Source organism: Sesamum indicum, linkage group LG11 (assembly GCF_026168435.1).
Source record: "Sesamum indicum cultivar Baizhima isolate 11 linkage group LG11, ASM2616843v1, whole genome shotgun sequence".
In the NCBI taxonomy this organism is placed as follows: Eukaryota; Viridiplantae; Streptophyta; class Magnoliopsida; order Lamiales; family Pedaliaceae; genus Sesamum; species Sesamum indicum.
The window spans coordinates 3385018-3457106 of NC_142667.1; the positions used below are offsets into that span (position 1 = coordinate 3385018).

A 72089-nucleotide genomic window follows, 5' to 3' on the forward strand; every position below is an offset into this window, starting at 1 on the left:
ACAGACGACCTACATCACCTGCCGAGAAAACACGGCTACAAGTACTTAGTGCAAGTCTCTACAAGACCCTCAGTGCCCTGTCTCAACATCCTCGACTTGAAGCGTTTCTAACCGACCCTCAAGAATTGGTTTCATAGCTCCAAAACCTATGCGCAATCCAACTCCACGGGTTTAACCTTTTGATCTGTGGGCATTTCTTATGTGACATTGAAATATACTGTCAACTTGATGAATTCTTACTGTATTCATCAATTTAATATTATTTGATAAAGGTTGGTGAATGACAAATAGCCAATCTAATTGGCTTTTGGTCATCCATTCCAACAATGTGTGAGTCCACAGACATCAACATGAATCAATTCAGTTGGCTTTGAAGCTCTCATGTTGCTGCTCTTCGAAAAATAGTCTCTATGTTGCTTACCTACCACACAATTTTTACATATCGCATCAATATACCTTCTCATAGGTAACCCATCCACCAAATTTTGACTAGATAATAAACTCAGACTCTTAAAGTTGAGATGCCCATACCTATGCCACAACCAATTTTCATCTTCCAATGAGGCTGCAAGTGCCTTCTTTTCATCATTGATAACAAGTGGAAACATGTTGTTCCTTGATATGGGAACTTTGAGCAAGAAGTTCTTCTTTGTTTTATCAGTAAGATAGTACAAGAGAAGTCTTCAAAGAGCAATGAGTAACCTTCTCTCAAGAATTTCTCGACACTCAACAAGTTGGAGTCTAAACTCAGAACATAAATAACATCCTTGATGTACTTACCTTCTCTAGCACTCAGCTTTATCACTCCCATTCCCTCTGTGTTACGAATTATTCCATCATCCAGCTTTATGCATGTTTTAGCCAACCTGTCCAAGCTAATAAAGACCTCTATATTGCAGTCACATGACTACTACGGCCACTATCCATATACCACAGTTCTGAATTAAAAACTTTAGTAGCATAACAAGCAAGAAATAGACATTTAGTTTCATCTTTATCCTCAGCAAACTTTCCTTTTTTTTATAGTTTTTTTTCGTACGATATTATCTGTCTATATGACCAGGTTTATGACAGTAATAATACTCAAACTTAAGTCGTTTTGGCTATAATCATTTGAAATGTTGTTATTTTTTGGATGATCGTCCACCTCCTCTGTATCCTCTGCCATCCCTTCTACCTCAATAAGACGAACCTCCACGATTGTAGTTACTTCCACTTCTCTCATGCCCAACATTTGTCTCTTTTTTTAATTTCAATTTGGCTTGAAATGAATTCTTGGTAGAGTTCTCCTCATAGCTTTTATGCCTATCTTCATGTGATTTCAAAGAGCCTAAGAGTTCCTCAATGGTCATGACCGTCAATTCTTTTTACTCTTCTATAACAGCAACAGTGGGTTCATATTTTCTTATCAAATTTCTCAATAGCTTTTCAACCACCATTTGATATGTAATTTTCTCGCCATACTTCCTCATTTTGTGAACTATGACCATAAGGTTGTTTGAACAGTCATTTACAGACTCCCCTTCATTCATCCGAAAGCTTTGAAACTGTCTACGAAGTGTTAGAAGTGTTATCATAAGCAGTTGTGCCTTGATAGCCATTCCTTAGTTCATCCCATGTTTCCTTTGCTTTTATTGCCACTAAAAATGAAGAAAACACAGTATTGCCTATGACTTCTTGGATGAAGAAAAGAGCTTTGGCATCCTTCTTTTTCAAATCCTTCAAAGCGTAAACTGCTACACCTTCTTCACTATAGCCTTTCTATACTAGCTCCCAGAGATCTTGAGAGACAAAGAGAGTGTTCATTTTTGTGCTCCAAACATTATAATTGTTGCCTTGCAGAATTGGAATCATAGGTTGTGAGATGTTCACACCATTTGAATTGCTTGCCATCACAAAAAATATTAGTTACGTGCCTCAGTGGAGGCTCTGATACCAGATGTTGAAAATAAAGGACTTGAAAAATAGCAAGCAAAGGAAGAAACAACACTAATAAATGATGAATTGATACTTTAATAAGCTGGAAAGTCTTAAATACAAAGGGCAAACGTAACTAAAATACGTAAATAACAGAACCAATTCCATTACCAGTAAGACTCTCCTAAAAGTAAGATACTTACTAACAAACCCATAAGTTAAGAATACTAATTATGACTACTAATTAAATCTGATGTATGCATTAGACCGTAACAGATATTTGGTGGAATTTGGTGTTTGATGGCATCAAAGATAGAATTTGATGGAAACTCGAAAGTTGGACATCCAAATGACTTTCTCAAGCGAGTTTACGTTTTTTATCAAATCAGTAATCCAAGCGATCCTGTCTTACACCAGTAGTTGCTTTGACATCCAGAGGGATTGTTAGGCGAGATTGAGAGCATGATTGCAAATTTCTTTTGGCATCAAGATGGCGCTAGGAAGATTCATTAGATCCCATGGAGGAAGTTGTGTCGTAGGAAGGATGAGGGTGGTCTAGGCTTTCATTGCCCGATGGAGTTTAACCAAGCGATGTTATGTAAACAAGCATGGCGTATGGTGACCAAACCAAGGAGCTTGCTACCCCAAGTTCTTATGCATAAGTACTTTCCAGTTGTTTCCTCCTTTCTTTTGGGGGGTCTCTCACCTCTCCTTCACTTGGACGTCTCTACTGTCAACGCAACATCTCTTGATGGTCGGTTTAATGTGGAACATCGAGGATTGTCGTTCAGTTTGTATCTTGCAGGCCCCTTTTGTCCTACGACCGGCGTTCTTCAAGTTGGTGTTCCCGCCTCGCTCGCTGCCCCTAGACGCAATTTTTGGTGTGTTCCTTTGCTCTGAAATCACTTGGGATACAGAGCACATTATATGCGGAGTTTAAGATCAGGGATGCAGAATGGATTCTCTGAACGGAAATCAATGGGGCTAGGGAAGATGCAATAGTATAGGACTATGACAGGAAAGGTCTTTTCTTAGTGAAGAGTACTTATTAGTTGGCCATCTCGCAGCTGGAAGCCTCGAATTCCTCAATCAGCAACCTAGATTCAAGACCGGCAATGGATGGTTGGCACTTCATTTGGAGGGCTAAGGCTGCTCCTAAGGTTCTGTTGCATGCGTCCCTTCCCACATTGTTCACTTTGGTATCACCAGGTGGCTATTGAGGGTTCGTGTGTGTATGCAGCCTTCTAGAGGACGGGATTATGCATGCGATGTCAGCATGCTCCTTTGCAACATTGGTGTGGACAGTATGAAAAGAAAACAAACTTTCAAAAATGGACTGTCCTAATTCTCTCTATTCTCTCATACATACTCCTACACCTCACGCCTCACACACTCACACACACGGCTCCCCTAACACTGGCGCCGTCGATGCGGATGGTGACGGAGACTTGGTGCTCGATTGTTTTGTTGGTGATTTGGAGGACTGTGCTGATGTTGTTCAATGAAAATGAAGACGAGTGCAGAACAAATGATGAGGACTGTGCTGATGGTGCTGATGCTGATGACCGGTGATGTTGTTCAACGAAAACGAGAGTAGAACCACACGTCCATGATCGGGTTCCTTTGGAGTTCAACCTTTCGGAATTTCTTTCATTGGCGAATCGAGTGATTGATAAAGGAGACGATGTTTCGATCAAGGCACTTCACGATCTTCATCGTCGCTGGGTGAGGAAGTATGGAGACAGCGATGTCGATCCGCCGCCATTGTTGCTGCAGTGCACAGCTCTTGTGCACCTTGTACCGCCGAGGACACATCTTCCATGGCGAATTCCACGCTTGCCAATGCCTGACCAAGCGGCTGAGTTCCTCAACACTATGGCACCACCATCTCTTCAACGTCAGGCTACGGTTACTGCATTCACCTTCGCAGATTAGGGTTTCTACTTCCCCAACTGCTGCGCCTAGGGTTTCTGATGAAGTAGCGCCGCCACCCATTCTCGTTCACGTTCTGTAGCGGGAAAATGGGCATATTGATCCCCTGGTTGCTGTTTCGCCGCCTCTTCTGTCGAGATAACTGGAGGCTATCGTGGTTCCTCCTTTCTCACTAGAGCAACCAGTCGTCGATTCTTTTGCGAGTTCTACTCATCCAATATCATCGGCGCTGGACGCTACTCCGTTGCTGTTGAATGTGGATCGCACCCCTAGTTTGGACGGAGGGGTTTGGCGGAAGCAGCCACCGCCGTTAATCGTTGCTCCGCCTTTATTGCAGGCGTCGGCCATTGATGAGTAAGGTACATACCCTTGTCAGTCGCGACGGCAAAAATTGTTGCACCTGGTCGCAACTGAGACCATCCATGGAGCTGCTGCTATGCCTTCATTGATTGGAATTTTTGTCCGTAACGTGTCCCTTAACCTATGCTTGAGTTTTATGGAATCCGTTGATAAAATTGCTGATACGTTTCATTATTCCACACGTAAAACTTTATCATATGTGCCTCCTTCGTTGCAAAATAGTGAGATTATTGTTAGACCCACTTTGGATATTATTTCGTGATGGTTCTCATAGACGAAATACTATGGCAGTTGGTTACTTCTTAGGCAAACGGCCTTACTATGATCACTTGAAAGATTTCGTCAAATCTATTTGGTCGATGTTGTGTGATGCTATGCCTACCTCCAACGATTTGTTTACCATTCAATTTAAAATGGCTGTGGCCATAGAGGAGGTGATTAAGAGTGTGGACCGTGGTTGTTCCAAAGGCAACCCATTGTTTTGCAAAAGTGGGAGCCGAGTAGGATGTTAAGGAAATTGAAACATACACAAGTCCCGATTTGGATCAAGGTGCGATACCTATCGGTGGAACTCCAGACTAACGATGGATTGAGTACAGTGGCCAGTGGAATTGGGAAACGTTGTATCCGGATGCTATCACAGAGCATACACGAGATTGGATTTTGCTCGTGTATGCGTTATGCTAGACATTGATTCTAAACTTTCGAAGCACCTCATTATTACGACGTTAAAAGAAGATGGGAGCGAAGTGGCATGCAAGGTGGATGCCACTACTTCAAGGGTATCTCAGCTCGTGGCAGAGACCCCGGCACCACGAGTAGCTCCCAAACCAGTAGGGGTGACGCCTCCACGTGTTGAGCATATGGTTACACCCACACCAGGTGTCAAGGGCCGCCCGCGCACTCGGCACCCTTGACGCACATTGGGCTTTTCAACTGCTCTACTCGACCGACCAACAACCTTCGTCGACAGACACTAGGCTTCCGCAGTCTTAGAGTTTTTAGGCGTTGGTCTTTTGTCTTGTACTTGATGTATTGTTGTAAATACTTTTGTTTGCTCAGGGGGACGTCAGGCCTCCTGAGGTGCGTTGTTCAGCCTTTTCAGTGTCTACTGTTGTAAATAGTAAAAACTTTTTTAAGCCTATTATAGGTGGGAATGAGTTCTCAAAGTTTGGTGTAGTGTGCGTACTAGTATCCCCCTCAAAGCGATCCCCTTGCGCTAGTATCGTTGTACAATGTATATGCAATCTTCAATGCAATGAAATCTACTTTCTGAATCGCGTGCTCAATTTACTGCTCTCGTACTGCACATTGCTTACTGTTGTTGCTATTGTTGTTGTTGTTGTTGCTATTGCTATTGCTATTCCTGTCGCTGTGTTGTGTTAGCGCCCGTCGGGTGTTGGGTAGTGTGTTGCTATTGGCGGAAGTAGTCTGCGGACTGCTAGCCACACGGTGCCCCATTCCCCGCATTGCGGAAGGCGCCTCGTGAGAACTGGTATCAGAGCCTCGATGACTTCATGGGGCCGAGGCGAGTTGCTGTGACCCAAGCTAATTCTGTTGCGAGAATGTCGGGGCAAGATACTGAGAGCCTGCGACGAGCAGCGTCGCTTAGCGAGCGAGCTGCGAACCTGGAGGATGAAAACTCCCGATTGACTGAAATGGTGATGAATTTGGAAGAGAAGGTCTCTTCCCTCGAAATTGAGATCTCGGTGCTGAGTGCCAAACTTGACGAATGTTGGCAGGTGGTCCAAGAGATGGACAGTGCTCTTGGAGGTGGTGGTATCGCCGATATGTGGCGTGACATGGAGCAGATGGCGACTGAGATTGGTCTGCTCCAACGTGCAGTGAGTAACGCCCCTGTTGTTGCTCATGATCATGGTGCTAGGCTTCGAATTCCTGAACCGAAGGCCTATGGCGGCGCTCGAGATGCGAAGGAGGTCGAAAACTTCCTCTTTGACATGGAACAATACTTCCTTGCGGAAAATGTGGAAGATGAGGCAAGGAAGGTGTCGACGGTGACCATGTATCTGACGGGTGATGCCAAGCTGTGGTGGCGCACCAAATATGCGGACATCCAGGCCAATCAGGTGCGGCTTGATACCTGGGCTCTTCTTCGCGAAGCGATTCGAGAGCAGTTCTTCCCGGAGAATGTCGAGTACAATGCCAGGTAGGCATTGCGGACGTAGGAGCACACTCCGTGCGAGACTACATAAAATCCTTCTCGGCGCTGATGCTGGATATCCGAGATATGTCAGAGAAGGACAAGCTCTTCACATTCATGGAGGGCCTAAAACCGTGGGGGCGTCTTGAGCTGCAGCGCCAACTGGTGACTGATTTGGGGTCGGCTATGGCAGCAGCCGAACGCTTGATATATTTCAACCCAGAGGGCTGGAGGGACAGGCAGACGACGCTTGGTCCTGTACAGAATAAGCCGGGCGGGGCGAGATCATTCAAGAGTAACTCCAACAGAGGTGGGGGTGATCGGAAGCCCCACGCTCAGAGTAGTTCAATGGGCAGTTCGGGCAGGAATAAGCCCAGGAGACAAAGCAGGGGGCGGCGCAGAAGAACAGTGAATGGTTCCTATGCGATGGCCCGCATAGATATCGGGACTGCTCGAAGAAACAACTGTTGAACGCGCTGGCGACCTTTACTAACAAGGCGTCACCCGCAAAGACTGTGGAGCCACAAGCATCTGCGAGTGGCGGGCATGATTCGGAGGAATATGAGGACATCTTGGCGCCATTTCCCAATGGTGAAACACGCTGTCCCAGGTGGCAGCAAAGAAGTTAGTGCCACCGCATGCAAGAAAGACTACCCCGACTCTTACTGCGAGCCAGTCGGAAGAGTAAGCACAGCCCCGGAATCCTCGAAAGAAAGGGCTGATGTTTGTGGATGTGAAGATTCATGGCAAGCCCATCCGTGCCATGATCGATATGGGAGCTATGCGCAACTACCTTGCGAGCGCCAAAGTAGAGAGACTTGGGCTCGTGCTGGAAAAGGGAGTTGGGCGAGTGAAGGCGATAAACTCGGCCGCACAACCCATTGCTGGTGTGGCCAAATCTGTGCTAATTAAGGTTGGTCCTTTTGAGGGCAAGACCAACTTTTCTATCGTGGTGATGGATGACTTCAAGCTCATCCTCGGGTTTGAATGTTTGCGGGACACACGTACAACGGTTTTGCCGCATGTTAATTTTTTGATGATGCTGGGCGCCAAACCTTGTATCATTCCCACATTGGTCGGGCATACAGGAGAGAAAAATATATCGGCCATGCAGTTTGAGAAGGGGCGCAAGCAGAACGAACCATCTTACTTGTGCACCCTTCGTTTTGACGAAATTGAGGAGACGTCAGGGCCCATCCCTGGCGAAATAAAGAAACTACTGAAGGAGTTCGAGGACGTGATGCCGGACAAGCTTCCTCGAAATCTTCCGCCGAAGAGGGCAGTGGATCACGAAATCGAGTTGGTGCCTGGCACGAAACTGCCCGCCAGGGCACCATACAGGATGTCGCAGCCTGAGCTGGTGGAGCTTAGGAAACAACTGAAGGACATGTTGGAGAGCGGAATATCAAACCCGCTAAGTCGCCGTATAGGGCGCCGGTCCTATTTCAAAAGAAGGCTGACGGGTCTCTACGTATGTGTTGTGACTATCGGGCGTTAAACAAGATTATGGTGAAGAATAAGTACCCGATACCGTTGGTGGCGGATTGCTTTGACCGTCTAAGCCAGGCGAAATATTTCACAAAGATAGACTTGAGGTCGGGCTACTGGCAAGTCCGAATCAAGGAGCACGATGAGGCGAAGACGATAGTGGTCACATGGTACGGAGCTTCTGAATTCCTTATCATGCCTTTCGGCCTCACAAATGCTCCTGCAACCTTCAGTACATTGATGAATTAGATACTTCATGGGTTTCTAGATGAATTTGTGGTGGTGTACTTGGACGACATCGTGATTTATAGCAGAACCTTGGCCGAGCACGTAGACCATCTGCGGCAGGTTCTGACGAGACTCCATGAGCACGAGCTATATGTGAAGGTGTCGAAATGCTCGTTTGCTCAGGAGACAATTAGTTTCTTGGGGCACATTGTGGAGAGAGGGCGAATTCAAATGGACCGCAAGAAAGTTCAGGCTATTGAGGAGTGGCAGCCGCCGAAGGACGTTCATGACTTGCGCTCATTTCTTGGGTTGGTAAATTATTATTAGCATTTTGTGAAGGGCTACTCCGAGACAGCTCGACCCCTGACGGACTTATTGAAGAAGACGAAAACTTGGAATTGGACACCCCAATGCCAAGTCGCCTTCGACAATTTGAAAAAGCAATTGTGACAGATCCTGTGCTGGACCTATCGAACATGTCGAAGCTGTTCGTGGTGGAGACAGATGCTTCAGACTTTGCGTTAAGAGGTGTCCTAATGCAAGATGGCCATCCAGTTTCCTTTGAGAGCATGAAGCTTAAAGATGTCGAGCGGCGCTACTTGGTGCATGAGAAGGAACTACTAGCCGTCGTTCATTGCCTAAGACTATGGCAGCATTATTTGTTGGGCTCTCACTTCGTGGTCAGGACGGACAATACTGCGGTAAGTCACTTCATGTCGCAGCCGAAGCTGACCAGTAGACAGGCACGCTGGCAGGAGTTGCTGTCGTAATTTCACTTCGTGCTGGAGTATCGGGCCGGCTCCAACAATCATTCGGCAGATGCCCTAAACCGTAGGGCGGATTTGGCGAGTTTAGGGTCGGTAGCAGTGCTCTCCTCTAGCGCAGTTGCCACCTCTGTCACGAATCAGGCGCGAGAGTTACTATCGAAAGATCCAACAGCGCAGGGCCTGATCCAGCTTGTCGAGCAGGGCAAAGCTCGGCAATTTTGGTTGGAAGATGGATTGCTGATGACTAAGGGAAACCGCCTATATGTGCCGAAAGGTGGGGACCTACGGAAATCACTTATCTCGAAATGCCACGACACTCTTTGGGCGGGACACCAGGGAGAGGAGCGCACTTATGCCTTGGTGCAGAGGGCCTACTATTGGCCACAGATGCGGGACGACGTGGAGACTTATGTCCGCACTTGCTTGATATGCCAACAGGATAAGGTAGACCATCAGAAAAAGGCTGGTGTGTTGCAACCATTACCCATCCCAAAGAGACCCTGGGAGAGTGTTTCCATGGACTATATTTCTGGATTGTCGGAGGTGGGAGATTTAGGCTCTATTATCGTCGTGGTGGACCGACTATCAAAGTATGCTACTTTCATTGCAGCCCCAAAACACGTTACGACAGAAGGGACGGCTCATCTCTTCTTCAAGCATATTGTCAAATATTGGGGACTGCCAAAGGACATCGTCAGTGACCGGGACTCCCGTTTCACTGCCGTCTTCTGGACCGGGCTATTCAAAATCCTCAGGTCCAAACTTTTTATGAGCTCGAGCTATCACCCACAATCTAACGGTCAGACGAAATGCTTTAATTCGATGTTGGAGGAATACCTTCGGCACTTTGTGCGAGGTACACAGAAGGATTGGGTGAAGCTCTCCGATGTCGCTCAGTTGTGTTTCAATGCTCAAGAGCTCTTCCACCAACAAGAGCGCTTTTGAAATTGTTACTGGGCAGCAACCGCTCCTCCCTCACACTCTCGACTCCCACAAAGTGTGAGATCCCCTCTCGCCCGAAGCTTCTCGCAGGAATGGAAGCAGAACGTTGACATCGCCAAAAGTTGCCTGGAGAAAGCTCAGAAGCGGATGAAGAAGTACGCTGATCAAAACCGCCGCTTCATCGAGTTCAATGCGGGAGACCTTGTGATAGTGAAGGTCCCAGACCCAAGATTGTCAAAGTCATTAAGGGGGAGAGATCCTCGGTTGATGCAAAAATATGTTGGCCCTTTATCTATTATAAAGCGTATTGGAACAGTGGCCTACAAGGTAGAGTTGCCTTCCTGGTGGAAAATCCATAATGTCTTCCATGTGAGTCAGTTGAAGAAATATTCAGCAGACAAGGAGGACGATGCCTGCAATCTGCCCAGCTGCCCGCAACTTGAATTGACGAAGGCTAAGGAGAAGGTGGCTGAAGCTATCCTAAATCACCGAGTTACGAGTACCGCAAAGCGCAACCACACGGAGTACTTGGTGAAATGGAGGGGATGCAGCAGCATGGAGAACACTTGGGAGCGGGTGACAAACCTCAAGGCGTTTCTACCTTTTGTCAAAGCGTATCATGCTTCCCATGCGCCAAGGACATCGCCATGTCAGGTGGGGGAGAATGTCAAGGGCCGCTCGTGCACTCGGCACCCTTGACGCACATTCGGCCATTCAACCACTCTACTCGGCCGACCAACAACCTTCACCGACAGACGCTAGCCTTCCGCAGTCTTAAAGTTTTTAGGCGTTGGTCTTTTGTCTTGTACTTGATGTATCGTTGTAAATACCTTTTTTTTTTCGATAAAGGTAAATTGCATTAAGAAAAAATCATAATGTACAGTCATATGGCTGATGTTGTATGCCATGAAATTTGCCATAATCTATACAAGGCTATCGTACTAATTTTATTCGGCAACTCTGCACTAAGTATACGTAATCTAATTTCGTCTAGAATAATCTTAGCCACTACCGAAGGGTCTCGATCCAATTGCTGAAATTTCCTCCTATGGCGCTCCTGCCAAATGTTATATACTAGAGATGCTAAAAGATTGCGATAGGCGGCGTTAACCACGTGCTTGCCCCTCCACTTTCATGCAGCAATTATCACATCAATCATCCATTCTCTGTTTGTCCATGAAAATCGGATTTCCCTGCGTAAGATTCTAATACACTTCTTTGAGTAAGGGCACAAAAATAGCAAGTGTTGGTGAGTCTCCAGTGTCCCCCTTGAGCAAAGAACACAATCCCTATTAAAATGCTGTAACCATGGACAATCCATGGTGGATTACCATTGTAAATACTTTTGTTTGCTCAGGGGGACATCAGGCCTCTTGAGGTGCGTTGTTCAGCATTTTCAGTGTCTACTGCTATAAATAGGAAAAAAAATTTTAAGCCTATTATAGGGGGGAATGAGTTCTCGAATCTTGGTGTAGTGTGCGTGCTAGTGTCCCCCTCAAGGCGATACCCTTACGCTAGCATCGTTGTACAATGTATATGCAATCTTCAATGCCATGAAATCTACTTTCTGAATCGCGTGCTCAATTTAATGCTTTCGTACTACACCTTGCTTACTGTTGTTGCTGCTGTTGCTATTGTTGTTGCTATTCCTGTCGGTGTTCTGTGCTAGTGCCCGTCGGGTGTTCGGTGGTGTGTTGCTATTGGCGGAAGTAGTCTGCGGACTGCTAGCCACACGGTGCCCCTTTCCCTGCATTGCGGAAGGCGCCACGTGAGACCAGGGGAGAACATGAACATGGGTAAAGCTATTGTTGTACATAATACTTTTGACACACTAACGCTTTTTGAATGTGACACAACTAATACTCCACGGGGCCTAACAGACGCAGCCCCTCCAATACTGACCCATGTTGAATGCAACTATTTGGAATATAAGGGGCCTGAACAGGAGGGACCACCAACTAGCAGTTATGATCTGGTGGCGGAGTTCAAGTTACAGTTTATTGGTCTACTGGAAACAAAAGTCCAAGCACAAAATGCGGTACATATACAAGCCTCTCTCTTACCTCGATGGAAATGGTTTGTTGATACTGCGAGCTCAACCAATCGCATTTGGATTACTTGGGATGAGGATTTTCTTGATGTTACTATTGTGGATGTGGGGGTCCAATATATGCACTATCGAGTGATTGTGCATTCCTTGTATGAGACCGTCTATATTATTGTGGCATATGGTGCTAATGATATTAGCACCCGACGTGAGTTATGGCATGGGTTGAGTCTGTTGGCTGTGCAATGTGTTGATGAGTGTTGGCTCGTAGGCGGGGATTTTAATGTAGTACGCAACCTTAGTGAGGTCTGTGGTGAGTCTGGGATATTTGGCTGGCCATGGAGCAGTTTAATGAGTGCATCACAGATAGTGGCCTTCTCTCATTTCCTATGCAAGTGGAGTGGTTCACTTGGCATAATTCCAGTACTGATGCACGGAGCTTATGGAAGCGACTAGATGTGAATAATATATGGATTGTGCAGAGACCAAATTCATTCTACTATAGCCTCTAACCTCGAACATCTGATCACTCACCCCTTGTCGTCAGAGGGGATACTCAACAGCCCTTTGTAGGTATGTTCCATGTTGATAATTACCTTGCGCTCTCAACAGATTTTATTCCTAGTGTACAGAGTGTCTAGCAGCATCATATTGTTGGTATACCTATGTTCGCGGTTACGCGAAAGTTGAAAGCATTGAAGCCGATTTTTTACCAATAAAGGAGAAATAAGGGGGACATATCGCTCAATGTCAAACTAGCAAAGGAGTTCCTTGCGACTGCTCAGAGGTTGGTAAGCATGGATCGACATAATGATCTTTTACTGCTACTTGAACGTTGTTACAGGTGGGCGCTTGCGAAAGTCACTAAACTTGAGTAAGTCATGCTGCAGCAGCGGGGCCAAACTGCAATGGCTCAAGGGAGGGGATCAATGTTCTCGGGTTTTCTTTTGCAAGATAGCCCAACGATATGTCACCAAGCGTATTTTTCAAATTAATGATGCACATGGCCATACATATATGAACCAGGAGGAGGTGGTTCAGGAATTTGTCTCTTATTATCGGACTCTCTAAGGCGAGAGAGGGGCATTCGGTATATGGATTTAGGATATCCCATCCGTGGGAGAGATATCTACTTACCGAGGAGGATGGCTGCAAGCTCACCAAATTGATGACCCCTGATGAAGTTAAGCTGGCTATTTTTTATATTGCTGAGGATAAGGCGCCGGGTCCGGACAGTTATTCCTCAGGGTTTTGCAAAGCATCATGGTCTGTTGTGGGCAAGGAAGTTACTCAAGCGATTTTTCAGTTCTTTTCCATGGGGAAACTCTTAAAGCAAGTGAATTCTACTCTACTTTCCCTCATCCCCAAGGTACACAATCCTACTCTTGTTGTTGATTTTCGTCCAATATTGTGTTGTAATATTCTCTATAAGGCTATCACTAAAATAATTGTACAACGACTGAGCAATGTGTTGGATAAGATTATTAGTCCGTCCCAAAGTGCTTTTGTTCCTGGTCACTCTATTGGGGACAATATTCTGCTAGCCCAGGAACTCTTCATTGGTTACAACCAACAGCGTCTTCCACCGAGGTGTGCCTTGAAGGTGGATCTGCATAAGGCATATGACACTGTTGAATGGGATTTCTTAACTGCTGTGCTTCGGATGTTTGGATTTCCGCCTCTCTTTGTCCAGTGGATTGACAAGTGTCTCACTACCATGCCTTTCTCGATGGTACTTAATGGTCAACCACACGAGTTCTTCGTGATTACAAGGGGCTAACCTTACTTATTTGTATTGGTCATGGAGGTGTTGAATATGATCCTTAACCAGATGATTGAGCAGGATTTGCAATTCACATTTCATTGAAATGTGAGTCAGTACGATTATTTCTGCTAGGCTTTGCTGATGACCTTTTATTATTTTGCAAAGTGGATGTGGCCTCTATTGGTGTCTTTAAGCAGGGATTGGATCGATTTGCTACATTGTCTGGCTTACGAGTGAGTAAGCAAAAGAGTCACTTGATTATTTCCCGATCGGCTCAAAGGTATCGGGATCAGCTACTTGAGGTGCTTGCGTTCCAAAAAGGGCATCTGCAGATGAAATATTTGAGATTACTGCTTCTCGCGTCACGATTGACTATTCTCGGTTGTCATCCTCTGCTTATGAAACTTGAGAAGCATATCAAGGGCTGGGAGGGCACAACATTATGATATGTCGGGCAGATTCAGAACATCAAATTTGTACTTATGGCATTGAGTATTTCTTGGGTGTCTGCTTTCATACTCCCCAAGGGCATCATCCGAGAAATTGCGAAGTGCCTTTGGAGTTTTATATGCAAGGGAACGTCTACCAGTGGTTATGCTAAGGTCACTTGGAAGGATGTTTATTGGCCGGTTCTTGAAGGGGGGCAAGGACTTCGTGATGTTCCCACCCTTAATCATGCTTTGATGTGCAAATATTTGTGTGAGCTTATCCGCTGTGATCGGACATCTATATGGGTGGAGTGGATTTGTCATTTTCTGCTTCATGAGCGATCTACAGCTGCTGAACGTGGGGGCTTGTGGGGTTGGAGGAAGCTTCCTCGCCTCCGTCCTCTTCTACGGCCTCTTATCGAGTATCGGATTGGTGATGGTGCTTCATTCTCTCTATGGCATGATCCATGGCATAGCATGGGTCCATTTATTCTTTTATTCCCGAGGGCACCTAGCCTTACTAATATGCTGACTAGTGCTTCTCTTAACTCAGTTATCGTGGATGGGCAATGGTGTTGGCCGGTCATCACTACATCTAGGAGGTGTTTGGAGATTTTATATCAACTACCAGTCGTGCATGGTAGCTCCGATCAAATTCTGTGGCATATGGCACTGGCTTGCCAATTGTAGCTTCATTAGTTCGCCTTTTATCCCCGCCAGAGCCCAAGGTAAGCTGATCTTCATTACTCTTGGGGCCCTTCAAAATTACCAAACACACCTTCCTATTTTGGTTGTCTATCCTCGACAGACTGTCCACATTGGACAAGCTATGGCTTTCTCACTTGGGCATCTCCTGTATCTAGTGCGATGATGATTCTATGGAGGCGCATAGCCACATTGTCTTTTGATGTCGCTATTCCCAGAATTGCTTGGCTGAGATTCGACGTCATATGCAGGTTCCTTGGCCTAACAGATCTTGCTCTACAGATGTTACATGGGCTCCGACGAGATGGAGAGGGAAACACGTCAATAATGCAGCCTACAAAGCTTTACTTACTTCTCTAGTCTATCACATTTGGATTGAGCGCACTCGGCGTTGGTTCGAGACGGTGCGCCACGATGCACGTATTCTTTCTATTATTATTCTTGATGATGTCAGACAATGGATTATTAATGTTGAATTACCATTTTTCGTTAGCTCATGTGGTCTTTATCGCTTATGGCAGATCCCTTGACCTGTCAGGGATGAAGTTTTCAAATGATTCATAATTGTACTATACTCTTGTACTTCTCTTAGTTTAATGAAATTTTCATTTGTCCAAAAAAAACAAACAAAAAATTGGTGTGGACGTTGTAGCTTATTCCCAAAAGGGTGACGGCCTAGGATGATCTCTGGTCGGAGAAATGGATACGGATTGCTCATAGAAAATTGGACTGTAGGGAGTTTGTCTATTGCTTAACGGTTTGTTGGTTGCTTTGGACGAATCAAAACAAAAAGATCTTTGAGGGCGAAGGCATGGACGCTCAGTCCCTAATTCGTCAGGCTTTCCACTATCCTCAGCTCGATGTAGGCTAGTATGCTTAATTGGTTCTTCTGTTGTGCTTTGTTTGATTTTATATCATACCAGCATTATGTTATGTGTGGACTTTGCTTGTCCAGGTGGTTTTTTATATAATTCTAGTTTTTCTTCTCTGAAAAAAGTGCACATATAAATTTATAAGAAAAAATTAACCTTTTAATAATATTATTTATTCATATTTATAAAATTATGATGATATTATTTTTAATTTTAAAATATTAATCAAGTCTATCAATTTCACCAAGTCCAATTTAGATGGTCTTGGGTCCAGACCCTGACAGGAGGGAGGAGGAGGGTTGTTCTCGGGTACAGGAATTTCTTGACTTTGACAAACCCTCTTTAAATCTAACCTATTCCCATTCCTAAGAGCCTTATCCTGATATATTTTAGAAAATTATATAGGAGTATTAAATAAATAAACCGAAATCCTTTTCTTGAATTTATAATACTACGTCAATTATAAATTCATTTCTCTATAACTAAATATAATAAACGGTACAAGACAAAATATAATTTTTTATATAAAATGATTTATGATCATAATCAAAAGTAAAAAAATTATAATACATACCAATTGACCATTGCTTGAGCAACGACTATTGTCACAACTAAAACTATGGTAAATCAAGATTACATCTGAACTAATAATTCCAAAATCATGATAATATTTTTTTTTTTAAATTTGTTTGGGTAATTTCAAATCTAAAAAATTTCAAATCTTTCCACTTTCATTACAAATTATATCTTATATGATATTAAGAAATTTTATAGCTTTTGTATGAATTATTTGTTATTATTTTTTAAATTATTTTCTCAAATTCAACCCCGTCCGCCTAGACACATGCGAATGCGAAGGTACTTTTAGTACTAGATTCCTTTGTTATACATGCCAAGATTCCACAGGCAAAACAAACCACACAGCAACTCTACTACGTACATCACATCCAACGTTGTCCGCTTGCTTCTGCTTTTTGTCCAACGTTGTCCGCTTGCTTCGGCTTTTTGTCCAATGTTGCACATCACATCACATACAGCCAATTTTTTCACAATTTTGGGATAACAATAAGAAAATCTCGTAATCATGAGATAAAAAATGCAATCCCCTTCTCCCCTCTTATGGGACTAAAATTACAGTTTAGCCTGTTAAAAATAACTCCTATTCTCCTATGTCCACGGGCTCAAGTTTCAATTTTCAACGGAATAGATTTATCATAAATTACAAAGATAATTATATTGACACTCACCGATATATGCTCTATTTACATAAATTATTTTTATTTGGGAAAAGTATTATTTTAGTCCGCTAAATATGTCTAATTTTAATTTTACTCCAATAACTATGTCCATTTTTGTTTAGGTCCAATAACTTACGAAATTACTTACTTTTAGTCTTCTGGCAAATTTTCGCATATGGACTAAAACTGTTTTTCCAATGTTGCATAGGGGTAAAATTGTCCGAAAATCTGCCAGATGACTAAAAGTAAGCAATTTCGTAAGTTACTGGACCTAAACAAAAATGGACATAGTTCTCGGACTAAAATTAAAATTAGCCATACTTAGTGGATTCAAATAATACTTTTCCCTTTTTATTTTTTAAGTAATTACAGAAATCATCTCTAATAGCCCAAAAATATGGGTAGTTTGTATAATAATATTGATGTTTTTGAGGGGGTGTATATGATATTTTTTAAAAGACATGAGTAGTTTGTATAAATAGACCATAAATTAGTGGATATTAGTGTTATTCTTTCTGAATTATATTAGAAGGACAAACACTAACTATTTATTCAAAAAGTATGTGAGATTTATTATAATTATAATTACTTTCTTGTTATATGAAAATTTATAAATACTTTAACAAATATCCTCTTATGACAGGCCATTGTATGGGTCAGGAAATATTTATTAGAGGATCATTAATTTAGAGGGATATTTATAATTTTTCAAGTAATAACGAGGTACTTTTAATTATACCAAACCTCAGGAGAGTTTTTTGTAGTTTACTCTTTCTTTTTATGTATCTACCAGCCAATCGACCCTACATACGGTTCACAATATGTAAGGGAGTCCAAATAATATAACTTTAGCGCTCAATAGGTAAAAGAAACTAAGGCAATCGATCGAAATACCAGCAAAACTTTAAAAATAAGAATAAAACAAATAAAACTGACACTATAAATGAATATACATATATATACACAGTAGCACTATGGAAGGAAAGCGAAAAATTTTTACCCAAATCAAATTTGGTCGAACCAAATCAATCACAGAACAATCGTAGAATACTTGTCATGTGATTGATCACTTTTCCTAAATTATACAGCATCACACGGCAAGTGCAATATACTTGCCATATAATTGGTTTAGGTTCGACCTAACCTAATTTGGATTAGAATTTTTCCAGAAACGGAACATAACATTTCATGTCAAGTACTTGACAGAAACATAGATAACCGGTATGTGTACCTAAAAATCGACAAACTTACTCAGGCGGTCTGCTCCGTTCTAGGGACTTATTCAACAGAACACTGGAGCAAAAGGGACACAAGAGTATGGCAAAATCCAGACATCGATACCGTTGACTCATGTAGCTGCAGCTAAGGATGGAGATATGCACAGGCGGAATGGTGAAGTCGATTAGGCCTGACTTCTGGCGACAACGACGATCAGAAGGATAACTATAGACAATAGCAATGACGATCTAACTTTCTCTTCTAGATGATCGGTGAGCTCTGAAGTTTGCTTTTCCTTTGGAGACGGCTGGAAAATCTCATTCACCAGTTGTCCGAACTTCTCAACCAGTTCTAAAACCTTTGACTTTGTGAAACTCATGATCCACCTCAGTATAAGGATTGCTATGTCTGGTTCTCCGTTGTAGCTTAGCTGTTTCGCCTCTTTAACTGCAATCATCAAACAGCGTATAGTGAATTATGAAAAAGAACAATATAGATCATAAGATGAATTTCGTTAAAAACCTGCAGAGATGGAGCCTCGTAGTTCCTGAACTGCCTTATTACGCAAGATGGCATCCCAAACAGCGTTATCGCAAGAAATGGAAACAACCATGTTCTGAACAAAACATTATCCGGACACAGAAGATTAGAGAGCTATAAACATGGAAACGTAATTCTATAAAACGAGAGTTTCCTTCATTCAATGCATGAGGATAACCTCGCTCATAAACAGACTGGAAACAGAAAAGCAAGTAAAAACGACAAAGAAAGTTTGTCTGAGGTTCTAAAGCTCATTCTTGGATTAAGATTTCTCAACGTTAGATAGCAGCAGTTAATAACTGAATTATATGACCTGAAGAGCTGGTTCTTCTTGCATCATAGAAAATGCATCGCGGAACTTAACAAATCCAGGGGACTGCAGCATTTTCGGTTCGTGATGATGCAGCAATCCCTGAAGTCCGTCAAGCCAGGATTTAGAAGCTGAAAGGCCGTGCATGAACCTGAGTATATTGTAGCATGACCGTACGTAATATTAGAGACATGAGATACACATAATCATACAGCAAAACACAGAGCAAGAACAAACACCATTTAGGAACGAGCGAGGAGACTATAATCAAATTCACTGCGTTTTGAAATTGTCGATGCGTTTACACCAAAGGGATGCAGGTAAGCTTGTTGCAAACGTGTTTTCGATGATTTAAGAATTCGACTCAACGTGGAGCGGTCCTGCTCGACTTGCAAATGAGCTAAAATTGAAAAGTCAGTAGCAAACACCCAAATTAACTCGGCCTACATCTGGATGGAAGGATCCGAATTTGATACAAAAATGATTTGAATGACTTTGTATCAAAAGAATTTGAGTCCACAAATATTCGTTCAAAATGAGACTCAAACGAAATCATTCTAATATGAAACCATCCAAACAAATTATTCAACAGACTTTTTACTGGCAATTTGAATTCCCAAATTCCAAATTCATCAATCCAAATGTCATGTTAGGCAAAAATCACCCCCCCCCCCCCACCATCTCCCTCCTCCCTGGGCAGAATTCATACCACCCATCCCTTAGATTAAGACCGAAGAATTGCACAGCTCATAATTCTGAATATATCACAATCCATTGAGAAAAAATGCAAGTAACCCTTTGCAATATTACAAACGAGCAAATTATCCCTTATAAAATAAAATATCGCAATTTACGTCTTTGTATTTTTTAAAATTAGACAATTTATCCTCTGTACGAAGCAATCATTTTAAAAAGTAAAGGAGATAAATTGATATTTTTTATTATAGGAGATAATTTACTCATATCACGAACGAACGAGGTAAATTGCATTAAGCTAAAAAAAAAAAATCAACAACAACAACAAAGAAGACTCAAACCTTATCAGATTTCCCAACCAGACTAAACTCAAATAGCACTAGCAATTACACCAATAAAAATAAAATATGTATAAATTATTAAAAAAAAAAACGAAGAAGAAAAAAAAGTTTCAATCTTTTACCTCTGGAGATAAAGAATTGCCCTTTCAACTTCAACTCGAGATGGAACTGACCCGAAAGCGCAATCGGCAACACTCTGAGAGCATGGTTTACTTTCACTGCTGCAAATCGCAGCTACTGAACTAGGAGTATGGAAGCTTCTGCTGGTGCCGGCGGTGGCCGGAAGCGGCGGCCTTGCGGCGGCGAAAGAGGTGGGGTTGCCAGCAAACATGAAGCCTCCGCCCATGACCAAGAAACTCTTGGGAATGCAGATTTTTTGAGCAATCGTGGAAGAGTACCGTACTTCCAATTTTCTTGATTAGCTCGGAGATATTTCATTATTATAGTGTGTGATGTGTGTGTGTGTGTGTCTGTGTGTGTTTTATTTAATAAAAATTTTGTAGTAAAGTCCAATTTAACTCGCCAGTTTTATAATTAATTAAATAAAAAATAATTTTAATATTGATTTTTAAAAAAAATGATCATCGAGTTTGAATTTACGATATAGTTTATTAGAGTTAGATACAATTTATCTCCTCTAAAAGTATTTAAAAAGAAAAAGTTCTTGGATAAAGTTGTAAAAAAACTCGTGTATTTTTAAAATACAGCAAAATATCTTCTTCGGACGTGCAGTAAGAGACATGAGCCCTTCATATGATTTTTTTTTTATTATTATTTATAATAAAATTAATTTTACACCTGAATTTGTGAAAGGTTGGATTTTGTTTATTATAAATAACAATTCTTAAATTGTCTATATTAATTATAAGGAGCGCTTTTGATTTTTTAAAAATAAATAATTAGATGTCATTAGATTTGAATTGATGGTCCAAATTTAACACAAAAATTAATTGATATGTTTGGTTTCATTTTTTATTTGTTTTGGTGTGTTCTGTGGAGATAGATAGAAAACAACAAGATAAATAAGTATGTGGTGGAGATAGTGTGTATATTTGGATTTATTTTTGGAGATAATATAAAATAAGTATGGTATGTTTGATGTTGTTTAGTGGGACACAAAAACTACTCTTTATTATCAAATCATGTCTCTTTTATATATATATATTTATATATATGAGTATGTATATAATTTTGTTAGTTGTAGGACTTATAATTAGTGTAGACTTATTTGGACCAAAAACAAATGAGGCACTGTTTCAAAACATCTCAAAACACCACCAAAATTTCCAAAATAAATCAAGGCAAACATTTATTATGTTTTGAGATGGGCCAAAAATGAAACCGAACACTATGAATAGTTTTAGATTTTACTTAATTTAAATCAATGATTTGAATTTAATATGTGATATTTGATATATACCTACAAATATTTAACATATTATTATTTATTATATATTAACAAAAAATTTAATTATATATCAAATTTTAATTTTTAGGATTAATTATACTTTTTCCCGAAAAAATTTAAAATTATACTTACACTTCCTCTGAGAATTCACTGTTTACGCTTGACGCTCTTTCATTAGGATTTAGACAAAAAAATTTAATGTTAACAAAAACGTCATCTGAGTTTTTAATTTCATCCCTTATATAACATTCCTATGTAATAATTATTTATAAGGAGAAAAATGTATGATGTTAACTTCACTCCATATATAGATATTACATTTATCTCTTTATAAATGAAAATATATACATGAAAATATTAAATGAGGTACAAAAATTTAAAATTTATGTAATTTTATTTTGCTAACATCAGTATTTTTCGTTCAAACTCTAACTGAAAAAGTTCAGGTGTAAATAGAGAATTTTCGAAAGGAGAGTAAATCTAATTTCAATTTTTTTTTGAGGAAAAATATAATTCTATATTTTTAAAGGGGTTGTAAGTATAAATAATTATAATCTCTATCTTCTTCCCTAAACCCCCCCCCCCCACCCTCCCCGCCAGCCCAGCACCCCTCCCCCCCTGTCCATCACAACCCTTCCCTACCCTAACTCGCGATCGCACCTGCTTGTCCCCTACATAAAGTCTTATTCACTTTATAATTTTTTATGAACCTCATTGTTTTGTCATAAAAATGTGTCTCGTCAGAGAAAGGAAGTTCTCGGGCATATAAGTTAAGATAAATTACATAACCCTTTTTTTTAATTTCATAGCAAAAATTTTTTTGGGTTATTTAAAATGCACTAAAAAAGTTTCTAATGAAGAATGCTTGAGACGACGTATTGTGCGAATGAGCTTCATTTCTGACTTTTCTAGAGTTACTTTACATATTTAAATGTCTATTTTGTCCTCTTGTTTTAAATGAAATAAATTTTAATAAATTATTTTAATTAAATATCAAAATATCTAAAAGTATATAAAAATTTAAATTTAAATTGAAAATCACAATATAAAAATTAATATACTAAAATTTACTTTTAAATTTAAATATTTATATAAATATAAATACAAATCTATTGTACAATTATATATTATTAACTAAATTAAATTATTATTTAGTTTAAAATATATTTTAATAAATTATATTTATTTGTTGAATATATTAATTAAACAAAAATTACCAAAAAATTATATTAAATTTTTGAATTATTTAATATAAATTATATTTAAATTAAAATTAACATTATATGTATTTTAATATATTTTTATTATTTTTAAAATTTAAAAAATTACATAATTTTACTTACTTTTTTGAAAAAACAATAATAATGTTTTCCTCTTATGATACGCATTGTAATTGGGCAATGAGTGGGCGTGATAACGTTGCATCGCCCCTGCAATGCCGCCAATGCATAAGATATATATATATATACATATGTATTGTATATATATAAATTAAAAAATATATTTATAAATTATTTAAAATTTGGAATATTCATTTTTAATTATTGAAGATCAACTGTTGTTATAACAAGGGTGTAGAGAGGTGAGAGCCCCTTCGTGGTAATTTCTTTCACAAAAAAAAGCCTAAGCACTATTACAGAAATGGAGTACGAAACTCCTTAGAAAGGCCAATATTACAAATGGATAATAATATGAATGAATCAGAAATAATAACGAAACAATAGTATGGAAATGAGATAGACTCAGAATAGCAAGATCCAAACTAATAAAGGGAACACGATCACAAGGCACAACACCCACAAGTAAACCGACCCACGGTTGCACCACCACAAACCACAACACCTCAACTTTTAGATCACAAAGATCCACACAATCGGTCATTGAGACCTAACACCCATTCACAGAGAACTATTAGGAGAAAGAGGATGGAAGACACAAAGAGAAGATGGAACGGTTGTTTTGATCGAAAGGCCAAACCCCTATTTATATGGGTGAAAGATCAATGGAAATGGAAGGCGTGGGTGGCTTTCCAAAAGCCATTGTGTTGGCTTTGGAAAGCCACCACCATTCACGGCGGTGAGATGGTAAGAAGATCAATCGAGGAGAGAATAGAGAGAGAGCAGACGGCGGAAGTAGATAAGAGGAGGAAAAATGAGAGAGTGGAGTGTTAGGATTATTTATAAATAGGTAAGCTTCCTGGGTCGGATCGGGTTGGGTAGTGGGCCTTTCAGGTAGGCCTACCATTTCAATGGGTTACTAGGCCACATAATTTATAACCCACTCCACCTTGGACCAAGACCCATTAAGATAGCAAGGTCCGCATCACAGCCGAAAAATTTGCCTTGGGTGTACCTGCAATTTAGAGCAGAATTCTTGACAGAGTATATGTTAGTCGAAATGCATATTTAAAATTTTCAAACAAGTGATGAATTTTTCAATAGGTAAGCATTTAGTACCCATATCTGCTGGTTTTCTTCAGATTTGAATTTTTCTAATTTTATGACTTCTTTTACTACAATGTCTCGAATAAAGTTGTATCTTACGTCAATGTGTTTTGTTCTATCGTGAAACACTGGATTTTTACATAGCTGAGTCGAGGATTGGCTATCGAAAAAAACTATGAGTTTGTCCTTAAGGAAATCTACTTCTTTTATTAGACCTTCAAGCCAAATTGCCTCTTTAAAAGCTTCAGGTAGCAATATACTCAACCTCAGTAGTGGATAATGCAACTATATGTTGAAGTTGAGATTTTCATCTTATGCATGAGCCACAAAGTGTAAACACATATGAGTGGTGGATTTCCTAATATCTCTATCATTTGCATAGTCAGTCTACATACCCAACAAGCTGAATGTTTTCAGAAATTTTGAAAAGATGATACCAATATTTTCAGAACCATGTAGGTACCTAAGTAACCATTTTAATGTTTTCTAATGAGAAGGGCCGGGATTAGACATGTATCTACTAAGACAACTAATGGAATATGCAATGTCAAGTCTAGTGCATACTATGAGAAACATAGTAGATCCAATAACATTAGAGTATGGTATTTTTCCATTTTTTGCTTTTTCAATCTCAGTTTTGAGGCTTTGGTCTTTACACAGTTGGAAATGAGCAGCTTGAGGCACAGAAGTGGGTTTAGAATTTTTCATAGAAAATTTATTTAAAATTGGATTGAATGTAGGATTTTTAATTTAAAAGTATTGTGGATTTTTCTCTATTTCTAGTAATGCTCATTCCAAGAATCCTTTTGGCCTCACTAAGATTTTTCATCTCAAAATTTTTACAGAGATCCTTTTGCAAGAAATTTATAAGTTGAAGGCTAGGACAGTTAATAAGCATATCATCAACATATAGCACAAGAAAAATAGATAAGTTATCCAAACGCTTAAAATAAAGACAATGATCATAATGGCTTCTTTTGACTTTTAAGGAATGCATGAATAAATCAAATTTCTTGTTCCAATGTCTAGGGGATTGTTTTAAACCATACAAAGACTTTTTTAATAAGCACACACGATCAGGTTTAGACTTATCAATGAAACCAATTGGTTGATTCATGTGGATGTTTTCATCCAAATCACCATGCAAGAATGCAGTTTTTACATCTATTTGTTTTAATTCCCAATTATAATGTGTGAGTGAGAACAAGAATAATACGAACAGTAGTATACTTAACAACTGGAGAAAAAATTTCATTGTAGTCAATTCCTTCCTTTTAAGTGAACCTTTTAGCTACGAGTCTAGCTTTATATTTTATGGGATTTTCTTGCTTAATTTTGAAAATCAATTTACAGTCAACTATTGAGGAATCTTTTGGTTTGGGAACTAGAACCCAAGTTTTATTATCTTTCAGGGATTTCATTTCCTCATTAATGGCACTTAGTCATTGTTCCGATTTCATTGCTTCATCAACACTACTAGGTTCAGAAAATTCAATGTTTAGGGCTATGTGAAAGTCTCTAAACTTAGAGGGAATCCTAGGTTGCCCTCTATTTCTATCCCTAGCTAGTTGGTAGTTTTCAAGAGTGTTTTCTGAGTTAGTATTTTCAGTATTTTCAGGAATTACTGCATTTTGTTCTTCTAAGTTATCATTTATCCCTTCCCCCTGTTGGTTATTCTCTATATTTTCCACCACCTTATTAAAGGTGAATTCTTTATGTTTAATGTCTGTTTTATTTACACAGGGTATTTCATTTTCATTAAAACTAACATCCCTACTAATTAGGACTTTAAAACTTGGTTGACTACGTACCCAAAGTCTATAGTCTTTTACCCCTTCAGGATAACCAATAAAAACACATTTCAAAGATCTAGGTTTTAATTTATCTGAATTTTGATGAAATAAAGCAGAACATCCAAACACACGTAAAGAGGATATATCCAGTTGTTTTTCAGACCAAACAGATTCAGGAGTTTTTCCAGATAAAGGGACAGAAGGAGACATATTAATTAAATGGGCAGTTGTTAAGACAACTTCTCCCCGAAAAGATTTCGGTAAATCAGAACTTATTAATAAGCATCTAATGTTTTCAAGTAGTGTTCGGTACATGCGTTCAGCAACACCACTTTGTTGGGGGGGGGGGTATAGGAATTGGTCTTGTGCCTTTTAATTCCAAATTTTTCACATAAATCAGAAAAATTTTAATTGTAAAATTCAAAACCATTGCCAGTTCGAAGAGATTTAAATTTTTGGCCAGTTTGATTTTCCACCAAAGTTTTTCATTTTTCAAATTTTTTGAAAACTTTAGATTTGTGTTTCATAAAAAAAACAAAGACCTTTCTAGAGAAATTATCAATAATAGACAAAAAATATTGATTTCCACCATGGGTGGGTACATTTGAATGACCTCAAACATCAACATGTACATAATCTAGAATGCATGTAGACATAGGGGGGATGAAACAGGAAAATGTACTTTATATTGTTTAACCATTACACAATCGTCATAAAATTCTAGTTTTTCAATTTTATCATTTAAGATTCCTTCCCAAGTCCTGTTAGACTTATGTGACCTAGTCTTTGGTGCCATAAAGATGTTTTATCACATTTAGACACAGATGCAACAATATTATCATACATGCAAGTGCACATATATAAATTACGTTTTCTTTCAGCCTTAAAAACAATTAATGAACCTTTCATTATTTTTATAAGGCCTTTTCCCTACTTGCCTTCTAAACTTTATTCTTCGAGAGCAGCACAAGACTAAGATTATGACTTAAGTCAGGGACACACCTGACGTTTTTAAGGTTAACTTATAACCTTCTTTAAAATTCAAAGAAATGTCGCCTAGACCTTTGATTTTACATTATTTTTTATTTGCCATTGAAACAAAACCAGAGTTTTCATTTCTAAAGTTTGTAAAGATTTCTTTGGAAGGACTCATATAAAAAGTACAATCAGAATCAATTAACCACTCATATTTCTTTAAAGAATGAACTGAATTTGCTTCACATACCACAAACACTTCACCAGAATTGTCATCAAAAACATTATTTGCCTTTTCCTTATCGTCATAGTAATTATCCCTATTTTCTCTTTTAGGTTTTCTATAATTTTTAATATAGTGTTCTTTAATTCCGCAATTATAACATCGTCTTTCTTTTGTTTTATCTTCTTATAAGAACTTTCCCTAATTCTAGATTTGCTTCTACTACCACTCCTACTCTTACTTCTACTTCTATTTACCTAAAATCAAATTTTCTGAATATTTGTCTTCCCCTAAAAAAGTTAACTTCATGTTGGTTTTCACTAGGTTTATGAGTAGGTTTTAGGAATAGCGTTAAGTAAAACATGGGAGAATATTCATCTATGTTCTTATCACTTGTGTGTTTTATATCTTGAATTAACTTAGTGAAATCATCAAGATTTTCATCAATATTCTTTGACAGATCAAGTTTATATCTAAAAAAATTTCTAATAGAAAAAGTTTACTCAGTAAGGATGTTTCAGTATATAAATCTTCTAGTTTTTCCCAAAGTTCTTTAGATATTTTTTTTCTATCTTTCTAAGAACAGTGTTAGACAGGTTTAAAATAATTGATGAAAAGGTATATTTGTCATTTTCTAACTTCTTTTCATCTGAAACATTTTATGTGCATTTACCATCTATTGCTTTAAAAACCTTTTGTTGAATAAGAATTCCTTTCATTTTTTGTTGTCATATTGAAAAATCACTTTTACCATCAAAGGGTTGGAGATTATATCCGACCATTTAAAAAAAATTTAGAGTTTCCAAAAGTATTTCTCGAGATTTTCATAAAATTATCTCCCCTAAAAATCAGATCTTAACTCACAGGTTCTAACTAAATATCGAGAAAGTAGACAAAAATGGCTACAGAAAACAGTAATAATATATCACAGAGTTAGTACTAATTTCAGAAAATATCACAACAGCAGATCCCAAAGAAAAATCATGAGATAGGATAAGCAGATGAATAAAAAATTTCACAGATAATATAGGATCAACAAAACCGAGGCCTTCCAGCCTATGTCTCGACCAGATACCCGACGACCTCAAGGGTCCGACTAGGTGGGAGATTAGGGGGATTTAACCGCGGTGAAAACAGTAGTATAAACAGAGTAAGTAGTAACAATTCACAAATCTCAAAATAATATCAACAGAATGAAAACAGCAACAATACAATCGATATAAGATCAATATCACCAAGATATAAGCAGTTTAAAATTGCAGAAAAATAAAGGAGGGGTTTTCAGAGGTTACCACCACCAGGCGAGACAAAGATCAGAGACGTGGCTCTGATATCACTGTAGGGAGGTAAGAGCCCCTTCGTGATAATTTCTTTCACAAAAAAAAGCCTAACAACTATTATAGAAATAGAGTACGAAACTTCTTAAAATTACAGGCCAATATTACAAATGAATAATAATATGAATGAAACAGAAATAATAACGAAACAACAGTATGGGAATGAGATAGGCTCAGAATAGCAAGATCCAAATCAATAAAGGGAACACGGTCACAAGGCACTGCACCCAGAAGTAAACCGACCCACGGTTGCCCCACCACAAACCACAACACCTGAACTTCATAAACAAATATCCACATAATCGATCACTGAGACCCAATACCCGTTCACAGAGAACTATTACAAGAAAGAGGATGGAAGACACGAAGAGAAGATGGAATCGGTTGTTTTGGCTGAAAGGCCAAACTCCTATTTATAGGGGTGAAAGATTTGGAAATGGAAGGCGTGAGTGGCTTTCCAAAAGCCATTATGTTGGCTTTGGAAAGCCACCGCCGTGAGATGGTAAGAAAATCAGTCGATTAGAGAACAGAGAGAGAGCAGACAACGAAAATAGAAAAGAGGGGGAAAATGAGAGAAGGCAATGTTAAGGTTAGATATAAATAGGTAGGGTTCCTAGGTCGGGTCGGGTGGTAGGTCGGGCTGGGTAGTGGGCCTTCTAGGTAGGTCGGTTTGGTCGGCCTCCAGGTGGGCTTACCATTTTAATGGGTCACTAGGCCACATAATTTATAACAAAGGGTATAATGGGCAATTCAATGAACAATCTAACGTCATTAATCTTAACTAACAAAAGGAGAGAGTGTGCATAATTTTCAAAAATTACAAGGGATTTTTTCTATGTTTTTTTTCTTTTTTACATAGAGTGATTTTCAATTGAGTTTTTGAATCACAAAGGGCAATTTATTCTATATTTAAAAATATTTTATTATTTTTTTATAATTGAATCGAGCTCGAGCATGAGCTAATGAGCCTGAAACATTTGCCAAACAAAACTTTAGTTCAAGTTTGATTTATTACACTAACGAATTGAACTCATATAAATTCTAAAGATCAATTTCAAATCGAATCTTATTATGTTTTCAACTCTACTGGAAGTTGATTAGGTCGAAGCTAGGGCACCAGAAGCAGTTTGGAATTATTCCCCTACGGCACTCGCAAGAGTCTAGGTTGTAGTCATAAGAATTACACTTATCATATATTTAATTACACTGAATACTGTGTATTATGAGTAATTTGTATATACAAATATGTATATATATACGCACATGTATATTCGTGTCCTTTTATTGAATCAACATTCCTTATTTTGAATTTTATAAGCTCTTTAGGATAAAAAAATTTCAAATAATTTTTAAAATGTATAAGCTTTCAAATATTTTATAAAATATTATGAGATGTTTATAAGTTCAGCACTAAATTATAGTATGAATATTTGTTTTTTCATATTACTATAGTGCAAGAGAATAACAGTCAGACTACGAAAGACAAAACATATAAAGATAATTACATTTACACCTCCTAACTTATGATTAATTTACACAAAATATTTTTATTTTTTAATATAATTACAGAAATTATCCATGACAGCCAAAGAGTAACTAGGACAATTTGGGTAATTAGGAGTACACGACGCAAGTTGAGCCAATGTAGATAATTCTTTTTGTCCAACCAATGTTTGTTGTTTTTTAGTAGAATATATATCCCAGCCCACCCACAACCATCAAAATTGCACTTTTACGATCTAATTTAATTGGGGTGAATTGGGGCAGTTTTTGTTGTCTTTAATATAAAGTTAATCACCTATATAATTAGGACAAAATGCATAAAACTTCCTGTATTTTAAAAAGTCTGCAAAAACAACCCTCTTGTTATGAGAATAGGCTAAAAGCCCCTCCTGTTTTGTTTTAGTCAGCAAAAAACCCCCATTCTGTTATAAACTAATGGGAGGTGGAGAAGACGCGCGTCTGCTGCGTTTGGTAGTGTTTTTCTGCGATTTAAGTTGATATTTAATGACTTTTTGGACCAAAATACCCCTCTATGGTCTATATAATATTCAAAGGGGTTTTTTGCTTGTTTTGTGTCTTCTTTTGCCATTTCTCACCCTAAAAAAAAAATAAGTGTTAAATTTTGCCATATTAAATTTAAGTTTAAATTCAAAGAATTTTATATTTGTTAATTGTTAAATCCAAAATTATTTTAATTAATTAAAATATATGTTTAATTATAGTAATTATCATTTTAATGTATTCTTAATTAGTTAAAATAATTAATTATTGTAATTATTTAAAATATTCTTAATTAACTAAAATATATTTTAATTAATATAATTAAAATTAATTAAAAAATTAAAAAAAAAAGAAGAAGAAGTCAGACGGCGAAGCATTTGCGGTGCTCAGCGATCGGAAAACTGAAATGCATGTATAGAGTTGACGAAAATCAGTGGGAGGGGGCTCATTCGATTCGCAAGGAGGAGACGAAGCGATTGGTGGTGGTCCACGACCGTGGGTCGCTCTGGTGACGGCGAATCGACGGCGAAAAGCTTCGGTGGTCGTGGTGGTAGCCCATCGTCTATGATTGATGAAATCCCAAATTGTTTGAGGGGAAATGTTCGCCTCATCAAGAGGATTCGAATGATATGTGTGGCGCTCGGTGACTCGCCGCGACGACGCCGGAATTTTAGAGAGAAGATGGTGGTGAAATATTGGGCGTACCTATGGATTTCAAGGGTGCCGTGGTGACGCGTCTGGAGGAATTTCATGACACGGACACTATGGCTGGACCGGTCGTACGACGGCGAATCGAACGGTGGTAGTCGTGACGGCAGACGCACCAACGTTCAGCCAGCCGGTGGCAGCAGCGAAGGGGTGGGGGTGGGGAGGGGTGGGGTTGTTAGTTTATATAATAATAATAATAATAATAATAATAATGATAATATATTTTTTTTAATTTTACATTATTTTTTTAAAATCTAACGGTTGAGATTAATTGATTGGATCTAACGATCAGTATTTGATCAAAGAAGATCCAACGGTCATTAAAATAAGAAATAATATATATTAAGTAAGGGTATAACGGTCATTTTCTAAAAAATTAACGCCATTAGTTGGATTTAACAAAAAGGGGGCGATTGAGCTGAATTTTACAAAATACAGGTGGGATTTTAGCCTATTCTCATAACAAGAGGGTTGTTTTTGCAGACTTTTTAAAACACAGGGAGGTTTTATGCATTTTGTCCATATAATTAACTAAATTTCAACATTAAACTATTCTAATTACATAAAATTTTAATCTCAAAATACATATTCCAAAGTTATAAATAAAAGTCTACATACCAAATAAATTAATAATGGTCATCCGATGGTCTTTCTCAAATTTTAAAAAACATTCTACAATATAAACTATATAAGTATCATTGATGATTAATTTTCGAGCTTCCGATATATATAACTTTGTGAATTCTAAACCTACAAAGGAAAAGATCAATATTACCCAAAATTCATATTTTAACTAATTATAAAAAAATATAATCATACCATTTTTGTGCAATTTCAATGATAAAATATTATTAATATATAGGAAAAATATTTTTTTAGTCCGTTAAGTATGCCCAATTTTAGTTTTAGTCGTATAAGTATACCCATTTTTTATTAACTCCAGTGACTTACAAAATTGATTAGTTTTAGTCATCCGGTCCATTGAATTTATAATTTGCACCAGAAAAGTGATATGGCATGACATCTAAATGCATTTTTGTTGATTTATAATTCTATGTGGCTAAAATTATGATGTGGAAGATAAGTTGGCCATCTTTTGTGCAAGTTTGGAGAGAAAAGAAAAGTCACATTTCTTCTCTTCAAAAGATGGCCAACTTATTGATAACTAAGAATTAATTGACTAATTGATTTTATTTGCATATTTACACACACACATATATATATATATATATTATAATTTAATACCAATAAAAAATCTTGCAATTGTTATTATTGTCTTGAATCATAATTTATGTATTATCAAAATCTTGGTATAAATTTATAAGAATCCTAGTATATTATTATCATTATGATTATTATTACTCCAATCATCATCATCATTATTGTTACAGTTGAACACGGTCCATATATACTTATAAACACTATAAAAAAAAAGCAAAATTTGTAACAATTTTTTTTGTAACGGTCATATGGCCGTACTCACGGCCTTTGTAACATATTTGTAACGGATTGAATGTGTTGACGTCATTAAGGGAGAAATGAAATTATTTTATAACAGTCAAAACCGTTACAACGGCCGTTACAAAATTGTGTGTGACGAAAACCGTTATAATTTGTAGGCTGCTAATAATTTACTATAGTCTTTGTAACAACTAATTATTTTTGTAACGGTTCTTTGGACAAATAATTAGCCATTACAATGGCAGTGGCAAAAATCGTTGCAAAATACACAAAAAGACTGTGTTACAAAAACTGTCATATTAGATGCGATTTTTTTTGTAATCGCCGTATAAAATAACGACTATATTTTATAACATCTAGTTTTCAATTGCTATCTTAGATGTTCCAAAGGGCGTTACAAAAGTTGCTATAAATAACTTATATATTTATATATATATATATATATGTATATGTATTTATTTTATTTGTTGTAGAAATTCTTATACTAACCACTCACACTCCAACACTCTAATTTTCGTGTATATATATTTGATTAGCTTATAGATTATTACTCGAATTTTGAACTGTCAACTAGTGCTGATCATCACTTAAGTTGGTTGACCAGATAACAGAGATTAATTTAATACTTTATTATGTTTAATTAAATTAATTGTAGTTTACTTATTTCAGTTTTATGATTTTTTGTTAATCTTGTATCGTGTTAATTATATCTATTCTCCTAAATAACTTCGAGGACTAGGAGACTGACGAGGATAAATATGAGGCCACATAGTTTATATTTTTAATGAATATTTTTATTTTGCAATGTTGTAAAATAAAAAAATTATAAAAATATTTAAGTTTTTTTAAATTTATTGTTTGGAACTGCCAATTTAATTTAAAACCATTACAAAGGCTTTACAAAGTAAGGCGGTCAACTTTTGGTGCCAAGCAGGAAATAAAATTTTGTAACGGCCAAAATTCAAAGGGCAGTTACACATGCAGTTACAATTAAAATTTTTTAAATCAAAATAAAAAAAAAATAGGTGGGAATATTAATTTTGATTAGCCCTTACAAATGCCGTTACAAAAATTATTGCTATGGTAAGTTATACCATCCGTTGTAAAAATAGTTACAAAAATGAGTCATCTCATAAATTCAGGTCAAAAAATGCGATATTTTTACATTCGAGCACCCTATTCATACCAAATTTAAATAAATTCAAATTCGTGTCCATTAAATCATATCAGACGGTATGATTTTAAATCACATGGTTTGATTTAGAAATACACCGTCTTAATGGATTACTATTATATTCAAGGAACGATAAGTCGAAATCCATTTAATAGTAATTGTGACAGCTAGATTAACCCATGCAGTTCACCATTGTAAGATGGCAATTATATCAATGTAACACCAACATTTATGAATATACAAATTTATTGCTCACTGCGTACATTTATCAATGTCACATATTTTTTTTATTTTTTTAATGTATTTCAATTATATTATTCCACTACAATGATACGTTTCCACAATATTAAATCGTCGAAAACGGCATTTCTTTAAAAATAATTTCAATTAAAATAATTAATTATTTGGAACACTCTTTGTACCGAAAATGAACAAAACGACGTCGTATCCATATTTGATAACGACTTTTGTAACTGCTTTTTAAATGGTTACCTTAGACTGCATATTTTGTAATGGCTTTTGAAACGGCCTTTCAAGTATTTTAACTCTCTTTGGCACGGCTTTTGGAACGGCTTTGGCCATTCCAAAAATTATATATATATAATACTTGGTTAATTTTTCTTCTTCCCCTCTTACTATTCGTCCCTATTCTCTCTCTCTCTCTTCACTCACGCCGCCCTCCCCCAACATCGCCTGTATTGCTGCCACCGCCAGCCACCACCTGCCCCACCTCTCTCTCTCACTCTACCTCTCATTCTCTCTCTTTCTTCTTTTCCCCCTCCCCTACCACCGTCTCCACCTCCACCACCGTCCGAACCATCAGGTGAGTGCCGGCCATTTTTTTATTTTTTTCTTTAATTTTATTATAATTTTAGGTGTAATATTTATTCTTAAATGTGTGAAATTTTAGCAAAAATTTAAATAAATTTACATTTCAGTAATTTTAAGAAAAAAATCTACATTATTAAAAAAATTCAAATTTTAAAAATTTTAAAAAAAAATTGCCATTTTTTTAAATTCTATAATTTATGATGATGATGATGTTTGGAAATTTCAGAATTTTTTTTGGGAATTTCTGTAACTTCAAAAAAATTTCAGAAATTTTTCATAATTTCTGAAATTCTTTTTAATTTCTGTAATTTTAAAAGAAATTCAGAATAGTTCAATAATTTCTGGTACTATTTTTTAATTTCTGTAATTTTAAAAAAACTCAGAAATTTTCCATAATTTCTGATTTTTTTTATTTTCTGTAAATATCTGCATTTTTTTGTAAATTTTCGCAATTTTTTTGTAATTTTTTATGTGTTATTTTTTTAAACATGTATGTATTTTTATGAATTTAAAAAATATTAAAATATAGCATAACAATAGGTTTATAAAAAAACCTTAATAGAAATTTTGATTAAATTATTTGAAAATTAAGGACTACAATGCAATTTTTTAGAAAATTATGCACCTAAATAAAATTTTAAGGAAATTAGAGGGTCTTAATTTAATTTCAAAAAAATAGAAATTTTATGAATTATTAGAAACTTAAGGACTAAAATACAATTTTTAGAGAAATTTATGCACCTAAATGAAATTTTTCGGAAATTAAAGGACCTTAATGTAATTTTAGGAAAATAAAAATTTAAGAAAATTTAATGAAATTATTAGAAAATTAAGGACTACAATGCTATTTTAGAGAAATTATGCACCTAAATGAATTTTTTAGTAAATTATGCAATTATTAGGCAAATTACAAAAAAATATAATTTATTCAATAATAAAATACAATTATGTGTTTTTAATATTAATAATTTTATAAATTGTAGATAATGATGATCTGTGCTACGCCACCACGGGCCTTGGTAGTGGTCGGTGCCTTAGTCGCATCCCCTGTCGTGGCCTCTCAGCCCTCCCTGGGGATGAGCTAGCAGATGCACCTCCAAAGGGAGTGTCCCATCCTCAGAGGGAGTGTCCCAGCCCCCGCCCATTCCTGTAGGCTCCACCGTAGTGGGGTTAGATGCGGCGGGTGCCAGTAATTCACAATCCCCGGCTCAGTTGTGGGATGCACCACCACCGCTAGCGCCGCTACTTCCCCTAGTGGCCCAAAGGCGTTACATCAGCCTCCGGGATGTGAGGTACATAGAAGAATTTATTTAATTATTTTATATTTTTGAATTGATTTTAACATTTCATTGTTATTTTCAGGTCCGATCACAATTTTCACACAGCCATCAATGCTGTGCTCAAAAGGCATTACCCGCATCACTGGGCCACCATCTCGCAGATTTCACAGGAGCACTAGTTATTCTGGTTCTAGAAGTTGAAGGTAAATATAATATTATCTAATGTTAATTGAAATTTATATTTTTTTTATCAAATAATTATAATTTTTTTATTTGTCATTTTTTAGATGTCGTACTGGTAGGACTGCGACGACGAGAGCATGTTCAAACTCCTCAAGTCGCAGGTGGGGAAGTACTTGCAGAAGCGATTTGCTGACACTTGGAACCATTTGGTCCGACCGTTGTGGTTGGCCGAGGAGATCTGGCACCAACTCCTGGAGTTTTGGTCGAGCCCATAATTCTAGGCACAGTCAGCCAAAAATAAGGTCAATCGGGGAGCAAACTTAGAAGCAGCTACGACCGTCTACTGCGAGGGTCGTCATCCGTTGGGTTGCACAAGCGAAAGATGGTAAGTATTTCAACTCATATTAGTAATTTTATTTAATCTTTTATATTTCTAATCATTTTTTAAATTAATTATTGAACAAAAAACACGACTCAGACGCCCCGTCACTCAAATAGAGGTGTTCGAAAAGGTCTACAAAAAGAAGGACGGTCAGCGGAGCAGCCTGAGTGCGGAGGAGGTCACGGTAAGTAATTAAATTTTTTTACATAATTTATTCTTTTAATTGTAATTTTTTTATCTAATTATTTAACATGTTTGCAGGACATATTTTTTAGGATGATGGAGGAATGTTAGAGACAGCACAACAGCAATTAAGAGCCTCTATTGTCGTCTAAAGGCTCCATGGCCCCGGACGAGTAGTAGGTCCAGATATCAGCAGCGGGCGACCGGAAGAAGGGCCGAGTATTCGGTCTCGATTTCGAGGCCCACCACTCGGTTGCTGAACTATTGCAGGCTAGCCATTTGACTAGTCCATTGCCCTCGCCACCACAGTCGCAATGCCCCGACATAGATGATCGAGTGTTGGCCCTCGAGCGCTACATCAGAAGCATTGGTCCCAACTGGCTCGATCTTCTAGTGTCCGAGCCTCCAACTGATCCCCCGACACCCGCCGGTAATGACGACGAACACGTGGTCGTTGGGGATAATAATTTATATTAGCATTTTCTTTTCTGTATTTTGTAATAATATTTTTATTTTTATAATTAAATTATTTTTTTTTGTTATATTATGTATTTTTTTATATAAATTCATTTAATTAATTTTATAAAAATATATATTAAATAAAATAAATATTAAAATATATTAAATAAAGTAAATATTAAATAAATAATATTCGTAACGGCTTTTGTAATCCACCAAGAACACATAAAATTGTTAGGCTAACAAAGATTGTGCTAAAATCAGTTATCAATTTTCCAAAAAGTCGTTTCAAAAATCGTTACAAAAATAGTGAAAAAGGCTGTTACAAAAGCAGTGACAAAAACAAATACAATGTAATTCAACACCGTTACAAAGTGTATTACAAAAATCATTCTAAATATTATGCACAACCATACCTAAATGTGTTACAGAGGCCGTCACAATAACAATATCAAATTCAATAGAGTCGTCACAAAAGCAATTTCAAATTTATTTTTTTCAATGTCACCATGTTTGTAACTTCCACTAGAGGCCGTTCCAATGGCCGTCACAAATTGTAACGGCTTTCTGTGAAGCCGTTATAAATTTTTTGTAACGCCTCGTTTAGCCACGGTAGGCCTTTCCGTTACAGCAGCGGTTACAAAAAAATAAAAAAGTTCTTACAAAAGCCGTTCCAATAAAATAATTTTTTCATAGTGAAAAACCAAATCCGATTACTAAATTGCAGTTTTTGTTTACTAGTCCAAGTTTAATCCAACCCGCTCTTAACCCGCTAATTATGGTACGCTTTGGGTTGGGTTAGTCGGTTGGGGCAGCCCGATGATTTTGTTGGACACCCTTGTATAACGATGCTGATAATATTTAGGAGCATATGCGTAATTTTTTTTAAAAAAACAAATAATAGTGATTTGTGAAATGATGTTGACGTATCTAATGAGTGTATATATAATTATCCAAAAAATAGAAATGATTTGTGTAGACAAATCATATATCATATATATATATATATAAATGTAATTATCCCAGAAATATATTAGTAGTGCGTAAGATCTAATTACTTTATATTCATTTCTTGTTTACAAAGGTAAAGGACACTAACTAGGTTGTCTCCAATTGAACACTAAAATATATTTTGAGCATAATGAAGTACTACTTGTAGAGTTTGATCACCAACTCTAACAATTTCGATTTACTAATTAAGGTAAAGATGAACGATTAATGAAGTTTTATTATAACAAGATTGCAAGAATTTCACACAGGCTGCAGCTGTAAGTTGTTGGGGGCGTCGCCTTGGTCGGAAGATGATACATTCTCGCGTTTCTCGGCAGCAGCATTCATCTGCTGAGTCTCTGGGGGGCTTACGACCGTGTCCTCCGACGTGCTGAAATCCGACAGGTGATGCTGCATCTCTCTGTGTTCTTGGCATATGGCGCACCAGTGGAGGCAGCAGTGCACCAGGCATGGATCGCAAGGCGAATCCTGCAAATTTTTTACATTGAAATTTCAACTAGACAAAGATTTCACGGTTTTAGTTAGAGTTTTCAAAGAATATTGGATTTTCTGTTACAAATACTATCGCGGCTTCTGTTCTTTTTAATATACACATTAGAGCCGTGCAGACCTGATTTTTGTACACGTGGCGTGTATATACTGAATGGAACAGAAGATGCAACAGAAAATCCAATCTGCAATCACTACACTCATCTCTACAAAAGATAGGGAGAATCGAACGCGATCACCTTCAAATGGTATCTTCTCTGCAACAACTGCCGGCCCATGCCGGTGTAGATAGCACACACCCACCAAGCAAACAGCAACCCCTCGGTGAGAAGACACACCGTGTCGGGGTCAATCATGCCCTGAAATGCTGCTGTTGCTGCAGCAGCTGCAATGCCACCTTCGATGCATACCGCATGACCTATGCATGCTCTTTCTGAAGAGATGTCATCGTTCAAGGCCGCAACGTTGCGTCCGAATTGTACACAAGGGCAAAAGAACCCGGTTAGGCCTGGAACAAGGAACATTGATTAACTATGATTTTTAAACTGTGGTCGTTTATACGATATCGGGAATAAAGATACATTACCGTGCTTATTACTACAACATCAATTTCTACGATATCGAGAGAAATTAATTGGTCTCAAGTGATGTTAAAGCAGGTAGCTTACAACTATCGGCATCCTCGCAAAAACCAAAAATCCCAGTAGCCCAATCTTCGTCTGCAGGCGGAATGTAGCTTGGCGGTAAAACTTGTCCACATTGCTCACATATTCGAGCATGCAACTGTTAAGACAAGAACGTATTGTCGGAAATTGCATTAACACTGGTACGTACGGTACGAGAATAGCCAAACACTGTAATTATATATATAAATATATATATATATATATATTATTAAAATTACGGGACTAAAATTGAAATTCGTATTTACCTTATCGACATCAATTGCTTCATTGAGCTCACCAGGAGTGATGTTCTGCCCGGAATGATGATCCTCATTTAGCTTCACGTATGTCCCCTCCGCCATCTCTAATTATTATTTTTATTTTACGTACCTTCAATATATATATATATATATATATACACATTTATATATCATTATTAAATCAGAAAAAATAAATAAATATTTCTCGATCAAAATAAAAGAATTGAATGAGGGTTGAGAGAGGAAGAAAAAACCTTAAAAATGGGGGAAATAGCTGCACTGCAGTAGCAAGCATGGAAAAGAGATCGTCAGAGGATTGTGAAATTGTACACACAGAGGGGCTCTTATTTTTATTTTTTATTTTTTTGTTTTTTTGGTTTTTCGAGATTGGAATGTTGAAAAGGATAAAAAGAGGTAGAATGATAATAGCAGTTAAGGTAGTTTGGGTGTCTGTATATAAGTGAGATATTAATAGCAAATTTTGGGTGGAGTTCTTTGCCACCAATCATCCTCTCGAAGTTTAAGACATATCAGCCATCTGTATACCTTAAGTAGGAGTTATATAGATTGTTTATAAGTAGAATTAATTACATTTAAACCTTTTTCTTAAAATATAAAGTTATATTTTTTTTGTGAAAAATTTCAACCGACTGCTTTATAATATTGTAAACGAGCAGATTACCTTCTATAAAAAAGAAAAATAACAATTTATTTATCTATATTTTTTAAATTCTGCAATTTGTCCCCTGTATTTCTTAAAATGAAACAATTTATCTTTTTAGATAGGGAGGTAAATTACTTTATTTTAAAAGCACAGGGGGTAAATTGCTATATTTTTTTCATAGGGGGCACTACACAAAAATCATTTTATTGGAACGACTTTTTTTTTAAAAAATTTGTAACGCTTTTTTTTTTTTTTTCTGTAACGACTAGGCCTACTGTGGCTAAACGAGGCGTTACAAAGCATTTGTAACTGCTTGTCAAAAATTTGTAATGGCTGATGTAACGGTCTACCGTAGCCATTACAAAACTAGTGACATGAAAAAAAATTAAGTTGGAACGGCTCTTGTAGCTGCTAGGTTGGATTTGCTATAAATGTTACTATAACAACCTTTGTAACACATTTGGGTATAGTCTTGCCAGATATTTGGAACGATTTTTGTAATGCTCTTTGTAATTATTTTGTATTATATTTGTATATATTTTTGGCACTGCATTTGTAACTACTTTTTACATTCATTTGTAATGATTTTTGAAACTGCCTGGTATTTAATTTGTAACTGTTTTTGGCACATTATTTGTAACGGCCTGATGATTTTACATTTTATTGGTGCAGTTACAAAATTTATTATTTTTTTAATATATTTTATATTTATTTTATTTAAATTTGTTTAATATATTTTAAAATCTACTTTATTTAATATTTTTTTTTGTAAAAGTAAGTAAATAAATTTATATAAAACACATATAATATAAATAAATAATTTAATTATAAAAATTAAAATATTATTATAAAATTATACTTTTACAAAATACCAAAAAAACATCCTAATCTAAATTATTATTCCCAGTAGCTGCGTGTTCGTTGTCGTTGTCGTCGTCGTCGTCGGGTGCCGGGATCAGTTGAAGGCTTAGGCGCTAAATAATCGGGCCAGTTGTGATCGACGCTTCTGATGTAGCGCTCGAGTGCCAATACCCGATCATCTATGTTGGGGCTCTGCGGCTGTGGTGGCGAGGAAGCAGTCGATTGGGTTACTTGGGATGGTCCAGCGATCCAATGGTAGGCCTCGGAGCTAAAACCAAATACTCGGCCCCGGCCACGACCTCGACTGGGTGGCGAAGCACCGATCGTCATTATCTACAATATAAAAAATCATTAACATTCAAATATATAATTGTATTTTATTATTGAATAAATTATATTTTTTGTAATTTGCCTAATTACATTAAGGTCCTCTAATTTTCTAAAAATTTTATTTAGGTGCATACTTTTTCTAAAAATGCATTGGCGTTCTTAATTTTTTAATAATTTCATAATTTTTTTTTTATTTTCCTAAAATTAGACTAAAGTCCTGCATTTTTTTAAAAATTTCATTTAGGTTCATAATCTCCCTAAAAACTGCATTGTAGTCCTTTAAATTTTGTGATAATTTCATGAAATTCCTATTTTCCTAATATTATATTAAAGTTCTCTAATTTCCTAAAAAAATTTATTTAGGTCTATATTTTCCCTAAAAATTACATTGTAGTCCTTTAATTTTTTAGTAATTTTATGAAATTCCTATTTTCCTAATATTACATTAAAATCCTCTAATTTCCTAAAAATTTCATTTAGGAGCATAATTTCCCTAAAAATTGCACTGTAGTCCTTAATTTTCTAATAATTTTATTAAAATTTCTATTTTTCTAGATTACATTAAGGTCCTCAAATTTACAGAAAATACATATATATTTGCTAAAATTACATATAAAGTTGAGAAAATTACAGAAAATTATACACAATTGCATAAATTTACAGAAATCACAGAAATTGAAAACATTAGAAATTATTATAAATTTTTGAATTTTTTTTAATATTACAGAAATTAAAAGAATTTCAGAAATTATTCAAAATTTCTGAAAAATTTTAAAATTACATAAATTAAAAAAAATAAGAAATTATTGAAAAATTTCTGAATTTTTTTTTAAATTACAGAAATTCCCAAAAAAAATAAAAAATTATGAAATTAGGCAAAACTTTTAGAAATTTACAGAAATTAAAAAAAAAATTAAATTACAGAAATAAAAAATTACACACTAATTCTACAAGTATTACAAAATTTACATGAAAATTATACAAATTTTAAAATAAATCAAAGAAAAAATACAAAAGAAAATGGGGACTTACCTAGTGGTGGGGGCGGGGAAGGAGGGCAAAGAAGATAAAAGGGCAGAAAGAGAGAAAGAGAGAGAGAGAGCAAGAGAGAGAGAGGGGTTAGGCAGGCGGGAAACGAAAGGGAGAGAGAAGAGTAAGGGAAGAGAAAAAAATTTGCAAGACATGTATATATATATTTTTGGAGCGGCCATAGCCGTTTCAAAAATCATTCAAAAGAGTGTTACAAAATTCAAAATGTTGTTATAAAAGCCGTTACGAATTGTGTAGTGTAAGATATTCATTTCAAAAGCTGTTATAAAAAATCGTTGCAATATAATGATACAATGTCATTTTAGTGATACTCGTTACAAAAGTCGTTACAAAAATCATTACAATTAATTAATTAATTTTATTGAAAATTATTTTAAAAAAAGATGCCATTTTCGACGATTGATGTTGTAGAAACGTATAATTGTACTGTAACAATATAATTGAAATAAATTAAAAAAAATTATTTGATATTGATACATGCACGTAGTATGAAATAAATTTGTATACTCATAATTATTAGTATTACATTGATGTAACTATCATCTTACAGTGTTGAACTGTATGGGTTAATCGAATAGTCAAAATTAAGATCCAACTGTCAGATATGATCACACTTGTAAAATAATCCATTTGGCCTTAGTTGTAACCTTATTAGGTATATAGATTTCGACGTATCATTCTTGGAATGTAAATTTGGTATGAATCGGGTGGCCGGATGTAAAGATATCATATTTTTCAATCTGAATTTTTGAAATGGCTCATTTTTTGTAATGGCTTTTGTAATGGCCATGTAATTTACACTTGTAACAGCATTTAGAACAACATTTGTTACGGCCAATCGAATTTAGAATTCCCACTATTTTTTTAATTTATCCGACATTTTCCCGCCTTTATTTGGAACGACCATTGTAATGATTTTCTAATTAGAACGACCGTTCCAAAAATTAAGTTATTTTGTAACGACTTATATAACGGTCGTGTAATTTACACTTGTAACGACCTTTGAAACAACATTTATAACGGCCATATCGAATTTAGAATTCCTGCTTTTTTTTAATTTATCCACCATTTTTTCACCTTCATTTGGAACGATCATTATAGTGGTTTTCTTATTAGAACGACCATTCCAAAAGTTAAGTTATTTTGTAACGGCAATTGAAACTCTTCATGTTCCGTTATTTTGTAATGGCTGTTGTAATGTCCTCTAATAAAAAAAAGTTGTTTTAATTGTTACGGTTTTTATAATTCCATCTTTTTGTACATTTTCTGCTGTTTTTCACACTGCCATTGTAATGGCTCCTAAAATTCGTTACCAAAAAATCGAGCCATTACAAAAATCATAGAAATTTAGTAACAACCAATAAATTATAACGGTTTTCCGCACACCACAAATTTGTAACGCCCAGATAAAAATATTTTTATCACCCCTGAATGACGTCAGCACGTCCAATCCGTTACAATGGTCGTTACAAAACACACGTGTTTTTATAGTGGAGGTAATTTGCTCATTTGCAATATTACAGGGGGTAAATTGTAGTAAATCCTACTTTTTTCAAAAAAACAAATAGTAAATTAAAATTACACTTACACTCCTGCTGAAATTTCTCGAGTTAGAGGGGGTGCAAGTATAATTTTAAAATTTTGTTTGCGAAAAATATAATTTAACATTTTAAAGAGAATCTTAAGTGTAATTAACTCTAGTAAGTATGCATTATATGATAATATAAGGTTTATTAACAAATTACTTTTTTACCCTTACAGTATATTAAAAAAAGATAATAAAGCATTTTTTTCTGCTTTCCCCTTACCTCACCTTCTGACTTAACCTCCACATTCTTCAGACGTAAATTTAGAGTATCACTATAATCCAGAAGCAACTTTGCATAGTTCAGAACATATTGAGCAAGTGGATGAGCCTCACCATTCTGTATTAATTATTCTTCTTAAATTGTATTTTCAAACTCCACATAGTTTTAGTAACGGCCTCGCCAACCCAACCAACACACCCTTGGCCTCACTACACACCTTATCACTTGCATCTTCATCCATGAATAGTTCCTGTAGACCCAACCAAAATTGGCTCACATAAATGTTTATCACTAGATAGACAATGGGGAGGGAAGAAGAAGGAAAGGGGGCATTGGGGAGGAAGAAAATGGGGGGGGGTGATTGTAGGGGAAGACCAAGGAAGGGGGCGACGAAGGGGGAAGAAGACTTGGGGTGGTGACACTCGGGGAGGAAGACCAGAGGAGAGGGGTCAGGGCAGGGGCGGGAAAGAAGGTGAAGAGATGCACGAAGAGGAAAATATAAGCGTCTTGTCCCACCAAGCCTGCCGAGCCAAAGAATTAAACCTCGAACCTATTGTTGATGACAAGATTGCATATGCTTTTAATAATTCATCTCGAAAGACCCTTTCGTATATTGCCCCGACTATACAGAATGGTGAAATCATTGTACATCCGACATTGGAATCTATTCAAACTGGATCTCGTCGATGGAGATCTACTGCAGTAGGGTACTTCCTAGGGAAACGACCCTATCTTCATCATCTGAAGGAGTATGCCAAATCAGTCTGGCCTGCATTACGGGAGGTTACTGCGACAACAAATGTGTTCTTCTTCTTTCAATTCAAAATGATTATTGACATTGAGGAGGTTATTCAGGGAGGGTCGTGGTTGTTTCAGGGACAACCTATAGTTCTTTAGAAATGGGAACCTGGAATGGTGATGAGGAAGTCCCTGTATGGATTAGATTACGTCATCTCCCAGTAGAATTATGGACGGAAGAGGGGCTCAGTACGGTAGCTAGTGGTGTGGGAAAACCTTTGTACCCGAACGCTATTACGAGAGCATGCACGAGACTGGATTTCGCTCGTGTATGCGTGATGCTTGATATAAGTTCCAAATTGTCGAGGCACATTATTATCATGACTCCGGATGAGGATGGAGGGGAAGCCCCCTGCAAAGTGGACGTAGAGTACGGGTGGCTACCACCCAAGTGTACCAGCTGTATGACGCTGGATTATAGTGCCAAGGACTGTATGGTGAATAAAGTCACTAAAACAGGGAAGCATCCAATTTCTGTTTATGTGCCGAAAGGGATGTCCCTCGACCGTCCAATTAGGTGATGGATAAGAGCCAATCAACGAGTACAATTGTGCAAATCGAGAATCGTGAAAAACCAGCAACAGTGAGGGGTCTGATCGCGAGGAAAAGGGTAAGGCCATTATGACTTATAATGCTTTTGATGTCTTACAATTGTTTGATAATGCAGATGAATTTTCTGGGGGTCCTAAAGCATGCAGCCCCATAGCTATTATACCATGTTGAATGTGGGCATATGGAATGTACGTGGCCTGAACAAAAGAGACCACCAACTAGCTGTCAAGGATCTAGTTGCAGAGTTCAGGTTATATTTAATTGGTCTTCTTGAAACGCGTGTTCATTTAAATAATGCTTTCCGTATATAATCATTCTTGTTGCCTCAGTGGAAGTGGTTTGTTGATTATGTAACGGTTGGTAATCGTATTTGGCTAGCATGAGATGATAATTATTTGGATGTTGATGTGCTTGCGTTGGGTCCTCAATTTATCCATGCACGAGTCAATTTTAGAACTGCGCATGAGCCTCTGATTATTACTGTCATTTATGGTGCTAATGAGGTGGCTGAGAGGAGGGAACTATGGGAGTCCTTGGAATCTTTTACCCCCTTGTGGCTAACATTCCATGGATGGTTGGTGGGGATTTCAATGCGGTAAGGGACCTCAGTGAAGTTTGTGGTATGTCGGGGGATATTAGGATGGCTATGGATGAATACAACTCATGTATTCAGAATGCTGGTTTATTACCATTACCTATGCAGGGTGAATGGTTCACGTGGCACATTGTAGTGCAAGTCCACGCAATCTATGGAAGAAGTTGGATCGGATTCTCACTAATGATACTTGGACGAGGAGATACCGAACTCTATTCTACACGTGTCTTGCCCCTCGGACTTCGGATCACTCGCCTATGGTGATCTCGGGGGATACTCAAAGACACTTCGGAGGTATGTTTAGATTTGATAACTACCTTACACTCTCACCGGTTTTATTCCTAGTGTGCAGAATATTTGGTAGCACAAGGTAGTTGGAATTCCCATGTATGCGATCACCCAAAAATTGAAAGCCTTGAAACCTATATTTCGAGAACAAAGAAAGAATAAGGGAGATCTTTCGCATAACGTCCAATTAGCGAAAGGGTTCCTTGATATGACACAACAATTGGTTAGCTTGAGTAGACAAGATGAGGTCCTCTTATTTTTGGAGCACTGTTGTAGGTTGGTTTACTCCAAGGCAGCCAAATTGGAGCAGATTATGCTACAACAAAGGGCTAAGATGCGATGGATGAAGGGAGGTGATCAGTGCACATGAATCTTCTTTCAGAAGATAGCACAAAGACGAGCTGCGAGAAAGATCCTTCAGATTAATGATCCTCATGGTACTACCCTCACCGAGCCGGATGCAGTGGCACATGAATTCGTCACGTACTTTCAGTCTTTGTTGGGAGGTAATCGGCGACAGGATGTTATTGACCTCCGGCACTTGCCCATGGAGGAGGCCTTGCATCTTACTAGGCCATTCACTCCAGAGGATGTGAAGATTGCTATCTTTGATATTGCGGATGATAAGGCCCTAGGGCCAGATGGGTTTTCGTCGGCTTTCTTCAAGGTTGCATGGCCTGTGGTGGGAACTGAAGTCACTAGGGCCGTACTGAATTTCTTTGCTACTGGGAGACTCCTGAAGCAAATCAATAGCACAATCTTGGCGCTTATTCCAAAGCTACACACCCCTTCTACTATTGCTGACTTTCGCGCTATCTCCTGTTGCAATGTTCTTTATAAAGTTATTGCTAAACTCATTGTCCAACGATTGAGTATGGTGCTGGAAAAGCTTGTTGGCCCCTGCCAGGCGGCCTTCATACCTGGCAGAAGTATTGGAGATAATATCATGATGGCACAAGAATTATTCACTGGCTATAACCAGAGGCGATTACCTCCACGATGTGCTTTAAAAGTGGATATTCGAAAGGCTTATGATATAGTGGAGTGGGACTTTCTGCTTGCCACTCTTAAACTCTATGGGTTTCCAGAGACATTTATACGATGGATTGAGGAATGTATCACCACTGCATCCTTTTCAGTGGGTTTCAACGGGAAACCTCATGGGTTTTTTCCAGGTGCCAGAGGCCTACGTCAGGGTGACCCCCTCTCACCATATCTATTCGTCCTAGTTATGAAAGTGATGCACTTGGTCTTCTTACAAATTATTGAGCAGGATGGACGATTCACCTATCATTGGAAATGTGACATCTCCGATATCTTTCAGTTGGGCTTCGCTGATGATGTTATTTTGTTTTGTCGTGCTGATATTGACTCTATACATGTCTTCATGAAAGGGCTGAACCAGTTTGGAGATTGGTCGGGACTTCGGTTGAATTCTCAAAAAAGCCACCTCATTCTTTCCTGGGCTACGCAAGGCTTAAAAGAGGAGATGTTGGCGATACTTGGCTTTCAGGAGGGACATCTTCCGATGAGGTATTTAGGACTTCCCCTAATATCATCTAGACTAACTATATCTGATTGTCTTCCATTGTTGCATAAGATTGATGCACATATTGCTGGTTGGGAGGGACTGTCTATTTCATATGCGGGAAGGGTACAAATTATCAAATCTGTCCTCACATCCCTTAGTGTTTATTGGGCTTCGGCTTTTATCCTACCTAAGAAAATCATTAACAATATTGAGAAACGGCTGCAAAAGTTCCTATAGAAATGTACAGGAGATTCTGACTATGCTAAAGTTGCCTGGAAGGAGGTATGCAAACCTTTGAGCGAGGGAGGACAAGGATTGAAGGATATTGGCACATTGAACAAGGCACTCATGTGCAAAAAATTATATGATGTCATTCGTTGTGACAGAACTTCGATTTGGGTGAATTGGCTCTACTACGGATGATTACGCGATTCCTCTATTTGGACGATTTCTGAACATAGAGGCTCATGGGGATAGAGGAAGCTCATAAGGCTCCGGACTTGGCTGCAATCAGAGGTTGAATATCGCATTGGAGATGGGCGAGACTTCTATTTGTGGAGAGATCCATGGCACCCACTTGGCCCGCTTATGAAGAGATTCCCATGGGAGCCGAGTGCTACGGGCTTGCAGGAACATATCCTGTTACATGTTGTCATACGCGAGGGACAGTGGCACTGGCCACTTATCACAGACATGGAATGTTTGGAGATTGTGCATACATTACCAATGATCCATGAGGGAATGATAGTATTTGTTGGAGATTTACGGGGGGGGGGGGTTCCCACGACCCAAGCCCTTTATAGTCTGCTTGATCCGCCGGGTCTGAAAATAGGCTGGTCTTCACTACTTTCGGGCTCTCTCAAAATACCACGACACATGTTTATACTCTGGCTCGCCATCCTAGAGCGGCTACCCACAACTAACAAGCAATGGTTATCACACTTGGGAGGATGTGTCCTATGTAACAAGGACTATATAGAGACTCATTCACACTTATTTTTTCACTGCCAATATAGCCGACGTTGCCTAACTGCCGTCTGTCATGTGGTTCGTTTCCTATGGCCTAACAGGGAGTGGCAGATGGATATCCAATGGGCCACTTAGAAATGGAGGGGAAAGCACATCGTTAACATGGCTAATCGCGCTCTACTTGAATCATGTGTTTACCGCATTTGGAGGGAACGCAAAAGGAAACATGCCTTTCCTGATAATGCTTCTCAAACGTATGAGATGCCACTAGTCTACGTATGATATTCACTTATTCAATTATCAGAAATTAGGGCTCCTTATTCGCCGCATTATACAGAATGTCTGAGACGCTAGAAATCTTCTCTCGATTCGACATCTCAAACCATGTGAGTATGTGTTTTTTCTCCAATTAGTTTTTTTCTGTGTGTGAAAATTCAATTTCAATGTCTGTGTGAATGTATCTGTGCTAATATGTTTGTGGCACAGGAAAAGAAGAAACTGGTTGGGGAAATGATCCGCTATATCCTGTAGAAGACTGAGCAAAATTCAGGGTGTCCAGTAAGAAGGGAAGAATTGACTCAGTTGATTACTGGTAAAGGGTACAAACAGAGAAATTTGCCCGCTTTTGCAATCAATGAGGCCAAGTCCAAGCTCTGATCGATTTTTTGCTATGAAATGAAAGAACTTCAGCGGTCTCGGGCTTCTGTTTCAGTTAATCCAGGGTGTGCCTCGCAATCACAGCAATGTGAGTTTTTTTATTTGATTAAAGAATGTTTATGCAGACAAGTATTTTGTTGGATAGTGAGAATGCAATGGGATGTCGTATGATGCTTTAATTTGTTTATTTGCGAGCGAGGTCTTCAATTTTGTAGGGATTAAAAATATCAACTTTGGGCTTATAAATTTAACCAAATTTTATGTTATAAGTTTCATGTTATAAAATATGAGAGCTTCCTCTTTTGCGTGTTGGTGAAGTTTCTGACCTTTTTTTTTTTTTTTTTTGATAAAAGATTTACATTTTTTATATTTGGAGGTTAGAGGTGACCAAGAAAAATAATGAAATTTGGGGTGTGGGAAAAAGTCTGAGTAGCATATCTTTTTCTTAGTCCTTATTTGGGGAAAAGTAGGTTTTTCTTCTTGGAAGCATATTAAGCCTATTTTCTTTAATGTTGCTTTTACATCTGATGTATATTGTTTTTATTGATTTTAAATAGTTAGATTATTGTTATTGTCTCTGGTTTAAAAATTTAGCTTCTTGATGTAGTGGAATTGTCAAGTGGGCCAAGACTTTCTATGAATGAAATTGAAGGCTAATGTGGACATGCCTAGCGTCACATCTTTTTTCTTTCTGTGGGTCATTTGCTGCTAAAATCATGAGGGACTACTGCTCTCTTATTAAGAGCATCAAAATCAACTTCTACTTCTTAATAGACCTACATATGGTCCTTGATACTTATTAATTCCATTGATACAGCCGTGGCTAATGCAAAATCATATATACTCATTAGTCAACTACCAGCTGATATCTACGGAAAATTTGTGGAGGATAAAAGTTCATCATACATGTCGGGTTTTACTTTTGTTGTTATCGGCATTATTCGTCTTGGTGGAGGCAAGGTTACAGAAGGTGTCATTGTTCATTGAATCAGTTTTATATAGCAGTGATGCTTAATCATTATAGGACCTGAGAATTGTACGTTAGAGAATTTATTTATTAATCTGTTGGCTTATATTAACTTTAAGGAGAATGGTGTTCATCAAATTCAGATTGATTCTAGCTTCTCAAGTTTATCCTTTAAGCGTGCTTTTATTTTTGTATTGTATTCTTTTTCCAAGTCAATTTGTACTAAATTTTTGGCTTGACACATAAATCTCTTATCTTGTCTCCAAATCTTGAAGAAAGTCTTTGGTATCATCTAAGGCGGTTGGGATTGCATGAAAATGAGGAAAACCATCCGGATTTTGCAAACATGAAACTGGCATTAGAAGCACTTGTCCAGAAAAGGTGATTATTAGTATGTTTCCAGGGACTTCATTTAATTTAATTATTAAAATAATTGTTTTGTCTTATCTTGGCTTTGTGTAATGCAGATATCTTCAGAAAGAAAAACTCAGCAGCCCTGAAGGAAGTTCTCTATATTGTGAGCTTGCTGAGAGGGCTCTAGATGGAACGATTAATGACAGAATCAAACAATATGTATCCCAGGTATAGATTACTAAGTTTCTTATTCTATTGGGTGTCTGTTGGATCCTTTTTTCATCTGGCATTCAGTGTTTAGTTAAGACAGTGCAAAACTGGATCTCCCTTATAATTTCAAAGATACAAGTGTCAGTTGGAAGATGCAGTTTTGTATCATTGTTCAAAAAGAGAAAATATTCACCAAGTAGAGTTGCTAGTTGGTGAATATTGTTAATTTCCAATATCCTCTGGCATTGTTGCATCTAAACTCCACGATTTTGGCACCCTACACAGAAAATTAATACTAAATGCGTTACCCTCTTACTTCAATAGTTATCCAATTAATTTGTATTGACTGTCAACATTAGTGTTCTAATAATGCTCTTTTCGTTGCAGATTGTGCAAAAAGATGTCACCTCACTTGATGCTGATTAAATTTCTTCTTTTGGTGGGATTGTTTTTGTACAAGTTCACCTACCTAAAGAAGAGATCTTTTGTCTATATTCTCAAACCAATCCACAATTGCTCTGGCCATTTTTTTTGTGGGTGATGGCATATAGTACAATGTGACGAATGTTAGCCAGTTTCAGAAACTGTGTAGCTAATGAAGGATTTGTTTTGTTATTAATCACCTCAGGAGATTTTCAGTTAAATTGTTTATATGATGTAGCCGTTTGGAGTTGAAACTTGTTTATGCTTGATAGAACTGTAATTTTTTCACGAGGTTAAATTACTTGTTCTGTCTTTAGCAGGAAGACATTCCCTATCATCGACTCTGCTGATGGAACAAAAATATCACATGAATGATAGTGCCAAAATTGATGAGGAATTTTCCTTTAGGATGTTTCAACTAAAATGTGTAGATGTCTGTTGTCGTTTCGTCGGTAGCTCTAGTTCAGGCTCAAATGCTGCGAGGTGGAATGTATTGATCTTTTACATATCGGCAGAACTGGGAAGTTCTGTATAATTCAAATATTCTCTTATATGATTTCTGTGGTTGAGAAATATAAATTTATGCATATGATGAACCTAATTCATCGTTATTTCTTGTCATTCCTTTTTCATGATATTGCGGCATCATTATGGATAACATTAGAATGTCGACAAGGAATAGAAGAATGGAGTGATATTTCTTGGATTTCGTCTGTTTTTTTCCTGAGGATGGCGTCCTCTCAGGGGATTCTGGCTATTAAAAATGAGGTTGCAAGAGCAAATGATGCATGGCGTGTATCACTTACAAAAAGCTTAAGGAACTTGCACCATTGAGCTTAAAGGTTTTCTCAACATCTGTAAGACGTCCTTCCTCCGCAAACGATTACTGTGTGTGTGACTTGCGTTGATGCCTGTACAGATACAAGAAGGAAGGTTTCAAACTCTCGAGCAGTGCCTTATACATGAGTACAGAATGTCCGAACAAGCAATCTCCAGGTAGATAATCAGTGACTTCTGCGAGGAGATAAACAACAAAACAAATCCTTCATTAACTACAGAGAGTTTCTCCAACTGTTTGACATTCCTCACATCACATCACTTCCACCATATGCCATCACCCACAAAAAAATGGACAGAGCAATAGTCGACCGGTTTGAGAATATAGGGAAAGATCTCTCTGGGTAGATAAACTTGTACAAAAACAATCCACCCGAAATAAGAAATTTAATCAGCCTCCAGTGAGGTGACATCTTTTTGCACAATCTGCAAAGATAACAGGATTATTTAGAACATTAAAGTTGACAGTCAATACAACTTAACTGAGCAGCTATTGAAGTAAGACAGTAATTCATTTAGCCTAGGGTGTTCAAATGATGGAGTTTAGATGAAACAATGCCAGAGGGGATTGACAATGAACCAAAAATGTGTCATAGAAGGCTCAAACTTTGGCCACTGCCTATGAATTGGCTCAAATTATGCATTTTGGATTTAGTACTTAAATATATGAGATAATTACACTCCGTTCCCTGAAGTTTGGTGTAATTACATGTAAACCCCCTATGGTTTGAAAAATTACATCTAGCATCCCTGAGGTTTGCTTCTGTTTAACAAATAAGTTTCCCTGTTAGTCAAAAGTCACTGAATTTGTTGACATAACAAAAAATTTGAATGAAAATTGATATTTATCCTTGATTGACTTAAAATTGACTTATTGCAAGTCAAATTTTTTTCAGACTAAATTACCCTCGTAATTGTGAAGATCTATCTCCTCACATGTATTAACGCGTGAACACGTATGAGGGTAATTTGGTCATAAAAAATTTTATTTGGCATGTTATAAGTTACTAATAAATCAATCATTTTTTCTGAGTTTTTATTAATATCAATAAATTCAGTGAATTTTGACTAATGGAGGGATTTATTTGTTAGACGAAAGCAAACCTTAGGGGTGTTAGATGTAATTTCCCAAACTATAGGGAGTCTATGTGTAATTACACCAAACTTAGGGAAGTGTAATTATCCCTAAATATATTTTCTTGTTTAGGACTATGTCACCAAACTTCATCTTTCAACTGACACTTGCATCTTTGATTTGACAGAGTACATCAAGTTATGCACTGTCTTAAATAAAAATTGAGTGCCATATGAAAAAAAGATCCAACGGATACCCAGTAGAGTAAAAAAACGTAGTAATCTGTACCTGAGATACGTATTCTTTGATTCTGTCATTGATTGTTCCATCTAGAGCCCTCTCAGCAAGCTCATAATATACAGTGCTTCCTTCAGGGCCATTGACTTTTTCTTTCTGTAGATATCTGCATTACACAAAGCCAAGTTAAGACAAAACAATTATTTTTAATAACTTCATTCACTGAAGTCCCTAAGAATATTCTAATAATCACCTTTTCTGGACAAGTGCTTCTAATGCCAGTTTTGTGTTTGCAAAATCCGGATGGTTTTCCTCATTTTCATGCAATCCCAACCGCCTTAGGTGATGCCAAAGACTTTCTTCAAGATTTGGAGACAAGATAAGAGATTTATGTGTCAAGCCAACACTTTAGGACAAATGGACTTGGAAAAAGAATACAATACAAATAAAAGTACGCTTAATGGATAAACTTGAGAAGCTAAAATCAAACTGAATTTGATGAACATCATTTTCCTTAAAGTTAATATAAGCCAACAGATTAATGAATAAATTCTCTTACATGTATACAGTCCTGAGTTCCTATGATAATTAAGCATCATTACTATATAAAACTGATGTAGTGAACAACAGTACCTTCTGTAACTTTGCCTCCACCAAGATGGATAATGCCGATAACAACAAAAGTAAAACCCGTCATGTGTGATGAACTTGTATCCTCCACAAATTTTCTGTAGATATCAGCTGGTAGCTGACTGATGAGTATATATGATTTTGCATCAGCCACGGCTGTACCAATGAAATTAATAAGTATCTGGACTATATATAGGTCTATAAAGAACTAGAAGTTGATTACGATACTCTTATCAGAGTCATGGAAGCAGTAATCACTAATGATTAGCTACTTTTAGCAGCAAATGACCCAATGAAAGAAAAAAGATGTGACTTTAGGCATGCCCAGATGCCTTGAATTTCATTCATAAAAAGTCTTGGCGCATTTGACAATTCCAGTACGACAAGAAGCTAATTTTGGAACCAAAGACAATATAATAATCTGAGTATTTAAAATCAATTAAATCAAAGTAGAACATATGTAAAAGCAACACTACAGAAAACGGGCTTAATAGTTTTTCAGTCTACTGAAAACTAAAACTACTTCCTTTTTCCCCAAATAAGGACTAAAAAGAAGATAATTCCTGATGCTACGAAGACTTCCCCATACCCCAAATTTCATGAGTTTTCTTGGTCACCTCTGACCTCCAAATATAAACAATGTCAATCCTATATAAAACAGCGTGGTCTGAAACTTTACCAACAGTCCAAACAGGAATCTCTCAAGTTCTGCACGATGAAACTTACAACATAAAATTTGGTTAATTTTCATAAGCCCAAAGTTGATATTTTTAATCCCTACAAAATTGAAGGCCCCGCTCGCACATTTAAGAAGTACATAAATAAACAAAAGCATCAGACGACATCCCATTTCATTCTCACCGTCCCACAAACATACTTGTCTGCATAAACATTCTTTAATCATATGAAATAACTCACATTGCTGTGATCGCGAGGCACGCCCTGGATTAACTGAAACAGAAGGCCGAGACCGCTGAAGTTCTCTCAGTTCATACCCAAAAATCGATGAGAGCTTTGACTTGGCCTCATTGATTACATAAGCGGGCAAATTTCTCTGCTTGTACCCTTTACCAGTAATCAACTGAGTCAATTCTTCCCTTCTTATCGGACACCCTGAATTTTGCTCAGTCTTGAACAGGATGTAGCGGATCACTTCCCCAACCAGTTTCTCCTTTTCCTGTCCCACAAACACTTAGACACAGATACATTCACACAAAAACACTCTGAAATCGAATTTTCACACATAGACACGCGCTAATTTGGGGAAATAGCACATACTCACTTGCTCAGAAATGTCGAATTGAGAGAAGATTTCTGGCGTCTCGGACATTCTTTAGAAAGGGAGGAATAAGGAACCCTAATTTTGTGAAAATTGAATTGGGTGAATATGATCGGCAGACACGTGCGTCTCATACGTGCGAGAAGCTTTGGCGGGAAAGCTAACAAAACATCCCGCCATTTCAAGCTTTTATTAATTTATTCTTTTCCCCACGGGTTCGATGAGTTATTTATTTTTTTATTATTAAAAAAAAATATATTAATATAATTTTTTAAGATATGTTAATATTAATATGTCGAGTCGTGATTTAAAATTTGATTAAAAAATTAATTTTTTTTTAAAATGGCCAAGTTTTGTTTGCGAAACACGACTTGGTTCTTTTTTTATTTTTTTTAATTTTATTTAATTAATATTTGTTATAACTTAATAATATAAAATTAATTTTTTAATAATATATTAAAATTCAAAAAATTATAATATTAAAATTGTATTAATTTTAAAAATTTCAATTAAGTAGACAAATATAATAGTGTATATTTTTTTGTACAATTGAAAAAAATACAATGAATTATACAATTTTAAATATAGAAAATGTCCATCGGTTCCACAATTGAGCCTGTTGTGTTGGCGTCAAGGTCTTCTTATTTCCTCGCCCACATTTTGCACTGGCTCATTTTGCGCCTCATTTTCATTACCACCGAACCGACTAGATGTTGTTGCAGAACTAAATTCCACATTGTCACGATATGCACCAAATGATGAAAATGGAATTGGTGAAATATTGTATCCTTGTGGATATGATTGATTAATACCAAGACCAAGGTCAAGATGTATTTGTGAAGAATATTCTTGTGTTTGGTTTGACATATATGGAGTCAATTGAAATCAATAATCTTGAGGCGGTTGAGGCATGTAATAATTTTGAGGCAGTTGAAGCACGTAATAATCTTGAGGTGTATATATTGTAGAATGACCAGCTATATCCACTCTAATATTATGACGTTCAACTGAACCAGTAGATATTTGACTAGAACTTCTTCTTTGCCTATGGGATGTTGTGGGAGCATCATCGGATGGAGAAGCAATTTGTTGTGGCTGTTGGGTTATGACTTTCTTGATAATATGTAACCCATGTTCAAATTTATCCACCAATTGACTATATCCTTCAATATATAGTGGTCTAGATCGACATAAAGTTTCAAGGGCATTCACCTCATTTGCCTGAAAATTGTAGAAAAATAATGAGCCTTGTATTGTAAAAAAAAAATTTAAAATAAAGTATGTAATATTATATACCAACGTACCACAACTTGCAACATAGGTGCTTCTCCAGGTTGACAACCACTTTTCACATGTCTATCAGTAAATGACGACACGAAATTTCTTGTTATGTTGTAATACCATTACCAATAACCTCGTTCTGTTTCTCTTCTATTAGAAATGGGTGGCCTTTATACAACCGTATCATATCGTCTTTGCCATCTAGTGATATATTGTATGTGTTGCAGGTACTAATGTGTGCCCATGTGATTTTTACGGGAGATCTGATGGAGGCTCATATCTCGGGTATCCGTCGCTTCTGGAATATTTTGCCTTATTCCGAATTGGCGAAAAACCTGTTCGGGACGATGCATTTCAACTATTGCGTAGAATATCAATGGACATGATGACCTCCATAACTGAGGGTTCAAATCAGCGGCGTAAGCCATAATAACATCCGAGTCCATGTCATACGGCTGCCAGATAAACTGTAATAAATAAAAAGATGTAAATTAATACGCATTTAATTCACGGTATAAATATATGTACAATATTAAAAATAAGTTGCCTGATCTGCCTGCATCTCATCCAGTATTTATCTTATCACCCGGACAGTTCCCTATATTATTCGGGTGAACGTGCGCTGACAACTCCAAGTAGCACCATATGGTGCTGCTGAGAGCCAGCGATTATAGTCCACTTGGACTTGACTCATAAATAGTCGCTCCGCACCAAGTTCAGGGCAAAGTGGAGTAATCCGTGACCATGCCCAAATATGTACGAATAATACAAATATGTGTTATTAATTAATATTAATAGCAAAAAAATTGTGTAAGAGTTATTAAGTAAATTTTACCTGCAACAATTGCAGCGCGCCACCAATTGCTCCTTTGCCTTTTGTGCTGGCATTGCATAATTCACAATATAAAAAATATAAAAATGCCAGCACATCACTCCCCCAACTATAGTTCTTGGCTGTTTCTAAATCTTCTAATTTTGAAAGATATAGTAATGATACCAGGTTATCTGAGGAATTTGCATCATTCCCCCCAATAGAAGCAACGTACTGGACGACGACATTGTGGGGAGTGTTATGAGTGATATCGACGACCGCCAAATGAGATATAATTGCAGATGTTTGTAGTCTTGAACTCTTGAACGCATTTGTGTCCGGGCTAAAGCCTAAATAAGTAAAGCAATATTCTTGTCATTGTTGTGTTGTGCGGTCGATATCAACTCCAGTCACCGGCTCGCCATCTATTGGAAGTGCCCATATTATTTGAATATCTTGTAGGGTAATTGTGGCTTCCTTACACGAAAATAAAAAGTGTGCGTCTCCGATCGCCACCTCTGCACTAATGCAGTTATGAGATGCTGATTTAATTGAAGGCGCGCGCATCTGTAAACTCCATAAAATCCTATTTGATGTAGGATTTGTTGTACACATACGAAAAAATTATTTTGTTGAAAATGAGTCAAAAAGGTACCATTCGTATTGAAATGTCTATTTATCTTCTCGTATTGAAATTTTTGTGTATTTTGATGGTGAATTATCGAGCGATGGATGGTCTGTTACATATGATCAGACACCCATTGCGGCGATGAGGATCCCTCGTTCATACACCTACGATCAATTTCTATTAAAGATCTTTCAAAAAATTAGTGTTGATAGCTCCCAATATTCGTTAAAAGTGTCTGCAAAATATTTTTGCCAATACCTCGCTCGAATAAAGGAAACACTCATACAAATTAAAAATGACGATACGTTGTCATTTTTCATCGATCCTGCAGGTGGATTCCCACTCATGGACATTTACGTCGAAACTGTACAAATCCACCACGATGATACTCCACAATTTGGCAGAGATTGGGGAGCTTTCGACCAAAATATGACTCAACAGTGGAGAGATGATAACTCACAGATGAGTTAACAGTGGAGGGAATACATGGCATTATTATCAAGCCAAGGATTCCCTTCATCTTCTAACTTCGAAAATTTCACAGGTACATATAACACTAATTTTGGTGCAGGTACTTCTAACATCGGTTTTGGTGCAGGCACATCGAATTATGATACTAAGTGTTATACTCCCAATGTGGTGTCTATTACGCAAGGGCTCGATAATATTAAACTCAATTACATAGAGCCCACCCACTCACATACTCCCTCCATCTCCAATTTTATACCAAATGATGTTGAGGCAGAAGACACTGCCAAACATTTTGCACAAGACGATGCCGAGCCAGAAGACCCTTTTGCGGACACTTTGGCTTATGATTCAGAGGCTGCTTCTGAATCAGATGAAATGGATTACCCAATTCCACCGAAGGATGGACCACATGATGTTGACATAAATATTGTAGCTGAAAATTTTGCACAAGGTACGTCAACATCCTCTGAACCAGCTATGCCAGATCGAACTACTCAACAAATATTTTATCGCTCTATACCATTTTTCGAACAAATATTCCCAGAGGTACCAGTGGATTCCATTGATGTACCGAACATGAAATATGAAAAATTTTATGACAAGAACGAAGGCAGGTTTGATGTGGGAATGCTTTTTAAAAATGAAAAACCTTTAATCGAGGCGGTGAAAAATCACTCGATATGATATGCACGACTCGAGTATTGGGTAGCTGAGAGTTTGAAGGCCAAGTGGAAAGTTTTGTATAAGCATGGCAGCCCATGTATATATATATATGTATTTATATATGTATAAGCATACAAAATTATTCGACTGATTCATATTTATTTTTTTCCAGATATGTGGTGTAGATGGGAGCTGCGAGGGATTTTGAAACATAAAATTGGAGGATGGACAATACACACATGTATATTGAATCAAGTGTCCCTCGAACATGGTAATTTAGATAAAATTTTTGTTGCTTCTTTACTTTTAGGACAGGTGAAATGCAACCCGTCGTAAGGAATAAAACATGTCATCCAAACTGTGAAAGATCATACATGGTACGATATACCATACCAAAAGGCATGGTACAGTTTGAAGATGGCACATGAGATTGTTTACGGCACATGACAGAGCTTAGTTCAAAAGGTACCAAAATAGTTGGGACCTATTCAAGAATATAATCCAGGAACGATTGTTGAATGGCAGCACAAAGCTTGTGACCCATCAACCGGTGCATATGTGATAGGATACATCTTCTGGGCGTTCAAGCCCTGTATTGAAGGGTTCCAATACTGTCGTAAACTTATCAGTGTAGATAGGACCCATTTGTACATAAAGTACAAGCACAAAATGTTGATTGCTACTGCCATGGATGGAAATCAACAGGTACTCCCTCTTGCTTTTGCAATTGTCGATGAAGTATCATATTTATCTTGGAAGTGGTTTCTTAGACAATTAAGCAGACACATTATATGGGGGCGACGTGGTATCTGCCTTATTTCTAACCGCTATGCTGGTATCACCAAAGTTGTACATGAATGTCTGGATTTCGTGCCACCTAACGACGTGTACCGGCATTGCTTGAGGCATGTGTTCCAATTTCAACACTAAATACAAAATGTCATGTTAAATGATCTTTGTTGGAGAGCTGGCTCTGAATATTAGATTAGGAAATTCAATAGCATTATGGAAGAGATAAAGAGCCAGAACCTATCCGCGTTTCAGTATTTAGACAGGATCAACAAGGAAAATTGGACAACATCTCATGATGGTGGATGGCGATGCGGATTCTGACGACAAATATGTTAGAATGCATAAATGGAGTATTGAAAGGAGCTCGCCGCCTACCATTGAGAGCAATTGTTGAGATGACATTTCAGCGAAGTGTTCATTATTTCCGTGAGAGGTTAGCGAGAAGTTCTGTAATGTTGGCCAACAATTGATTGTTGACGGATTTGCACATAAGATGTTCACATGTTGGCATCAAAATTCTGTTGAGCATACCGTCACCAAATACCATCAGTTCCAACAGTCCACCTCGGTTATTACAAGACGTCACAGTGGACATGTAGTCAATACCCATGTTGTCAAAATTGCGAATCGAGAATATTCTTGCGGCAAGTGGACTCAATTTGGTATTCCTTGCAGTCACCCTCAAAAGGTATGCGCTGCATATATGATTAATGCTGCATCAATGGTGAAGGATTATTACGATATAATGACTTATAAAAATACATATTCTAAGTCATTTGAACCTCTACATTTTAAAGATTATTGGGATGTATCGGGATTTGAGTTGGTCCTCGGTACTATTATTCGCATCTCTTCACTATCTGGTCGAAATCAAACAACACGTATTCACAACGAGATGGATTGGGCGCAAACGCATGCAAGGCAATAAGCCAACAAAAAAATTCTTCAACACAATCAGATGTGCCCGTACCGGGTTGCCATTAATAATTGTATATTTAATTATATTTTTTACAATTATACAAAAATATACACTATTACATTTATACACTTAATTGTAATTTTTTAAATTAATAAAATTTTAATTTTATGGTTTTTTGGACTTTAATATGAAAACTAATTATATATAATTAAATTATACAAAATTATTTAAACAAGAAAAAAAAGGAAAAATAGCCAAGTCACGACCTTAAATCACTATTTGGTCATATTTATTAAAAAAAATAACTTTTAATGTCTAGTCGTGATTTTAAATCACGACTCGACATATTAATATTAGTATAATAAAAAAAATTATATTAATATAATTTTTTTTAAATAATAAAAAAAATAAATAAGCCTGGGTTCAATGCGGTTCAATTAGGTACAAGACCAAAAGCTACGACTATAAATAATTGAGTTGGAGGAACTTATTATTATTTGAACTTAATTGAATTATCGTCTGAAAATTTACGTTTGGACTTAATCTAATCAATAATCAAATTGAATTTAAAGGAATTTTAGTTAAATTGTATCCAAGTCAAGCTCTAATAGTTAAATATTTAAAAGGGGAGATTGTAAAATATATTCTTGTGCATAAAAATAGGCTGGTCAAAGAGACTCAAGTGGTTCAAAAAGAAGAAAGAAACGAGAGGTGCATAACGCACCAAGAAGGCCCAAGGTAGGAAAGGCTTGTAACATCCTAAGAGATCCAAAGGGACCTGACAGACAACCTTGGTGGGTGTCCCTCAATGAACAGATTGGCAAAGCGAGGCCCAATAGGCCCTCGGGGACATGTGGTTCCCTTAGAGAAAAGAATTCCAAACCCTAACAAACTCAAACAACTTTCCATGAATCTGGGGGGTATCCCACAACTACCCCTCAAATCCAAAAGGGATCAACAAGCACCAAATCTGAGAGTGATCAATCTATTCAACACCTTTGAGGCCAAAATTCCCCTAAAATCTAGGACCTTCTCTAACAATCTTGTTGTTTCATATAAATAGGGACATCCCCCAATGGGAGTTGTGGAGGTAAGGTCAAAAGAAGTATGATCATAAGAAGAATTGACCTTAATACATTCAATAGCATATGATCAAATCTACATAATCATATTCACACGACCAGAAGAACCTCCTCCAGAAAGGAAACGGCAAGAGGGACACTCGTCTCATCTTTTTTACTACTATATTAGCTTAAAACAACCTTGAAATTCGTACTTACAGCTTTGATTCCATATCAATCTCTCTTGTACGCCCAAACTCAAGCAATAACATTCTCTTCTTTACTTATTTCACCATTTTTACCTTCTAGTACTTGTTTCACCACTTTCCACTTCAAGTGGGCCGAGCACCTACCATTATTCATTAGATATGTGTGTTTTTTTTAACGCATCAAGCATGGAATTTCTCCTTAATTTTATTGCAAAAAAAAACTCCTGTATAATTAAAATATAACATAAAAGCCCCTCCCATTAGTTTGTGTTTGACACACGAGTATTGTGCAAATGGCTTCATTTTTTTGTCCCTTTTAGGAATCCTTCATGTGTGTAAATGTTCATTTTGCCCTTTTTTCTTTGAAAATTTAAATACATTTCAAACTATATATTATTAATTAATTTAAATTATTATTTAATCTAAATACATCTTAATAAATTATATTAATTTATGTAATATGATGCAACCAAAAAATGTGGTGCTCGACCCTCTTGGAGTGCAAAGTGGTGAAATAAATGCTAAAAAAATGTGAAAATGAGTGGAAAAAAGAGCGTTACTGCTCGATTTTTGTGTACAAGAGAGACATTGATATTGAATCAAAGCTTTAAGTACGAAATTACTATGTCCAGTAAAGCTAAAGTGGTAGCATAAAGTGAAACTTGTATTATGAGGGCTTAAAGTGAAAAATCTTGTCAAAACATATGAACATGTCCCCTCCCCACATGGGGAACTCTCTATTTGCAGGAAACCACAAGTTAGTTGGAGGAGAGAATCCCCTATGAACTCAAGGGGCAGCTGGAGGATCCACCTCAGATTTGGAGGGGGGGGGATGGGGGTTGTCAGAATCTGTTGTGTATGTTCTAGGGGGTGGTATGCCTTCTCGGATTTTTGAGTAGGTCGTTGAGGAGACTTCTCCGAGCTGGATTCCAAGCTTTTAGGGTTTATAGTACTTCTCTCTTGGGATTTTACGTGTCCTTGAGGGCCTGTTGGTCCTTATCGGATCTGTGAGGAAGGCTTACATAGATCATGTGTGGATGCTACCTAAGTCCCCCGTGGATGCCATATGAGAGGACCTTTGATTTTAGCTGGGTATTTCAAGTCCCTAAGCTTCCTTGGGGTCTATTAGACCTTCTTGGATCAGAACCCTATTCGATTCGGGCTGACTGAACTTCTTTTGGCCAATCTACTTTTAGGAGGCGCCTGCCGGTCTCTTGGGCCTTATGGGGCTCTCTCCCTAACTAGGCTCCTTGGGGAGGCACCATGGGCCTTGCATTTTTTTCTTCTTTTTGGGTCGCTTGGTCTCTTTAGGTAAATCTATTTTTGTGCATATCATTCATCTACGTCTTAGAGAGACTGGCTCGAAGAGGGTTCCATTTTTTGTTTTGAATTCTTGCAAAGAATGTTAGTAACATTAGCATACTTAGAAAAAGAAAAGCTTATTTCGTGCTTGTACAGAGTAAGGCCTTTATTAAAGTGCCTCCAAGGAGGACGTTGATGTGCCTTTACAAAAGAGGGCTTAACGGGTGTCTTTTGTGCCTACTCCGGTGTAAGGATTTATTTTTCTTCAAGAGAATGATAATAATAAAGGTGTGTATATTATGAATAGGTTTTACATGGAGCAAGATTATTGTGCCTCATTGGAAGAGGGCTATTTGAGGGGGTTTACTTGGAGCAGGACTTAGGGCCTCGCCAGAGGAAGGATAAGGTATCCTCCTAAACCAGGGCTTAGGTGTTTCCATGGAGGAGGCTCAGGTGCTTGCATGGAATAGAGCTTACAAGCCCCCTTGAGAAAGAACTAAATGCCTGCCCAAAGAAGTGTTGTGGTGCATCCACAGAGGAGGGCTGGTGTGCCTATTTGGAAAATTTTTTTCCTGAGAGGGTACTGCCCAAGGGCAAGGTTTTATTATAAGAAGGTATCTATGTCGGGTAGGGTCTTGTCCTCTTGTCCTTGCATTTTTCACCAAGGACTTCATTCTTGTATTCCTTAGTCTCCTCCAAATTTATGTATTATTCAACTCGGGCGAGGAGATTGTAAAAATAGGGAGGGGGCTTCTTATTTAAGGACTTGAAGAAGTCCTTATCTTGTAATCCCTATGAAAAAACACAAATTAATACATCAGATGTAGTAGTGGAGACCTCTAGGGCTACTAAGTTAAAACGTTGAAAATACTCACTTAGTGATTCTCCTTCTTTCTGTTGTAGGAAAAAAAGGCTCATGTTTGTCTTTTGAGGATGTTTACTGCTAGAAAATTGGTGGAGAAAGAGAGAGTGAAATTCTCCAAAGAATCAGGTTCATCCCTAATTGGTCGAAATACTGTTGGGCCGACCGCGTGAAGGTGGTTATGAACACACAAAACTTGACCCTAATAGTATAATAGTGGAGAAGAGCAACATTCTCAAAACATGAACAGTGACCTTGAGGATTCGTGGTTCCGTCTTATTCCGACAAATTGGGATCCTTCTAGTTGAGGGGAAGTTCATCTATTAGTATTTGTTCATTGAAGGGGGTGCCATTGTGACCTCGTCGGGAGACCCCAAAGACATGCCTCTACAAATCTAAGAGTTCCTACTGAAGCTTATCAATGTGCACCTTCTAGTCCTTAAAGATACTTTCTTGTGAGGTAAGGTGCTCCCTCCTTCATCTCGATGGGACGTCATGTCACAAGGTCCCCTACACATTAAAACTTGGATTGGTAGAGACATCAACATTAGGTAATGACAATAGTGGGGCCGCTAAGCAGGGCCCTGAACGGAGGTAGTAATCATTCGTTGGAGGTCCTCCAATGTGAGGGGGACCATCCTCCCAGAGAAAATATCTGAGGAGGTGTTAACTCTGGTGTTGGTAGCTTCCATTGTTCTCACATCTTAGTTTTGTGTTTCCACATACAACGGAAATGATGCATAAATGCTAGGAAATAAACATGAAAGTGAATGAAAAGAAGAGTGTTATTGCTCGATTTTTGTGTACAAGAGAGAGATTGATATTGAATCAAAGCTCAAAGTACGAATTGTAATGCTCCTTTAAGCTTAAGTGGTAGCATAAAGGTGAAACATGTAGTATGAGCACTCAAAGTGAAAAACCATGTCAAAACATATGAACGTGTCCACTCTCCCGCTTGGAGAGCTCTCTATCTATAGATAACCACAAATTGGTTGGAGATATTATGAATTTGGGGCAGCATGACCTCAAAGTTGTTAGATAATGTTGAATCCCCCTCAGATTCGAGTGGCAGTTGGAGGACCCCATGTGAGAGGACCTTTGACTTTCGTTGGGGGGTTCAAGTCCCTGAGCTTCATTGAGGGTTTATGATGCCTTCTTGGATCAGGGCCCTGTCGAATTTGGGCTAATTGGACCTTCTTTAGCCAATCTATTTTCTAGGGGTGCCTGTCGGGTCCCCTTCAACCTCCTGAGCCTTATGGCCCCTCTCCTAAACTAAGCCCCATGGGGGGCATCATGAGCCTTGCATTTCTTTCCTCATTTTGGACTACTTTGGCCTCTTTGAGCCACCCTATTTTTATGTACATCAGAATATATTAATTAAATATAAAATACTAAAAAGTATATAAAATTTTTAAAAATTAATAATTAAAATTTAAAAATCACAATGCAAAAAAATAATAAACTCAAAACTTTTTAAATCTAAGTATTCATATAAATAAAAATAGAACTTAATTGTATATTATTAGGTAATTAAATTATTATTTAGTATAATTATGTTCCAATAAATTATATTTATTCATATAATATATAAATACCAAAAAGTTATATCAAAATTTTAAATTATATTATTTAATATAAATAGTATTGACTTTAAACTTACCATTACATATGTTAATAAATATTTATTATATATAAATTTTAAAAAACTTCATAAATTTTCCTTAATTTTTTTAAAAAATGTAAAATAATTTTTTTTGCTCCTTTTAGTTTTTCCCCGCCAACCACCACTGATGGCCATCACATGTTGACACTATTGTCACCCATAGCCCTAGATTTGGACGACATCGTCCTAAATGTCGTCTTGATGAGTGGACGACGACAAACGACATTGCGTCGCCCCTTTTTGAAGGGGCAATGGCTTCTGTAGGGGCAACAACACACTAAGTGATGGAGAAGTCGTCCAGATTTTGGACTGCGAAGGCAGCACAGCCCATACAGGAGACGACCATCACCACTTTTGCATAATGTATATATATATATATATCGTGTTATATATGTATAGTTTATATATAATTGTATACATATAGTTTTAGATTAGTTGAAATCTGGACCATTCATTTTTTTAACTTTTGAAGATCAAGGGCTGTAATAACAAGGATATAACAGGTAATTGAGTAAACAATTCAACGCTGTTAATCCCAAGTGATGGAAGGGGATGTCTATTTCTTTAACACATGGGGATTTTAGTTGAATTTTTCAAACACAGAGGGGATTTTATGCTATTTATCCTATAAGTTATTTAAGTTCCTCTTTTACAATCAATGGGGAACGCTTGGCAACATCATTATCAATGTTACCAATTGGTATTGTTTTAATGCATACCGAGTTCCAAGCATACCACTAGGGCCAAAGGATCTTCATAAAAATTCTAATATTGACGAGGGACTAATCTCCAAAACAGATGTTAATACTCTGATACTTAAGTTAATAATAGTTTGCTGGATAAATAAAGGGAAAATTTAGAATAATGTGAGAATAATGGTTGAATATGATGATGGAGTGATAAAATTTGTGTGCAGTGCAAAAAAAGTAGCTAGAAACAGAAAGTAGATAAGAGTGAGAGTATGAGATATTGTGTTATCAAATGTTTGCACAATTTATAGGTTGTCACACAGTAAGATCTGAGCCATAGTTAGGGCAAATGATACATGTTGGAAAACTGCACATGTTAGCTAAATAAGAAAAATATCAATTTGTGATTTGGACATACCTAGAAAGAGTTATGACCATTTGAAGGGTCTTGCCAGTTCAATCTGAGAATTTGAGAATCGGTTGACCTGCTGCTTGAAGAGTTGATTTCAGTTGGAATACTTGAAATTAGTTGGAGATTTTTAGTATGACATGTTATGGGATATCAACAACCTGTAAGACATGTCATTCCTACTATAGACTGACTTACCTTACTAGATTGGGCTTGTTTAGAGCATACTATGAGCTTAGTACTTATTCTCATGGACCAATAGGTACTGACCTGTTGGGCTGCTCATCACTTCCTTAACTTTGGGAGAGAAAAACTTATTTGAGAGGGCATCATTCCCCCCCCCCCCAGGAGTGATAGATTTTGTGTTGGACTGTTGGAGTAGGAAGAAATAGTCCTTAAAAACAAAAGATTTTTTTGTATGTGGTCATCTAGCAGGGAAAATCCTTCAGAGCTGTTTGGGCTTTCACCTTGTTGTGCTGTCGAAGGAGAGTCCTATTGGCCAAAGATAGCTTGGATGTTATTCGGATTTGGGGGGGATTCGGGTATATTTGCAAAAAATTAAATAATAATTGTTAATTATATTAGGAAAAGGTAGACCTATCAGTGGGCAAGAGCTATACACCCTTTGATTAGCCAACATTATCTAGAGGGGAGAGAGTGCTAAAGCCCTACGTTGGTAAGACTTCCTTCTAGGTTTTGTTTTTTAAGGGACGGAAACCCTCCTTCATGACCAATCCCTCTTTCTAAATTTTCCTCCTGGGTAACTGATAATAAAAGAAGAGGACCAGGTGATTCTAATCCAATTAAGGCCGGTGTCAGATCTGCAATAGTAATTTTGTTTACGAGATAAAAATTGTGCCTTGCTAATAGAGCAATGCTAACTAAGAAGGAAACAAATCATCTTTAGGTGGAAAAGTATCAACATAGCTTGCTTAGCGAGACATCAATAAGGTAGAAGGTAAAACATCTTGCTGATAGAGCCAAATAATCTTTATTGTGCCAAGGCTTGTTAAGAAGGTCAGGTAGAATAGAGCGGGTTAAATCCTGAAATATGTATTGTTCTTTACAAGTCAGAGGGGCACAGACTATCTTGCAGGAGGAAGGATGAAAGGGAGACCCTGCAAAGGTTTTCTATTCAGATAAGTAAAATAATAAGTCGATACCTATCAGCAGTGTGGGTTAGGACCTGCTGACTAATGATTATTGTGCATATGTCTTCCTACTACAAGCTAAAGCATGATTGATTGTGAGCCACTTATTTCGTAAAACAAGTTAAGTAATAATAAGAAGGTCATTAATGTTGGTCTTATTCTCATGAGGTAGATAAAACATGTCGTGATAAGGAACTAATGCTCTTTATAAGTCCGGATAGGAAATCTCCGAAAAAATGATACGGGGTGCTGCTGCTGAAGCAAAGGAGCATATATGTGCTCTAAATGCTTGTGTTATTTGTAGTTTCCTAACTAGTAATAGTCGTCTGCCAAGTGCTGATTGTTCTGAGTTAGGCACCTGCTGAAAATCATTTATTGAGTAGGACTGGGTGTAACCTACTTATTAAGTGAAATGGAGAGCAATTTTCTATAAGCCAACGATCCTGCAAATGACTTGGGCGAAGCATAGTCTGTTTTGAGCCACTTATTTTGATATGGTCATCTTCCAGACAAGAAGAGACGAATATGACCTACTGTGTTAGAGTAAAGAGTGAACTGTGAATAAGCAATGAAAGACCAGCCTGCTGTGAGCAAGCTACTTTTGTAAGGAAGGTGAAAGATGCCTAGCTATTGATATAGTTACTTTTGTAAGGCCTATTTATCGCAACTAATATTGAGGGTAGGTTAAGACCTACTGATGATGACATGTAGGACTTGCTGAAGGTTGGCTATTTAGTAGGAAAGGTTAATACCTACTAATAAATCTGGAGAGCATACCTTAATGCAAATTAGTTGTTCAGCAAAGAGGGATGCAACCGGATAATGAGCAGTGTAAGATGTAACCTGTTGGGAGCCAGTTAATTGATGGGGCAAGTTATGACCTGCTGATGGAGAAATACACAATGCGACCTACCATGGGTCGATTTGTTCATCGGAATAGGGCGGGATGTGCTGATAAGTAGTGCCATAGAAGATAGGCCAAGTATTGGCATGTGAGAGCTAGGTGTAACTAGGCGCGGCCTACCATATGCTAATTATTCCATAGATAAGGTTAAGACATGTTGATAAATAGTGCAAGGTATGGCTTGCTCGTAGGTTTAATCCCTGGTAAGGCAGGTCAAGACCTACTAATATAGTAATGAGAAACACTTCTGGCTGTGAGATGATTACTCAACGGAGCAGGGTGCGAACTATTAATGAGTAATGTAATATGCGGCATGATAGGGAACAGATTATGTAGTAGATCAGGCTAACACGCTAAGTGATAAGTGGTTTGGAGATGTTTCCTGACTGTTGACCAGAGCAAGGCGTGATGAGCCTCCTAATTACCAAAGTAAGGTGAAACATTCTATTCGATAGAGCAAGGTATGACCTACTTTGAGCCACTTATTCCATAGAGCAGGCTAAGTCCTGCTGATGAGCAATTCAAGACTTAGCTTGCTCAGGGCCTTTTATTAGAACAATAGGTTAGAACCTGCAGATAAAATAGTATCATCTGGAATTGACCTAATTATCCAATAAGGTAGGTTGTCACCTGCTGATAAACATTGTAAGGAGCAACTGCTATAGGCCACTTATTTACTAAAATACGGATTAGGACTTGCAGATAAATGACAAATATGAGTAGTATCCATGCATAGTAGGGCCTAGTTAGTAGTAAGGCTTATTAAAGCACTTAGGTCAGTGAAGAAGTAAGGCATGTCGGGCCCTTAGGCCAGCAAGATAGCAAGTTGTACAGTAACTCAAGGAGGCTTACCAAGGCTCGCAACCAACAAAAAAGTAAGTTTGCGTCCACTGGGGGTAGCTTACCAGGACGCAAACTTATATATCAACTAAGCTGTCAGAATCCACAAATATATGTTGAACAATATAATTAGCAAGAGTAATAGAAATGACAACTATATCATTATGAGGTAATTGAATTACCTGCATATGAGCAGGTTTAAAGTAGATCATGGAATCCCTTGCTGGTGCTTTTGAAAGGATCGGGTCCGACCCAAAAATGCGACAAATACATAAAATAAAAGCGATTAAACAATTTAACTAGATCCTAGGGGTGTAGCCTTTCAGTGGTAAAATGCAGAAACATGCGTTTACTAAAGTGGCTATGTAATAAATGAAAAGATACATAAACCGAACCACGAAATTATACCTTCTCGTTTTCGTGTTCTGATCTGCAATACGCGTCGTTTCCTATCGCCGAATTTGACTGTCCACTAGAGGATTCAACATAGAACTTCTTTGAAGATAATTCACACCACACCATGAAAATAGTATCTAATCCCACTGCTAGATGGAACTAGATCCATGAAGAAACAAATTTGAATCAACGCTATTAGTGTATCCTGATTTCTCTTGTTTCTCACTTGAATCTACTTCAAGGAAAACAATAGATTATGGAGAGAAAGGGAATCAGATTTTCACTTTCACACAAAGTGTTTGGCCATGCGTATGTTATGTCGTTGGAGAGAAAATTACACTTTCACACAAAAGTGTGTATTGCAAAAATTGTGGAGAGAGTTGTTTTTCTGTGAGATATATACACAATGTCTACAGAATATATTTCACAATACAATTGCACTCAACTTCTCCAATTCTAGAAATTTCACTCCAAGTGCAATTCTTCAAGGTGGCCCAAGAGACCCAATCGATCACTAACTCTCCACATTTGACTTGGTCTTCAAATTAGCAATGGACCAGGCTTGTTTAATTTATTTTGTTAGATATGCATTCATATTTGATAGAGTTTTGTAGTCTTTCAAAGTTCTGCTTGGGAGGATTGCTTTTAGATGAACCTTATTTAATATAGTGTTTGAAGTTTCTCAAGTTTATGTGCAATCAGGACTCATCTTGTACACACCTGTAAACAGGTGCTCCTAGGATACAAGTATACACAATTCATACTACGTATACTCTCACAACAACTCTCCCAAAATACTTTCTTTATTCTCTTTTGGAGCATCACCTAAGTCTCCGAGGGTCTAAGGCGTGTGGATTTGGGTGGATAGCTCTAGTATCAATCCATGAGGGTGAGAAGAGAGTCATGACCAAAGAGGTGACAAAGGACGTGCTTGTAGATCCAAGGGATCGCTTGAAGCTCGTAGACAAGTCGAAGAGATTCAGGGTTATTTTATTCGTTCCGATGCAGGATTCAAAACCAAACTACTGAGGTAATCGCCGAAACCCTTTAACGTGCAATGTGTATCAATTATGTATTTTTGAACAATGATATCAGAGTCGTTAAAGCTTGTACTCACTTTATATATTAACAAGATGAATTTAATTTCATGCTATAAATATTTTTATATTTGATGATGCATGAAATTAAATATGAATGATGTATAGCCTTCTGGTGGAAATTATTTGTTAAATAAAATTGGGTATTGTTTGAAAATTTGAAACCCATTTATTTATTTCAATCGAAGATTCATTTGCATGAAATCATATTCTTTTTCGAATCTTTATTCTACCAGAAATAGATCTTAATGTGAAGATCACATGGTTAAAATTTAGTGGAAAATGGTTGAGGGATTTTTGAGGAAAATCAAACACTAATTTGAAATTAGTTTTTTTTGCACAGAAAACCAAACCCGACTTGTTGTTCTTATTTGCATATTTTTATCAATATTTTTTAGCATGAAAAGAGGTTTGAAATGGTGTTTGATTCGTCGAAAACGGATGTAAAATGAATTAAATATGATTTTTTAAAGTTTTTGTCAAAAAAATACCAGTCGTCGGAATTTCTGGTGCCGGAGAGAGAGAGAGAAAAAAAAATGAGGGTTGACTGCACGTTGATTGTGCTAACTGTGCAGTGACCGCGTATTGACTGTGTTGACCA

At 37.2% G+C, this 72089-nt stretch overlaps 5 protein-coding genes and 1 long non-coding RNA gene across 6 annotated transcripts; 3 read left to right on the forward strand and 3 right to left on the reverse strand.

The window, feature by feature from the left end:
- The first annotated feature begins 7091 nt into the window (after nt 1–7091).
- On the forward strand, nt 7092–12298 carry LOC148785013 (uncharacterized). The gene is made up of 6 exons (XM_088875184.1): nt 7092–7841; nt 8108–8394; nt 8442–8787; nt 8875–9709; nt 9815–10449; nt 11465–12298. Exons 1-6 carry the CDS (start codon nt 7092–7094, stop codon nt 12296–12298), a joined length of 3687 nt encoding a protein of 1228 aa, XP_088731310.1.
- Nucleotides 12299–17767: 5469 nt separating this feature from the next.
- LOC105173291 (uncharacterized) lies at nt 17768–20410 on the reverse strand. The gene is made up of 4 exons (XM_011094985.3): nt 20078–20410; nt 18922–19069; nt 18591–18684; nt 17768–18515 (listed from the first exon to the last, which is right to left on the reverse strand). The coding sequence occupies exons 1-4, from the start codon at nt 20299–20301 to the stop codon at nt 18253–18255; spliced, it is 729 nt and encodes a 242-aa protein (XP_011093287.2). The 5' UTR covers nt 20302–20410; the 3' UTR covers nt 17768–18252.
- Nucleotides 20411–34125: 13715 nt separating this feature from the next.
- On the forward strand, nt 34126–36883 carry LOC105173292 (uncharacterized). The gene is made up of 6 exons (XR_848726.3): nt 34126–34305; nt 35297–35605; nt 35676–35796; nt 35881–36161; nt 36255–36342; nt 36420–36883. It is a non-coding gene; the product is annotated as an uncharacterized LOC105173292 (long non-coding RNA).
- Nucleotides 36884–37946: 1063 nt separating this feature from the next.
- Nucleotides 37947–39575, reverse strand: LOC105173293 (cell number regulator 6). The gene is made up of 5 exons (XM_011094987.3): nt 39480–39575; nt 39232–39355; nt 38969–39083; nt 38540–38808; nt 37947–38279 (listed from the first exon to the last, which is right to left on the reverse strand). The coding sequence occupies exons 2-5, from the start codon at nt 39325–39327 to the stop codon at nt 38052–38054; spliced, it is 708 nt and encodes a 235-aa protein (XP_011093289.1). The 5' UTR covers nt 39328–39355; nt 39480–39575; the 3' UTR covers nt 37947–38051.
- Nucleotides 39576–48994: 9419 nt separating this feature from the next.
- Nucleotides 48995–51893, forward strand: LOC105173294 (uncharacterized). Its single transcript, XM_020697672.2, is given in 6 exon segments — nt 48995–49057; nt 49158–49416; nt 50146–50298; nt 50571–50676; nt 50763–50877; nt 51247–51893. Coding segments are annotated over 6 exon segments (720 nt in total). The 5' UTR covers nt 48995–49009; the 3' UTR covers nt 51286–51893.
- A 225-nt stretch (nt 51894–52118) lies between these two features.
- LOC105173295 (melanoma-associated antigen G1-like protein) lies at nt 52119–55458 on the reverse strand. The gene is made up of 6 exons (XM_011094988.3): nt 55344–55458; nt 54980–55238; nt 54065–54217; nt 53685–53790; nt 53483–53597; nt 52119–52545 (listed from the first exon to the last, which is right to left on the reverse strand). The coding sequence occupies exons 1-6, from the start codon at nt 55389–55391 to the stop codon at nt 52507–52509; spliced, it is 720 nt and encodes a 239-aa protein (XP_011093290.2). The 5' UTR covers nt 55392–55458; the 3' UTR covers nt 52119–52506.
- Nucleotides 55459–72089: the final 16631 nt, after the last annotated feature.

Bases quoted from the DNA above. Each gene is read 5' to 3' on its own strand.
- LOC105173295 (XM_011094988.3), bottom strand. From the start codon at position 55,391: ATGTCCGAGACGCCAGAAATCTTCTCTCAATTCGACATTTCTGAGCAA. The intron at 55,239-55,343 runs GTGAGTATGTGC...TTTGTGGGACAG, and splicing joins AATTCGACATTTCTGAGCAA to GAAAAGGAGAAACTGGTTGG. The intron at 54,218-54,979 runs GTGAGTTATTTC...TCATTGGTACAG, and splicing joins TGCCTCGCGATCACAGCAAT to CCGTGGCTGATGCAAAATCA.
- LOC105173293 (XM_011094987.3), bottom strand. From the start codon at position 39,327: ATGGCGGAGGGGACATACGTGAAGCTAAATGAGGATCATCATTCCGGG. The intron at 39,084-39,231 runs GTAAATACGAAT...TTGTCTTAACAG, and splicing joins AAGCAATTGATGTCGATAAG to TTGCATGCTCGAATATGTGA. The intron at 38,280-38,539 runs GTGATCGCGTTC...AAAAATTTGCAG, and splicing joins AGAGAAGATACCATTTGAAG to GATTCGCCTTGCGATCCATG.
- LOC105173291 (XM_011094985.3), bottom strand. From the start codon at position 20,301: ATGGGCGGAGGCTTCATGTTTGCTGGCAACCCCACCTCTTTCGCCGCC. The intron at 19,070-20,077 runs GTAAAAGATTGA...CAATATACTCAG, and splicing joins GCAATTCTTTATCTCCAGAG to GTTCATGCACGGCCTTTCAG. The intron at 18,685-18,921 runs GTCATATAATTC...TGTTTTGTTCAG, and splicing joins AAGAAGAACCAGCTCTTCAG to AACATGGTTGTTTCCATTTC.
- LOC148785013 (XM_088875184.1), top strand. From the start codon at position 7,092: ATGTTTGTGGATGTGAAGATTCATGGCAAGCCCATCCGTGCCATGATC. The intron at 9,710-9,814 runs GTACACAGAAGG...GTTACTGGGCAG, and splicing joins CCTTCGGCACTTTGTGCGAG to CAACCGCTCCTCCCTCACAC. The intron at 10,450-11,464 runs GTGGGGGAGAAT...GTTCTGTGCTAG, and splicing joins CAAGGACATCGCCATGTCAG to TGCCCGTCGGGTGTTCGGTG.